Here is a 72,089-nt window from a genome sequence, read left to right as displayed (position 1 = left end):
GCCCGGAGCTCGCTCCAACCGTGTCCTGCTGCAATGGAGTCAAGAGTGGTATCAGAGTGGATCTGGCGGATCCCTCTGAGTCAGTCCAAGGGGCGTATTTATTAACTAGGGCATTTGTGACCCCATCATTTTCATTTCTTATTTCAATGATAAAGAATTAAATATCACAGACAGTTCAGTCCTGTGAGCATATATTGTGCCTCTCCTATCGCTCACTTGGGACTCCTTCCGCATCCACAACACCTCCTGCGGCTATAGAGATCCAAACCCCCCCCTCCGCCTCAGCGGGGGACTTGGTATCTCCCAACCTGTCCGGTCCTCAGACGGAGTGCGGCGCTCTCTGCCTTATGACAGTGTCGGACCCGCCGGGACAGAGTGATGACAGGCGCTTAGTGCTGTCACCGCTCACTAAATACCACACAAATCCTGTAGTTTCTTTTTTTTTTTCTTAAAAAAAAAACTTCTTTCTTCTTAAAGGAACAGAACTTTGTTCCATTATAAATATCTATGAGGAAAAAAATGTTAATAACATTAAAACCTCACCTACACTCATCTGAAAACTAATAAAAAATAATAAAATCTAACACTAAACAGCAGGTACTGCTAAGCGGTACCAAACGCAGCCCAACTCCTGGGGCACTTAGACATAACTGAGGTGGATGGGGTTGCAGAGGGGAGGAGTCAGCAGCAAGTTTAGTTCTTAGCTGTTTAAGTGCCAACTCCAACAACCCCAAGGTAGCAGTGTCCTCCAGAAGGACTTGGAGAAAGAGATTTAACGTAAGTACAAAAATCCTCTTATCGTAAACATTTATTAAAAGTGTTGTAACAGCGGTCATGATAAACGGCTGTCCCAGCAAACACCTATCTCCTCTATGGTCACTATGACAAAGTGGTCATCTTTGTGAAAGTAGCTGGAGGGGAGAGCAGATAAGATGTGGTAAAGGATCCGAAGATCCCTCTACTGCAATACTCTCCCCATAGGATGCCATCTTCAGAGTGCTCCAGGACTGGCAGGCCGGGGGCTGCTGCCCCGGGATCTGGCTGACTTCCTTCTGGTAATATTTTCGGCCAGGAGGAGAGCCAGACCCCCGAGACAGGATCCCTGGAAATGTTTTTAGGAGCTTGAAAGATAAATCTCCTATTATAGACATCTGGCACCAGCGGAGGAGATGAGACTGAGCCCCCTCTTTCTGGCAGTTCGTGGACAAGGGGGGGATAGTACACATCCCCCTGCCACTGGCAACATTGTAAAAAGTTGTTAACCCCTCCAGGATGATTCACGTGCAGGTTTTAGGAATCAGCCTGGATTGGTAAAAGGGGCAGGAGGCCGAATTACCTCCAGCCCCGTTTGACCACGTAATATATTATACCATCTATACTTCTGGATGATCACTAGTACCTATAACTAGTGTGTAATGGTCCTTGTAAGGGCTCGTGAGCAAAAAAACATCACTGCTTGAAGATTCTGCCTGAACTCTATTACCTGCTGTATCTTGCGACCAACAGATAAGAGCTTACACTCTAATCTGTTCTCTGGCTGTCCTGTGTTGAACCCAGCATCTCTGCCCGCTACCCAGCAGTCCTGATCCATAGTAAGCGGTCAGGAGGTACCAGCCAGCCCACAGCAAAGATGCACTGCAGCAGCTATACCAGCTACCCCAGAAGTAAGCGGTTCTAAGCAGCCGTGAAGGAGCCTGGTGGTGACGGACTAATTCTCTTACAAATATTGCACTGTTGGCATTCACAAGTCGGCGAGTGTCTGGTGGCACCAGTAGGAGTGGTCAGTAACAGTCGGTTACTGACGGTAAGAACGCGACCCAGATAAACTGTGCAGGAAGAACATCCCTTCATCCTTCTTTCCCCAAAAACCATCCGGTCACAGTGGACAGATAAATGACAGAGGGCACAGTCCCTGCTCCTCTCCACTCACGCAGGTCGACTCTGTCTCTTCTGCCCAGCTTGCTGCACATGCGCGACACACTTCTGCGCTTGCCATCAGATCAGGGTTGTTGTGGAAGGTACCACCTGGCCTATCACACTGGCCAGAGCTGCAGGTAGCGGGCAGAATGGAATGAAATGCTGGGTCCCAATCTCAGAACAGCTGGATAACGGATTAGATTGGTCTAATCTGTAGGTCACAGGGATTGCAGCAGGTAAGTAGGCATCAAAGCAGGATCTTGTAGCAGTGATGTTTATTAGCTCAAGTGTCCTAATAATTAGCACAGTTACATACACAGTGTATGAGGTACTAGTGATATCCAGTACAGATGGTATAATACATTTCAGTGTAAAACAGTATTCATTAAATAAAATTTTGGACACTAGCTCGGCAGGAGTTGATGCAGCCTTCTGCTCCTCTAACCAATCCGGGTGCTTCATGCAGTCTGCACATAACTCAGCCTGGAGGGGTTTAACACCTTTTTACATTACTGCTAGCGGTACCACAACGTCTGAGGTTTTATATTGAATATTTACCATCAGAATATAACGTTTCTATAATCTTGCTTTGAACGCAATTTAACTAGGTGCAGCTAAGGAGTCGGATGGTGGCAGCAGCAAAAGCCCCTCCTAATGATGGGCGCATGTGGGAGAAAGAAATGGTGATGGTGGCAAGGGAAGCCCAGCCGGTCCCCAGCAACACAACAGACAGGGTGGCATCAGAGGTCCATCTTGTAACACTATACGTCTAGAAATTAACAATTGTACATTTACACAGCAATCCTCCGAGACTAGTATTTATGAAATCAGGACAACCCATAGTTGCGAGATTAGGTCCGTTACCTGTCTCACTGCTACCTGTATCAATACATTAACTGTGGGGAAATTCTTCTGTACCACTGCAAAACCGGTCCCACATCATCAAGGTATCCCTGGTAAGAGCAGGCAGGTTGTGAGCTAGAAGCCTCCAGTCTCTAGGAACCTATGTAAAATAGACTAAGGGGAAGTCTGGATTTAACGCCATTTGAACCCAGGGCTTCTGCCACCTTGGAAGAGACCAGGCTGGAACAACAAACAGGCGTCATGGTATTTCCTCCCTGCACTTTCCCCTGGGTCATCCACATACGTGGTGGTTTGCCCTTACACCTACGCCTTCATCACAGCTGTGAGTATGTTCCTCAGCCTCGCGGCAACCCGAAAGGGGAGCATGTGGAACAAGTACATCAGCTTCGGGAAGGGCATCATTGCGAACGCTGAAATTCTGCCCAACCAGGCCACCTCGTAACACATCCGATAGAGGCCGATAAAGCTGAAAGTTGTTGCATCAGCAGGAAGAAGTTCTAATTACAAGTGTGGGCTAAGTGAATTCCTAAATTGGAGAGGTCAGTGGATTTCCACGTATAAGTGAATTTATCTTTCAGCTCCTGTAGTTGCTCGGGGGGGAATGTTAATTGGAACGGCTTCTGTTTTTGATGTGTTAAGTTTATATAAGGAGGCCTTAGTAAACAAGGACAAAATGTTACAGACAGCCAGCAACAAGTTCTCCGAGTACGTAACAAACAGCAGAACGTCGTCGGCAAACAAACATTACTTATACAACACTCCACCCCGAGTGCGGCTCACGCTCCTGTGATCTTGGAACTCAAAATCTTTACATTAAACTCTTACTGAGACTTAATCAACTAGTTTAGGGGGATATTTGGAGAAGTGATTGATTACCACAGGTTTGAGTAGAGAGACATGACAGGGGCTGGGATGTGAACACAACGGGGGTAACTTCCACTGTAGAGAAGAACAAAGTACTACTGTAAAAGGAGGCACTCCTTGGGTAATAATGAGGGGTGTTATTTAGGATCTGAGGGGTCAGTCCACATGTGATTGAATAAAACGTGACATTTTTAGCGAGTCTATAAGAACTTTCCTCAATAAAAGCAAATATTAAGTGTTAGGGGAGGATCACTAAGTCACGTGTGGTTAAACCGCTATATTTTATAGTGGAGATATCACAGTTTGGATTTTAATCGACCAGCACTGTCCACTACTATAGATTATAGCGATATTGACAGTTCTCCATAATTGACCGAAATAAATTTGCGTTATTTTCACTATTTTTTTCCCCACACTATAATACCACATGCTGGTAAAATAAGGGCATAGATTATTGTTGTCTCAATGTCATACCTCTAGCTAATTCATACTTCACACATTGCATCAAACACATTCTGCCTCACAGCACTGGGGTCATGAGTTCAATTCCCGACCATGGCCTTATCTGTGTGGAGTTTGTATGTTCTCCCCGTGTTTGCGTTGGTTTCCTCCAGGTGCTCCGGTTTCCTCCCACACTCCAAAAGCAAACTGGTAGGTTAATTGGCTGCTGACAAACTGACGTGTGTGTGTGTGTGTGTGTATTAGGGAATTTAGACTGTAAGCCCCAATGGGGCAGGGACTGATGTGAGTGAGTTCTCTGTACAGCCCTGCGGAATTAGTGGCGCTATATAAATGAATGGTAATAATAATAATAAAATTATTTGCTCGGCTCCTAAATTTGACGACAGTCTCCTAGATTCTTTGTCGAACTCCTGTTTATAATATATTACTTGTGAGGGGTGAACCGGAGGGAACTGACTAGCTTCTAAGTGAAGGTCCATCTCTAATAAAAGTTCATTTCCAGCCACAACTCGTCAGTCCTGCCCGCAATCTCGTATGTTTTGACAGTGACCATATCAGACGTTTTCTCTTCAAAGCTGATCATTGGACAGGTGCATGGGCTAATGCAAAGGCCAAAGCGTATAACTACCTAGTTAAATTATATATTTATGATATTTATGATATAAATATAATACTAAGGTAAGATCTTACTTTTATTTATGTGAGTCTAACCACAGACAGATCAACGATAAGAGATCATTTTGGTAGAAGACCTGAGAAATCCCCTAAATATATTGCTTCATGGCTTTTGGCTCTGGAAGACGATATACTGTTCCCTTTATAAGCTTAGTACTGGGTGGAAAGGAGGACCGATGGTACTCTCAATGACACTAGATGCCACTAAACAGTACCACAAAAGAAGTCCTACATTGGCTACTCAGCCCTCCTCCAATCAATATTAGCATTGTGAATTCAACACCAGGACAGGCTCGATGGATCTGTGAATAATGTACAATGTAATGTGACTCAGAATGTAAATTACCATCAGAATCAGACAATTCAGGAGTCTTACAAATATTACGCCTTGGGAACGTGGCCGTCTAGAGCCAACATTCGGAGAGTAATAGGGAATGACTCAGAGGGAAGAAGTAACAGACAAGAAAAACTGGAATCAATAACTTGCTAATCCAGAGTTCAAGAAAGGAGGAACAGATAGATTTCGGGAGGAGAATATTTTCTTATGGAGAGTAGGGAGAAGTCATTCACATGCTGAATTGAGCAATCTTCCTTGGATAGGTGCGGACCAAATGACCACAAGTTCTCAAACTATAGATGCCCGATTGATGTCTGAACACAACTTGCACATAAGTTGAGTGTTTAATAAGAGCCCGGAACTTGTGCGTAGTTACAACCGTGTTCAAATTAGAGATGCTCACTGACCCCCGTGAAGTGGTTTTGGTTTTGGATCAGGATTAGCTTTGTGTTTTGGTTTTGGCAAAACCACCCTTGTGCGTTTTGGTTTTGGATCTGTATTTGTTAGAAAAATTGCTAAAATATGCTACAATCACATAATTTTGCTCGATTTTTGATCCTACATTATTATTAACCTCACTAACACTAATTTAAAGTCATTTGCAGTCAATTTTTACCACCTCACAGGTCACAATATTATTTTCATACACTTTCAAACTAAGACTGCTGCAGTTCTTGCCAGTAATAAGAAGAAAGCCATTGTCATGCCTGGGCATAAGACCAAAACATCCACCTCTTATGTGTGGAATTATTTTTACACAAACCCTGACAACAGTTGTCTAACCATTTGTAGCGTCTGTAAAGCCACAGTCAGTAGAGGTAGGGACCTTAACCATCTAGGATCCTCATCCATGTTACGCCATTTGAAGCGAGTTCATGGAAAGCTCTTGGGAAAATCAGAAACTTATTTTAAAAAAATAACAACAAGCAGTCCAGCATCATCTACCTCCCTTCTCTCCTCTAGATCCCAGCACCTGCAATCTACTCCCCAACACCTTCATCAACAATATCCCCAGAAGTAATTGTTAGTTAGTCCTGCATCCAAGTTGCTAAGACTAGATGACTCCTCCACTAACCATGATACCACTGAAGAATTATTGAGCGTTAGTCCCGCTGCTGTTGCTGCTGCTGCTGGGGGTGGATCTTCAACCCAGAAGAAGACTACTAGTAGTTTACAACAATTGACTGTTAAACAATCCTTTGATAGAGGAAGAAAGTAAGAAAGCTGTCACCCAGTCGCAAAGCGGATCACAGACGCCATGGGGACTATGCTAGTATTAGATCTGCGTCCAATATCCACTATTAATGCAGCTGGTGTTAGACAATTACTTGAGGTCTTGTGTCCCCGTTACCAAATTCCATCACAACACCATTTTACTAGAAAAGCTATTCCTCACCTCTACCAGAAGGTTTGTAAAAATGTAACTATTGGGCTACAAAATGCCTTTCTACCCACTGTACACTTAACCACAGATATGGGGACAAGTGGAACTGGGCAAAGTAAAGATTATATGACTGTGACAGCCCACTGGGTTGGTGATTCACCTTCACCAGCAGGAACAGCAGCAGCATGTACCCAAGTATGTCACATTTGTCAGAGGCAAGCTACTCTGTGTATCACCGGCTTCAGTAAGAGGCATACAGCTAACAATCTGTTACAAAAAGTAAGGGATGTCATTGCAACATGGCTTATCCCGCTTGGACTCTCCTGAGGATATGTCATTTCTGATAACGACACCAATATTACTAGAGCATTACAGCGGGGGGAATTCCATCACATTTCCGGTTTGCTCACACAATCAACTTGATGGTACCGAACTTTTTAAAAAATGACAATGACATGCAGGAGATGCTGTTTGTGTCCTGAAAAATTTAGCGTCCTTTTCGGGATTCTGCAACAGCATGTAGGAGAATGCAGCAGCTGCAAGAAGACTAGAATTTGAGGGGGAATTTACTTTAGTCCAGCGAAGTAGTCACCTGTGAAGAGAGTGTAGACACGGTTAGCTTGAGTTAAGAGATTGCTTTAATTATACTTTTTGAGAAGCAGCTAGAGAAATTGAAGGATGAAATTAAACTAAGCAAATCCGCTATATATATTGTAATTGTAGATCAAGGACTTAATTTGCTTCGCCATGATCCAAGAGCTATCAACATCTTGTAATGACGTCTCCACCTTCAGTTTCTCTGGCAACTGCTTCTCGGAAAAAACTTAGCTTTCTCAAGTCACCCAGTGGTGATGCAGATGAGTCAGCACAACATTTTGACATTTGCTCTGCTCTAAAAAAAATTGCCCAAAAATCGTGACAGCTCTGCCATAAAATGAACTACAAAATCCATGAGGAAGGCCATTATCGGCAATTACATCAAAGTACACAAACTTCTATGATGGTGGTTTCCAGCGGGGATGAATTAGTATTGTTTGAGTAAGATGTACACAATGATGAGGGTGAATATGATGACAGTGTAGATTGCAGGTGCTGAAATCTAGCTAAGAGAAGGGAGCTACCTAATGCTGATATGCCTGGTAATATTTTGGGTAGAATGGTATCTTGGCAATTTTATGTTTTTCTACAGTAAACGTTCACCTTTTTTAGAGAGGCTTTTTTTTCTTTAAAACATACAAGCTTTTTATTTACATTTTTGTTTCCCTGACTTAAAACCAATATGCATTTGAACATAGGCTTTAGCACATGAGGTAAAGGGATTAGTATCATCATGACTGAGACTGGAGAGTGACAACAGCAATGTCTCCCCTCCTGTTTCTGTATGAGCTATGGCACAGTACGTCACTGGAGACTTTGAAGAACACTGACAGCCCTATTATTACAATTTCTGTTTCAGCACTGAACCCTGCCTCCTGTTTCTGAGTGAGCTATGGTACAGTAAAATGTAACTATAGATTTAAACCAAGCCAGCCAGCCATATTATTTCTATTTCAGCAATGACTCTTAGCAATGGAGCTCTCCTCTTTGTCTGTTACCTATATAACGCAGTAGAATTTGCCTGCAAATTCAGACAAGCCTGCTAGCCCTCCTATTTGTATTTCAGCAATGACTCTTAGCAATGGAGCTCTTGTCTTTGTCTGTTACCTATATAACGCAATAGAATTTGCCTGCAAATTCAGAAGACAAGCCTGCTAGCCCTCCTATTTGTATTTCAGCAATGACTCTTAGCAATGGAGCTCTTGTCTTTGTCTGTTACCTATATAACGCAATAGAATTTGCCTGCAAATTCAGAAGACAAGCCTGCTAGCCCTCCTATTTGTATTTCAGCAACGACAATTAGCAGTGGAGCAATGGAGCTCTTGTCTTTGTGTGTATATAACACCGTACTTTTTTTGGTGCAAATTCAGAAGAAAAGCCTGCAAGGACTAGTATTTGTATTTCAGCAATGGCAATTAGCAACGCAGCTCTCCTTTTTGTGTTACCAATATAACACTGCAGAATTACACCAACCCTGTAAGCACTATTATTTGTATTTTTCTGCAATGAGATTTAACACTGGAGCTATGGAGCTCTCCTGAATGTCATTGATTACTTTCTTTAACACTGCTACCACCTCCTCTTTCCATGCTCTAACTTTGCCTGCCCAACTGCTCTACACTCTATGCTACCTCTTCTGTGTCCCTCTCTCAACTGGCGCTAGATCGCTGTGGAGGGCGGTATTTATAGATTCCAAAACTCGCAAGATCCGAGATCCCACGACGTCACAATGATGTTTTGCCTCGTTTTCTAATCTGAAAAAGCGCGAAAGTACTTGGCCGACTTGGCTCGGTACTCGGATCCCCTAAGTTCGGGTGTGTTCGGTTTCAGAGGAACAGAGCCTGAGCCCACTCTAGTTCAAATCTAAGAATATCTCAAGATACGTTTCCACATGAATCTGCGTGGAGGTACACTCTGCATTCACAGTACTTGCCATAGACATAGAGCACAGACTGCAGCATACGCACATGTATGTGTAAAATAAAATAACAACTGTTAGCAGTGTAATCATTTATTTACAAATATAATCATGTTTACATTAATTCCATAAAGAAAGATGATTTTGATGCGTATTGTACATACAATGCGTTTTACTATGATGTCTTGGTTGTATACAGTCGTTCTACGACAGCTAGTGGCACACACTCGTGTAATTTTTAAATCAAAGACTACACTGTGTCAGTCATCATTATCAGTCGGCATTTACACCGATACGTCTGTAAACAAGCGTACGTACAAGTACAGGACATGAATCAGTCGCATCTGTGTTACAATCACCCTTACTGTACATGGTCTAAGTTTCTCATATGTGTGGAACATCAGACGTGATGACCAGCTGCAGAGATTCAAGAGTCAAGACACCCATGTCAGGATGTCCACGAAGGATGAGTGAGATCCTGCTGTCTCAGCTGGTATTGGCTAGACTTCGCCCAGAGGCGCGGAGTCTAACAGAGCGGAAGGTATTCACCAGGGTTCCCCGCAAGGAGATTTGGACTTGGTCGCGGCCCTCTAGGGAAGTTCCCAGAGAGACAGAACAGAGATGTAACTTGAGGGGTAAACTGAGACAGAGGAATGAGGCCCAACGAAGGGTGGGGCACATGAGTCTCTAGTTGACACTGGAGAGCAGGAGGCGATAATCCAGGGTAGAGCTATTGAAGGGGTGGGGGTGGCTAGGCAGAGGTCAGCGGAATATAGAATATGCAGCAGACGATGAACCATAGCCATTACCACTAGGGAGTGGAACGGATCAGCGGAGGTCAGCGGTGCATGCAGGATAAGTAGCGGGTGATGATCACAGCGATTACCACTAACGAGTGGAACAGGTCAGCAGAGATCAGCGGTGCACAGGATATGCAGCAGGGGATGAACCACAGCTATTACCACTAGGGAGTGGAACGGATCAGCGGAGGTCAGCGGTGCTTGCAGGATAGGTAGCGGGCGTTGATCACAACGAGGAGAAGGGAGCTGCTTCAGGTCAGGTGACGACTCGAAGAACTAAAAGGTGAGGGGAGGAGCCTTATAAAGGAGTACTGACCAATGACCAGATAGGCCAAGGTAACACAGGTGAGGCAGTTGCACAGGCGCAGACTGCTGCTGACAGAACAGCATGCACAAAGGGGAGTAGCAGGATGAGGACAGGCGTGCCGATCCTCGAGTGGAGATACCAGGGGACCGGTGTGTGACATCCCAAGTGAGAAAACCGGTAAGATTACACCTGGGACTATCACCTACTGTGTGCATCACAAGTGAGAAAACCGGTAAGATTACACCTGGGACTATCACCTACTGTGTGCATCACATGTAGGAACTTATTTTACCTTGGAGCAATATGGCTCACCGGTAAGGTCAGGAAAGACTTGGTATGGAGAATAGTTGAAGAAGCCAAGTAAGAACTATTCAGACAAATCAGGAACCAAAACTTCAGACAAGTGTATAGTCAGAACCAGACAACAGCAATAAATGCAAGAAATTCAAGAACCTAAGTGAAGAGAGCTCAAATCCCCTGAGAATGTTTAGTGTGGCCATCGTACTGAATGACAAACAATACTGCAGTCTATGGCCCATATTTTTCTCAAAAATCCTCCTTCAGTGTTAAAGCTGTTGTAAAGTGCTCAGTGCAAAAGTATGGATAAAGATGACTAAAGAGATTGCGTGGCTCTGGCTATGACTAGTCGGAGATCGCCAGCGGCCGAGTCCTGCAGATTAGCAGATGTGGAAAGCGCACAGTTCTATAAATTGTGGGACAGTGGTTGAATGTGTTAGATCTAAAATTCTGACCCAAGTTTGCCTGTGGTGTCAAGTATATCTGGAAGCGCTTCAATCAGCTGGAGAGAATTGACACAGACCAAGTTCTGTATACAAGGAATATTCTCTGATTTATTGATACAAACATACAAGTTTTTATAGCCTACTGAATAAATGAATCCTACGTCATAAGCATACAATAGTTTATACCACTAGTCTATGGGAAGCGCTACTGATTAACTTTCTCACGTATTCTTGAGGTGTTTACTTTCTTCCCCTTCTAAGGACAGATGAGCCTATTATTCTTATCTCAAGAGGAGCTGGAGGTTTATCTCATATGCTATATCCAACATCAAGGGCACAGCTCCCACACTACGAGCTGAATATGAAACTATTTATTGTTTTCATATCTTGTTACATTCTTCAGGTGTTTTCTATGTCAGCTTAACCTCAAGGCCATAGGCTTACATCTTGTAAAACTGCAAATCAGCAGAAAAATGAATAATCTCTTTTAGCAAATAATATTTCTATGCAAGTTACTATAAATGGCTGTACAAAGGCTTTATGAGGCCTTAACAAACAATCATATTTAACAAATGCTAGAAAAGAAACTTGCCCTTAATACACCAAAAAAATGCAGGTTCGTGAATAAAGTGGTGCAAAGAATACAGGGGTGGTCTTTCACCCAGATCACTCAACAGATGAAAACATTTGTGGTAGACTCCAACAGAAGAGAGCGCTTATTTCCAAGGATAAAAGATTCTGATGGCTCTGTTATGGTGTTGGGCATTTCCTTGGCATTGGTTAAGCCCACCCATCCCATAAGAGGCCTATAAACACAGAGTCGCAGAGCTTTCATCCTATAGTGAGGCATCTCTAGCTTGATATGAGTGGAACATTCTAGGATGACATTGCCTCCAGCCATAGAGTGTAAGAGGGCACTGAACACTTTGTTGCATGAAAATGATGGCAATCATATGTCATAGCCATCCCAGTCACCAAGCCTCTACCAGCTGAAGCGCTATGTGAGATTTTGGAATGGCATCGGATACAGTGTTCTGCACAGTTAATAAATTATCAACTGATTACATTTCTCTTGAAGAATGGGGTCACCTCCCTCTGACAGACTACTTATCAGGTCAATGCCAAGTCCCATTGAAGCTGCCTTGGTGTTTAACGTAATGTACTGAATATCGTCAACTTTGCTAAAAACATTGCTTGGCCCTCAAGTAAACAGGAAAGACTTTGAGGCTCTCATCCCTCTCAAAGGTCCAGATATTAGATGGACAATCTCGATCACACAAAAGGACATATACTGGGAAATGGGTGACTGGACAATCTCAATTGTCAGACTGCAAAAAGGTCAGATTCTGGGAAATGAGGAATAGGGACTTAAGACGATTGAGGGATGGGTATACTTTGTCCTAACTTTTCACTTTAAATGTCTAAAGGAGTGATATCCCATGATCCTTTTCTTTTGTCGTTCTGGAGCCTAAACTGCATCATTATGATGATAATCGTCAAGACACGTCACATAGACAGAATGAGCCCTCCACCACCAATACTAACTTTATGTGCGAACAATTTCTCATTTAGTGTAAAACCAAGCAAAGGATAAATCAGGTGTTTTCACAGTAACCTTTTCATTGATAAATGGCCAGCGATGATGACCATTGTGAGTCACATACTTTCTGATTTTCATGATGACCATGGTCAGTCACACCTTCCTAGCTCTGATGATGACCTTGGTCAGACCCTACCTAGCTCTGATGATGACCATGGTCAGTCACATTCTTCCTAGCTCTGATGATGACCTTGGTCAGTCACACCTTCCTAGCCCTGATGATGACCATGGTCAGTCACACCTTCCTAGCTCTGATGATGACCATGGTCAGTCACTCCTTCCTACCTCTGATGATGACCATGGTCAGTCACTCCTTCTAGCTCTGATGATGACCATGGTCAGTCACACCTTCCTAGCTCTGATGATGACCATGGTCAGTCACACCTTCCTAGCTCTGATGATGACCATGGTCAGTCACACCTTCCTAGCTCTGATGATGACCTTGGTCAGTCACACCTTCCTAGCTCTGATGATGACCATGGTCAGTCACACCTTCCTAGCTCTGATGATGACCATGGTCAGTCACACCTTCCTAGCTCTGATGATGACTTTGGTCAGTCACACCTTCCTAGCTCTGATGATGACCATGGTCAGTCACACCTTCCTTGCTCTGATGATGACCATGGTCAGTCACACCTTCCTAGCTCTGATGGTGACCATGGTCAGTCACACCTTCCTAGCTCTGATGATGACCTTGGTTAGTCACATCCTACCTAGCTCTGATGATGACCATGGTCAGTCACACCCTACCTAGCTCTGATGATGACCTTGGTCAGTCACACCTTCCTTGCTCTGATGATGACCATGTTCAGTCACACCCTACCTAGCTCTGATGATGACCATGTTCAGTCACACCCTACCTAGCTCTGATGATGACCTTGGTCATTCACACCTTTCTTGCTCTGATGATGACCTTGGTCAGTCACACCTTCCTAGCTATGATGACGACCATGGTCAGTCACACCTTCCTTGCTCTGATGATGACCATGTTCAGTCACACCTTCCTAGCTCTGATGATGACCATGGTCAGTCACACCTTCCTAGCTCTGATGATGACCATGGTCAGTCACATTCTTCCTAGCTCTGATGATGACCTTGGTTAGTCACATCCTACCTAGCTCTGATGATGACCTTGGTCAGTCACACCTTCCTAGCTCTGATGATGACCTTGGTCAGACACACCTTCCTAGCCTTGATGATGACCATGGTCAATCACACCTTCCTAGCTCTGTTGATGACCATGGTCAGTCACACCTTCCTGGCTCTGATGATGACCATGGTCAGTCACACCTTCCTACCTCTGATGATGACCATGGTCAGTCACACCTTCCTAGCTCTGATGATGACCATGGTCAGTCACACCCTACCTAGCTCTGCTGATGACCTTGGTCATTCACACCTTCCTTGCTCTGATGATGACCTTGGTCAGTCACACCTTCCTAGCTATGATGACGACCCTGGTCAGTCACACTTTCCTTGCTCTGATGATGACCATGTTCAGTCACACCTTCCTAGCTCTGATGATGACCATGGTCAGTCACACCTTCCTAGCTCTGATGATGACCATGGTCAGTCACATTCTTCCTAGCTCTGATGATGACCTTGGTTAGTCACATCCTACCTAGCTCTGATGATGACCTTGGTCAGTCACACCTTCCTAGCTCTGATGATGACCTTGGTCAGTCACACCTTCCTAGCCCTGATGACCATGGTCAGTCACACCTTCCTAGCTCTGATAATGACCATGGTCAGTCACACCTTCCTAGCTATGATGATGACCATGGTCAGTCACACCTTCCTACCTCTGATGATGACCATGGTCAGTCACACCTTCCTAGCTCTGATGATGACCATGGTCAGTCACACCCTACCTAGCTCTGATGATGACCGTGGTCTGTCACACCTTCCTAGCTCTGATGATGACCCTGGTCAGTCACACCTTCCTAGCTCTGATGATGACCTTGGTCAGTCACACCTTCCTAGCTCTGATGATGACCATGGTCAGTCCCACCTTCCAAGCTCTGATGATGACCATGGTCAGTGACACCTTCCTAGCTCTGATGATGACCATGGTCAGTCACACCTTCCTAGCTCTGATGATGACCATGGTCAGTCACACCTTCCTAGCTCTGATGATGACCATGGTCAGTCACACCTTCCTAGCTCTGATGATGACCATGGTCAGTCACACCTTCCTAGCTCTGATGATGACCATGGTCAGTCACACCTTCCTAGCTCTGATGATGACCATGGTCAGTCACACCTTCCTAGTCACCAAGCCTCAACCAGCTGAAGCGCTATGTGAGATTTTGGAATGGCATCGGATACAGTGATCTCCACAGTTAATAAATTATCAACTGATTACATTTCTCTTGAAAAATGGGGTCACCTCCCTCTGACAGACTACTTATCAGGTCAATGCCAAGTCCCATTGAAGCTGCCTTGGTGTTTAACGTAATGTACTGAATATCGTCAACTTTGCTAAAAAACATTGCTTGGCCCTCAAGTAAACAGGAAAGACTTTGAGGCTGTCACTCACCGGACCGTGAGTGCCTCTTCCCGGACATTTAGGAACCGTGGCCGTCCACCATCCTGAGGGTCTGCGCATGCGCAGCCCTTTTCTATACTTCAGTGTATACCCCTTTAACTTAATTGGCAGATCAGGCAACCTCCCTATATTAAGCACCTGTGGTCACTACCACGTTGCCTGATCTTGGAGTCTCATTCCTCATGAGTCTCTGAAGGTGTTCCTGTATTACTTGTGTATTCAGTGCTGCTGATTCCTGTGGTTTCCAAACCACTTCTTCTACTGTGGTTCCATACCACTTCTACCATCAACTTTATCATCATGACTGTTTGCTGATTCCTATCCGCTGCCTCCGTGCACTACAGTCTTCTACACCACTTCAACGTTATTTTATATCAATGTGACTGTTTGCTCATTGCTATCCGCTGCCTCCGTGCACTCCAGCTTTTACCTCACTCACCTGCTTCTCATCAAGTCTGTTTGCTGATTTCTATCCGCTGCCTCTGTGCACTACAGTCTCCTGCTTGCAACTCGCCTGTGTTCAACATCGTGACTGCCAGCTGACTACTATCCGCTGCCTCTGTGCACTACAGTCTCCTGCTTACAACTCGCCTGTGTTCAACATCGTGACTGCCAGCTGATTACTATCCGCTGCCTCCGTGCACTACACTCTCATCTCATCTTTGCTGTGACTTCCTCGAGACTGCCGCTTTTCATTACCATCTGCTACACTTCGTGATCTACAGTTCCTGCCCTGCGCTGCACTCCTGTTTCCCATCGCTGTTGGTTCCTGTGGTTGCTACTGGTTACCTCCGTGTGCCGCTGAGTCCTGCCGCTGGGGTCAGCGCTATCGTCCATCTCCTGCTGATCCACTCTCCACGCCTTCACGTGTTCCACTGGCCTCTACCCTCCTGTCAGCATTGGATTTGTATCTCTTCTACTACCCTCTGCTGGATCATCTCCATTCTCCTGGGTTTCCTATGAGTCCAGTTCCACGTGTTGCTGACTCCTGTGGATTCGTGTCCCTGTCGGTCTACTCACCTGTGCGCTGCACCTGCTAGACCGCTGCTTCACCTATCCAGGGACTTCCTATCCAGTCGGTCTCCAGCCGCTCAGGTACCGCTGCAATCCCATCTGACTGCTACTGCTGAACCACGGTATGCATACTTCTCATTGACTGTGCTGTGTATTGCATATCTTGCTGGACTGTGTTTGGTTCTCTCTGGAGTTTGCTGTCCGCTGAGTCTATTGCCATCATTGACTGTGTTATCATTGGGCTGGACTACTTCAAGAGACTTTCTAGATTGCAGACCTGATCAGTCATTTATATATATGTATATCCATATTGTGCATATTACTGTGGATCGTGTATAAGGTGCCTGTGTATATCCTGTGTTGCAGTCTTCCCCCGTGCACCTCCTCACATATATATTCAGTGGTACAACTTGCTGATGTCAGACCACTGACTCCTGTTTACAGTTTCACCTGTTCCAGTATCCTCTCACATAGCAGTGGTACAACTTGCTAACGCAGACCACTGACTCCCCGGATACCTCCATTTGGATTCCATTCCTTCACTCAGACAGCGGTACAACTTGCTATCCGCAGACCGCTGACTCTCATCACCTCCTCGTTTCTGTTGGACATTCCTCCTCACTATAGCAGTGGTACAACTTGCTACCGCAGACCACTGACTACCTTCACGTGTCCTTTGTCCATACAGTTCCTCGTGTATTACTACCTCCATATTGCCAGTGCTGCTAGTCATAGACTTTCCTGAGCATCTCATCATCTGCTATTTCCTGTTCCGTGATCACCCTGCTACCAGAGTACCATATTACCACCTATACTGCTCTGGTAAGCCTATCATCTGGTGATCCCTGGGTAAAGACTCCTAGTGCCCGTGACAGTAAGATCAGGCCATGACAGACCCAGATACGGAACCTACTGCTAAAGAGATGCTGCAGCATCTGGTCAGCCGTGTGGAGCAACAGGATGCTCGCCAACAGCTGTTACTTCAATGTTACCAATCATTAACCTCCCAAGGAACATCTGGACAGACTGTTACAGCTAATATTGAAGCTCCTGTGCTTTCCTCCGTTTCCCCATTGCCATCCCAGGTGTCTACAGCTCCTACGCTTCACCTGCCTACTCCGTCAAAATATGACGGGGACCCCAAAACTTGTAGAGGTTTCCTTAACCAATGTTCAGTCCATTTTGAACTCCAACCTCAAAATTTTTCTACCCATCGTTCCAGAGTGGCCTATCTTATCTCATTGTTTTCGGGTCAAGCCCTGGCTTGGGCCTCCCCCCTGTGGGAAAGAAACGATCCAATTCTACAAGATAGTGCCAAATTCATTTCCACATTCCGAAGTGTGTTCGATGAACCAGGTCGTGTGACCTCCGCTGCTTCCAGCATCCTCCGTCTGCGACAAGGATCTCATACTGTAGGCCAGTACGTCATTCAATTTAGGATCTTAGCCTCTGAACTTCAGTGGAACACTGAAGCCCTAGTTGCCGCCTTCTGGCAGGGGCTTTCCGATAAAATTAAAGATGCACTGACTACCCAAGAGCTTCCTTCGTCACTTGAAGATTTGATCTCTCTTTGCCATCGTGTTGATATGAGATTTCGTGAAAGAGAGGCTGAGAAAACGACTTCTGCTAAAGCACCTTTTCGCTCTAACCCTCAATTTCGTCCAGTGTCACCCGCTGTGATTCCCATGGAGATTGGACGTTCCAAGTTATCTTCTGAGGAGAGGAAACGAAGAGTCAAGAATAGACTCTGTATCTATTGTGCTGATTCCACTCATGTCCTCAGCTCCTGCCCTAAGAGATCGGGAAATGCCAGGCCCTAACTAGTTCTGGAGAGGTGAAGTTAGGGTCCCTGGAGTCCTCTCCATCGTCTATGAAATCTAAAGTCTGCGCTTTTGATGTGACTATTTCCTTTGCTACCAAGACCTTTGAGTCACAGGCATTGATTGATTCCGGAGCAGCAGGAAATTTTATTTCCAAATCGTTAGTTAATCAATGGTCTCTACCAATGATTACCTTAAAAACTCCCATTACTGTGACGGCTATCGATGGATCACGTCTCATCAACGGTCTCATCACCCAGAGTACGTCTCCAGTAACCCTTCAGATTGGTGCTCTGCATCATGAAGAGATATCGTTTTTAATTCTTCCTGTTACGACAAGTCCGATTGTCCTAGGCCTTCCATGGCTTCAGTGTCACTCTCCCCAGATTGACTGGCGCACCCCTCAAGTCACGTCTTGGGGGCCTGAATGTCACCATCATTGCCTTTCCCAAGTCATTCCTCTCAAGGTACAGCAAGCTTCCATTTCAGCTATTTCACCGGGACTCCCTCCTCAATATGCTTCATTTACCGATGTTTTTGATAAAGCTCAGTCTGAACGTCTTCCTCCTCATCGTTCTTGGGATTGTCCGATTGATCTTCTTCCTGGCAAGACTCCTCCCAGAGGCCGGGTCTATCCACTCTCGTTACCTGAAACTCAAGCTACATCTGAATATATACGGGAGAACCTCCAGCGTGGGTTCATTCGACCTTCCACCTCGCCCGCTGGAGCTGGGTTCTTCTTTGTCAAAAAGAAGGATGGATCATTACGCCCTTGTATAGATTTTCGTGGACTCAATGCCATTACTATCAAGAACCGGTATCCCATTCCGTTGATCACTGAGCTATTTGACCGCATTAAGGGAGCCCGTATTTTTACTAAGTTGGATCTTCGTGGTGCTTACAATTTAATCAGAATCCGTTCCGGTGACGAATGGAAGACGGCGTTTAACACCAGAGACGGGCATTACGAATATCTGGTAATGCCTTTCGGGCTATGTAATGCCCCCGCTGTTTTTCAGGGCTTCATCAATGAGATTTTTCGGGACTTATTATATGTATGTGTCGTCGTCTACCTGGACGACATATTGATTTTTTCACAGGACCTGCCTTCTCACCACCAACATGTGGCAGAAGTCCTCTCCAGGCTACGGAAAAATTCATTGTTCTGTAAATTAGAAAAATGTTCATTCGAATTACCCCAGATTCCATTCTTGGGGTATATTGTTTCCGGAGTTGGTCTGAAGATGGATCCTGACAAAGTAAATGCTGTACTACATTGGCCCCAGCCAACTACTCTTCGTGCCATCCAGCGTTTTTTAGGTTTTGCCAATTACTATAGACGCTTCATTCAAGACTTTTCTTCCATTGCATCTCCTATTGTGGCCCTGACTCGTAAAGGGGCTAATCCTAAGCAATGGTCTACTGAGGCTATTCAAGCCTTTCAAACATTAAAAGAGTCCTTCTCTTCGGCTCCAATCCTTCGTCAGCCTGATGTGACACTCCCTTTTTTCCTAGAAGTAGATGCCTCTAATGTGGGCTTAGGAGCTATTCTCTCCCAACGCTCGGAACAGCAAAAATTCCACCCTTGTGCCTTCTATTCTCGGGGTCTCCTACCCGCAGAGAAGAATTATACCATCGGAGACAAGGAATTACTGGCTATCAAAGCCGCATTAGAGGAATGGAGATACTTGTTGGAGGGAGCTCGCCATCCGGTGACGATCTTCACGGATCATAAGAACTTGTCATATCTCCAGTCTGCCCAATGCTTGAACCCTCGTCAAGCAAGATGGTCTCTTTTCTTTTCCCGTTTTGAATTAATAATTACCTTCAAACCAGCTGCCAAGAACAAAAAAGCTGATGCCTTATCTAGAGCCTTTGCTACGTCCTCTGATATAGAAGAGGTTTCCAACCATACCATTCTAGACCCCAAATGTATCTCACTGGCTGCTTCATCCACCAAAACGCTACCATTTGGGAAGACCCTCGTGCCTCCTACTCTAAGGAGGAAAATCCTTTCGTGGTTCCATGCCTCTCGTTTTTCTGGACACGCCGGTGAACACAAGACTTTTGAGATCCTCTCTCGAAGTTACTGGTGGCCTTCAATGAGGAGAGACGTCAAAGAGTTCATTGCTTCCTGTGAATTATGTTCGCAATTCAAATCCTCCCGCAGAACCCCAGCAGGGTTGCTGCGACCACTACCCATTCCGTCCAAACCATGGACCCATATTAGTATGGATTTCGTTACTGACTTACCACCTAGTAAGAACCATAACACTATTTGGGTCGTAGTGGACAGATTTTCGAAGATGGCTCATTTCATCCCTCTGTCTGGTTTGCCTTCCTCGTCTATCCTGGCTGAACATTTCATTAAAGAGATCTTCCGTATCCATGGATGTCCATCTGAGATTGTGTCTGATAGAGGAGTACAATTCGTGTCCAGATTCTGGCGAGCCCTTTGTAAAACCTTGGGCATACGATTAGCACTCTCATCTTCTTACCATCCACAATCCAATGGACAAACCGAACGTGTCAATCAAGATCTTGAGACTTTTATAAGGATATTTTCATCAGCCAATCAAGACAACTGGGTAGAGTTACTCCCTTGGGCTGAGTTCGCCCATAACAACATGTACCATGAGTCATCATCCAAAACTCCATTCTTTGTGGTCTACGGTCACCATCCGTCTTTTCCGGAATTTCCTGCCCTCCCGCCCACCCAAGTTCCTGCGGTGGAGACTGTTTGTCAGACCTTTAAAAATATCTGGTCTCAGGTTAGAACCTGTTTGAAGAAGACATCTGTCAAATATAAATCTTTCGCTGATAAGAAGAGGCGGGCTATTCCACCACTAAAAATTGGAGATCGTGTCTGGTTATCCACAAAAAATATTCGTTTGAAGGTTCCATCCATGAAATTCGCCCCTCGTTTTATTGGTCCATATAGGATCATTCAAGTTATCAATCCAGTATGTGTGAAACTCCTTCTTCCTAAGAGTCTTCGGATTTCTAATGCCTTCCATGTATCTTTGCTCAAACCTCTTATTATCAACCGTTTTTCAACTCCTCCCTCAGCTCCGCAGCCAGTTCAAGTCCATCAGGAGGAGGATTTTGAGATTACCGAGGTACTAGATGCAAAAATTTCGCGAGGAGTCCTCCACTTCCTCGTTCATTGGAAGGGCTTTGGTCCTGAGGAGCGCTCTTGGATCAAAGCTGAAGATCTTAATGCTCCTGCCCTTTTGAAGAAGTTTTACTCCAAAAATCCGGACAAGCCCGGTTCCAGGCGTTCTGTGCCCACCTTTAAAAGGGGGGGTACTGTCACTCACCGGACCGTGAGTGCCTCTTCCCGGACATTTAGGAACCGTGGCCGTCCACCATCCTGAGGGTCTGCGCATGCGCAGCCCTTTTCTATACTTCAGTGTATACCCCTTTAACTTAATTGGCAGATCAGGCAACCTCCCTATATTAAGCACCTGTGGTCACTACCACGTTGCCTGATCTTGGAGTCTCATTCCTCATGAGTCTCTGAAGGTGTTCCTGTATTACTTGTGTATTCAGTGCTGCTGATTCCTGTGGTTTCCAAACCACTTCTTCTACTGTGGTTCCATACCACTTCTACCATCAACTTTATCATCATGACTGTTTGCTGATTCCTATCCGCTGCCTCCGTGCACTACAGTCTTCTACACCACTTCAACGTTATTTTATATCAATGTGACTGTTTGCTCATTGCTATCCGCTGCCTCCGTGCACTCCAGCTTTTACCTCACTCACCTGCTTCTCATCAAGTCTGTTTGCTGATTTCTATCCGCTGCCTCTGTGCACTACAGTCTCCTGCTTGCAACTCGCCTGTGTTCAACATCGTGACTGCCAGCTGACTACTATCCGCTGCCTCTGTGCACTACAGTCTCCTGCTTACAACTCGCCTGTGTTCAACATCGTGACTGCCAGCTGATTACTATCCGCTGCCTCCGTGCACTACACTCTCATCTCATCTTTGCTGTGACTTCCTCGAGACTGCCGCTTTTCATTACCATCTGCTACACTTCGTGATCTACAGTTCCTGCCCTGCGCTGCACTCCTGTTTCCCATCGCTGTTGGTTCCTGTGGTTGCTACTGGTTACCTCCGTGTGCCGCTGAGTCCTGCCGCTGGGGTCAGCGCTATCGTCCATCTCCTGCTGATCCACTCTCCACGCCTTCACGTGTTCCACTGGCCTCTACCCTCCTGTCAGCATTGGATTTGTATCTCTTCTACTACCCTCTGCTGGATCATCTCCATTCTCCTGGGTTTCCTATGAGTCCAGTTCCACGTGTTGCTGACTCCTGTGGATTCGTGTCCCTGTCGGTCTACTCACCTGTGCGCTGCACCTGCTAGACCGCTGCTTCACCTATCCAGGGACTTCCTATCCAGTCGGTCTCCAGCCGCTCAGGTACCGCTGCAATCCCATCTGACTGCTACTGCTGAACCACGGTATGCATACTTCTCATTGACTGTGCTGTGTATTGCATATCTTGCTGGACTGTGTTTGGTTCTCTCTGGAGTTTGCTGTCCGCTGAGTCTATTGCCATCATTGACTGTGTTATCATTGGGCTGGACTACTTCAAGAGACTTTCTAGATTGCAGACCTGATCAGTCATTTATATATATGTATATCCATATTGTGCATATTACTGTGGATCGTGTATAAGGTGCCTGTGTATATCCTGTGTTGCAGTCTTCCCCCGTGCACCTCCTCACATATATATTCAGTGGTACAACTTGCTGATGTCAGACCACTGACTCCTGTTTACAGTTTCACCTGTTCCAGTATCCTCTCACATAGCAGTGGTACAACTTGCTAACGCAGACCACTGACTCCCCGGATACCTCCATTTGGATTCCATTCCTTCACTCAGACAGCGGTACAACTTGCTATCCGCAGACCGCTGACTCTCATCACCTCCTCGTTTCTGTTGGACATTCCTCCTCACTATAGCAGTGGTACAACTTGCTACCGCAGACCACTGACTACCTTCACGTGTCCTTTGTCCATACAGTTCCTCGTGTATTACTACCTCCATATTGCCAGTGCTGCTAGTCATAGACTTTCCTGAGCATCTCATCATCTGCTATTTCCTGTTCCGTGATCACCCTGCTACCAGAGTACCATATTACCACCTATACTGCTCTGGTAAGCCTATCATCTGGTGATCCCTGGGTAAAGACTCCTAGTGCCCGTGACAGAGGCTCTCATCTCTCTCAAAGGTCCAGATATTAGATGGACAATCTCGATCACACAAAAGGACATATACTGGGAAATGGGTGACTGGACAATCTCAATTGTCAGACTGCAAAAAGGTCAGATTCTGGGAAATGAGGAATAGGGACTTAAGACGATTGAGGGATGGGTATACTTTGTCCTAACTTTTCACTTTAAATGTCTAAAGGAGTGATATCCCATGATCCTTTTCTTTTGTCGTTCTGGAGCCTAAACTGCATCATTATGATGATAATCGTCAAGACACGTCACATAGACAGAATGAGCCCTCCACCACCAATACTAACTTTATGTGCGAACAATTTCTCATTTAGTGTAAAACCAAGCAAAGGATAAATCAGGTGTTTTCACAGTAACCTTTTCATTGATAAATGGCCAGCGATGATGACCGTTGTGAGTCACATCCTTTCTGATTTTCATGATGACCATGGTCAGTCACACCTTCCTAGCTCTGATGATGACCTTGGTCAGACCCTACCTAGCTCTGATGATGACCATGGTCAGTCACATTCTTCCTAGCTCTGATGATGACCTTGGTCAGTCACACCTTCCTAGCCCTGATGATGACCATGGTCAGTCACACCTTCCTAGCTCTGATGATGACCATGGTCAGTCACACCTTCCTAGCTCTGATGATGACCATGGTCAGTCACACCTTCCTAGCTCTAAAGATGACCATGGTCAGTCACACCTTCCTAGCTCTGATGATGACCATGGTCAGTCACTCCTTCCTACCTCTGATGATGACCATGGTCAGTCACTCCTTCCTAGCTCTGATGATGACCATGGTCAGTCACACCTTCCTAGCTCTGATGATGACCATGGTCAGTCACACCTTCCTAGCTCTGATGATGACCATGGTCAGTCACACCTTCCTAGCTCTGATGATGACCATGGTCAGTCACACCTTCCTAGCTCTGATGATGACCATGGTCAGTCACACCTTCCTAGCTCTGATGATGACCATGGTCAGTGGCTCCTCTGCTCCTCTATGTACAGGTGTCATCCCAACATCTGATTGGTCAGCGCAGCTGTCAGTCTCATGTGCTCAGTCATTGGACATAATCCAAGTGGGCGGAGCCTAGAACCAGATTTATTTCATGGTACCACTCAGTTCCGTTAGTGGCCACGGGGGCGTGGTTACCAGCCAGGCCTGTCCCGATTGGACCATTTTAGATGGGGGTGGAGTTACTCTGAATAGTATTTTGTACAATCCGTTAATGAGGGGCGGGGATTTCCAGGGCTTCACGCTGATTGGTCCTCATCCTCTTGTCACTTAGCTCCAGTTCCCTCTGTGATTGGTTGGCTTTGATGCCTCGTCTCGTGGACGCGCTCTCATTGGCTGTCGCTTAGCAGCGCTCCGGTCCCGGTCCATTCCGTTCTCAATGGCGGCGGGTAACGATGACGACGAAGGCGGCGGAGGGGACGGAGACCCTGAGTTCTGTCCCACAGATGTGTCCTCGGGGCCCGGCAGCCGGAGGAGCGCGGAGCGGGCGCTGGAGGAGGCGGCCAGTACCGGGGTCCTCACTCTGCCCGGCCGCCGCCTCAAGCAGCTTCCTGGGAGTGCGGGGACCAGTGACCTGACCGACGTCACCAGAGCCGGTGAGACCCGGGGGGGGGGACACTGTGAGGGGAGAGAGAGGGGGGGACACTGTGAGGGAGAGAGAGGGGGGTTCACAGGAGAGGGGGGGGGACTCTGTGAGGGGGGACACTGTGAGGAGAGGGGGGGACACTGTGAGGAGAGGGGGGGACACTGTGAGGAGAGAGGGGAGGACACTGTGAGGAGATGGGGGGACACTGTGAGGAGAGAGGGGAGGAGATGGGGGGACACTGTGAGGAGAGAGGGGAGGAGATGGGGGGACACTGTGAGGAGAGAGGGGGACACTGTGAGGAGAGAGGGGAGGAGATGGGGGGACACTGTGAGGAGAGAGGGGGACACTGTGAGGAGAGAGGGGAGGAGATGGGGGGACACTGTGAGGAGAGAGGGGGGGACACTGAGGGGAGAGAGAGGGGAGGGGACACAGTGAGGAGAGAGAGGGGGGGGGACTCTGTGAGGGGGGGACACTGTGAGGAGATGGGGGGGACACTGAGGAGAGAGGGGAGGACACTGTAAGGAGAAGGGGGGACACTGAGGAGAGGGGGGGACACTGTGAGGAGAGAGGGGAGGACACTGTGAGGAGAGAGGGGGGGACACTGTGAGGAGAGAGGGGGGGACACTGAGGGGAGAGAGGGGGGGACACTGTGAGGAGAGAGGGGAGGACACTGTGAGGAGAGAGGGGAGGACACTGTGAGGAGATGGGGGGACACTGAGGAGAGAGGGGAGGACACTGTGAGGAGATGGGGGGGACACTGTGAGGAGAGAGGGGAGGACACTGTGAGGAGAGAGGGGGGGACACTGTGAGGAGAGAGGGGGGACACTGAGGGGAGAGAGAGGGGAGGGGACACAGTGAGGAGAGAGAGGGGGGGGGACTCTGTGAGGGGGGGACACTGTGAGGAGAGGGGGGGACACTGAGGAGAGGGGGGAACACTGTGAGGAGAGAGGGGAGGACACTGTAAGGAGAGGGGGGGGACACTGAGGAGAGGGGGGGACACGGGGAGGACACTGTGAGGAAAGAGGGGGGGACACTGAGGGGAGAGAGAGGGGAGGGGACACAGTGAGGAGAGAGAGGGGGGGTTCACAGGAGAGAGAGGGGGGGACTCTGTGAGGGGGGACACTGTGAGGAGAGGGGGGGACACTGTGAGGAGAGAGGGGGGGACACTGTGAGGGGAGAGGAGAGGGGGGACACTATGAGGAGAGGGGGGGGACACTGAGGAGAGAGTGAGGAAAGGGAGGGACACTATGAGGAGAGAGAAAGGAGAGGGGGGATGCTATGAGGGGAGAGAGAGGAGTGGGGGGGGGGCACTATGAGTGGAGAGGAGATGGGGGGGACACTGAGGAGTGAGGAGAGAGTGAGGAAAGGGAGGGACACTATGAGAGGAGAGGGGGGACACTATGAGGGGAGAGAGAGGAGTGGGGGGGATGCTATGAGGGGAGAGAGAGGAGTGGGGGGGGGGCACTATGAGTGGAGAGGAGATGGGGGGGACAGTGAGGAAAGGGAGGGACACTATGAGAGGAGAGGGGGGACACTATGAGAGGAGAGGGGGGACACTATGAGGGGAGAGAGACAGGAGTGGGGGACACACTATGAGGAGAGGGGGGGGGCACACATTTTTAATGGGGATAGTGTGGGTGTTATTCTGGCACTGTAGGGTTACACATTGTGGGGCAGTAACCAGTATATGTCATGGTCAGTATGGAGGGGGTGTTATTCTGGCACTGTAGGGTTACAGATTGGGGAGGCAGTAACTGGTATACATCATGGTCAGTATAGAAGGGGTGTAATTCTGGCACTGGTGTTACAGATGGGGGGGATGTGCTCTGGGTCACATCTGTACAGCTGGTTTCCTGACATGTGTAACAGATTATTTACATTCTATCTATAATCCCTTCAGCCTGGTAGTTGTGTGTTGCGTTATCCATCCAGCCCTGGGGGCCTCCGTTTCTAGGTGTCCCTGTTTATTTAAGTGGATCTGTCAACATGACAGGCTGCTGCCCTTCTCTGCACGTAGCTGCGTGGCAGGGGCCGTATAATAGTGCCAGGGGCCGTGTTATAGTGCCAGGGGTGATACCAAAGGGTAGAACCAGTGACCATATAATGAGCTAAGGTGATTTGGGCAGCTCCACAGAAGTAATAGTAGTTCAGTAGTTATCTCTTGTATATATTATCTGGGATACTTGGATCTTGGGGTTTCTGGGTAATGGGGTTTTCCGTAATATCTATTAATGTAAATAACTAGTTTATGCATCCTCAGTCTCCCCTGTCGCCCCCCTACACCCCACCACACACATTTCCTTGTAGCAGTGCTCCTCACAGTAGTTGTACGTGGGGGCATATGGTGACGGTGTATATGACTGGGGTACAGCAGGGATGGGTGAGAGGACCAGGACATGGTGGGAGAGAGAGAATATCAGCAAGCTACAAAAAAAGAGTTTTTTTGTTGTTTCCTCATTTTGGTTTTGGGAGCGATGAGATCACCGCTGTCACCCAGCTCCAGGACTCCTCCTTCTGTATCTGTCCAATCACTCACGTGACGCTGACTGTCACTGTCCTTCCATGTCCTGACCGCTCGGTACTTGTGTCATCCTTAATATCGCTCGTTCCTCAGAGCATGTCTTCTCTGAGATTTAACAGTACATATTTTCATCATCATCACCATTTATTTATATAGCGCCACTGATTTTTGAGGACAAACCCTACACACTCTGCTTTTGCACCCAGTGTATGTGTCACTGTGATATTAAGGTAGTCATTTACAGAGGAGCCACCTGCAGAATGTACGAGGGTTTGTAAAACATTTGCTGTCTTTATGTCGGTGTGTACGTACGTTGTCGGTGTTTTCATCATCGTTATAAGGAATGGTGTGGGGGGGGGACTGGTGGAATGGTGTGGGGGGGTGGCTGGTGGAATGGTGTGGGGGGGGACGACTGGTGGAATGGTGTGGGGGGGGGGGGACTGGTGGAATGGTGTGGGGGGGTGGCTGGTGGAATGGTGTGGGGGGGGACGACTGGTGGAATGGTGTGGGGGGGGGGACTGGTGGAATGGTGTGTGGTGGGGGGACGACGACTGGTGGAATGGTGTGTGGGGGGGACGACGACTGGTGGAATGGTGTGTGGGGGGGGGGACGACTGGTGGAATGGTGTGTGGGGGGGACGACGACTGGTGGAATGGTGTGTGGGGGGGACGACGACTGGTGGAATGGTGTGTGGGGGGGACGACGACTGGTGGAATGGTGTGTGGGTGGGACGACGACTGGTGGAATGGTGTGTGGGTGGGACGACGACTGGTGGAATGGTGTGTGGGGGGGGACGACTGGTGGAATGGTGTGTGGGGGGACGACTGGTGGAATGGTGTGTGGGGGGCACAGGCTGGTTGAATGGTGTGTGGGGGGACGACTGGTGGAATGGTGTGTGGGGGGCACAGGCTGGTGGAATGGTGTGTGGGGGGCACAGGCTGGTGGAATGGTGTGTGGGGGGCACAGACTGGAGTAATGGTGTGGGGGGGGGGCACAGGCTGGTGACGTATTGGCATCAGAGTGATGCAATGATCTGAAGACAGACAGGACAGGTGTTGCTCAGACTATGATGGTCATTGCACTGTTTAGTATACACTTTTCTGAGTGTGGTTTTGCAGGGTGCTGGTGCTTTTACTGGTCATTTCTTTGTTACATTGTTTACCTTTTATATATAGTATTAACGGCACTATAATGGAAACTACTGAGGAGAAAAGGGATCTAGGAGTCACTATTTCAGGTGACTTACAGGCAGGTAAGTAATGTAACAAAGCAATGAGGAAGGTAAGTCAGATGCTTGGTTGTATAGGGAGAGGAATCAGTAGCAGAAAGAAAGAAGTAATAATACCACTGTATAGGTCATTGGTACGGCCTCATCTAGAATACTGTGTTCAGTTCTGGAGGCCGTATCTCCAGAAGGATATAAATACATTACAGACTGTACCAAGAAGGGCAACTAAAATGGTGCATGGTCTACAGCACAAAACTCACCCGGAAAGATTAACAGATCTTACTATGTATAGTTTGGAGCAGAGAAGGGAACGGGGGGACATGATAGAAACTTTCATATATATCCAGGGTTATAACAAGGTGCAGGAGGGAAACATTCTACAAAGGAAGAGAAGTATTAGAACACGAGGACATGTACTGACACTGGGGGGAAGGAGGTTCAGAGGAAACTACTGCACAGAAAGGGTAGTGGATAAGTGGAATATTCTCCCATCAGAGGTGGTAGAGGATAATACAGTAGAGCAGTTTATACATGCTTGGGGTAGACATAAGGATATCCTTACAAAGAACTAAGGACCAAATAGGGTTTGAGGTTATCATAGGTTATACAATGGGCCAAGTGGTCATAAGAACCTTTCTGTGAAGCTCACACATTGTCTTTACAATGTATCCAGGCTCCTGACTCCTGTATACATGTGTGTGGGGTTCACACATTGATCTGCAGGCTCCTGACTCCTGTATACATGTGTGTGGGGTTCACACATTGATCTGCAGGCTCCTGACTCCTGTATACATGTGTGTGGGGCTCACACATTGATCTGCAGGCTCCTGACTCCTGTATACATGTGTGTGGGGTTCACACATTGATCTGCAGGCTCCTGACTCCTGTATACATGTGTGTGGGGCTCACACATTGATCTGCAGGCTCCTGACTCCTGTATACATGTGTGTGGGGCTCACACATTGATCTGCAGGCTCCTGACTCCTGTATACATGTGTGTGGGGCTCACACATTGATCTGCAGGCTCCTGACTCCTGTATACATGTGTGTGGGGTTCACACATTGATCTGCGGGCTCCTGACTCCTGTATACATGTGTGTGGGGCTCACACATTGATCTGCGGGCTCCTGACTCCTGTATACATGTGTGTGGGGTTCACACATTGATCTGCGGGCTCCTGACTCCTGTATACATGTGTGTGGGGTTCACACATTGATCTGCGGGCTCCTGACTCCTGTATACATGTATGTGGGGCTCACACATTGATCTGCGGGCTCCTGACTCCTGTATACATGTGTGTGGGGCTCACACATTGATCTGCAGGCTCCTGACTCCTGTATACATGTATGTGGGGCTCACACATTGATCTGCGGGCTCCTGACTCCTGTATACATGTGTGTGGGGCTGCAGGAAGCAACCAGAGACCAGCTACAGTTACAGGCGCTGTGATTTCCCAATATGTGGGAGTAGTTAGATACTTTGCAGAAGACGGATTGACTCATGGTTTTTCTGTTATGCTGTGACTGGTGTTTCTAGTTGTTAAGGAAATGATAGATTGCAGAGTGTGTGAACTCCGGATGTACTGGGAGCAGATTATATGTAATTAGTGTGAGAGTCTGGCTGCATGACAGGGGTCTTCTACTGTAATTCCAATCAGTGTGAGGAAAGGGTACATGGGGGGGTGGGGGAGAATGAGGGTGGGGACACGGCAGGGGGTGGAGGGTACGGGGAGACGGCAGGAAGATACCACTTCCACCAGCAGGTACCTGGACCTATACCGAATAGGGCCCCCAGTAACATGCCGGACACTAGGGGCCTGATTCATTAAGGATCTTAAATTAAGAAGTTTCTTATTTCAGTCTCCTGGACAAAACCATGTTACAATGCAAGGGGTGCAAATGAGTGTTCTGTTTTGCACATAAGTTAAATACTGACTGTTTTTTTTCATGTAGCACACATCAACTTTAAATTTCAGTGTACAAATAAGCTATCAAGTATGTGTGTGTGCTACATGAAAAAACAGTCCGTATTTAACTTATGTGCAAAACAGAACACTCATTTGCACCCCTTGCATTGTAACATGGTTTTGTCCAGGAGACTGAAATAAGAAACTTCTTAATTTAAGATCCTTAATGAAACAGGCCCTAGGTGTCCTCTCACCTACCACCCCTGGTAGGGTGATGATTCAGTAGGGGCAATTATTTTGGTTTATTTCAGCTAATATTTAGCTGTCCGTATACCTGGGGACTGGGAGAGCGTTTCAATCATAAGATCAATGTGTACTAAATGCAAAATACAACTGAAAGGTGAAACAAGGTTTTCATTCATGTCCTGTGAAGACATCTGCAGAGCTGAGACTAGATGTCATGTGTTGGTCTGACCCTGGCTGTGAGCTGCCAGATAGTCTGTTCCTTTCTACCCGAGCCTGGAGCTGCGGTTATAGCAGGCCCTGACCATCAGGACTCATCCTGATTAAATGGAACATTTATCAATGTACAGGTCCACTCTCCGACCCCTCTGGGGGGGCTGGCCCTGCCCGCTCTCTCTGGGGGGGTCACCCGGCTTAGGTACTCTCCTTTAGGGAGGGATGGAACATGGTAGATTCTTCTACCACAGTTTTTTCTATTAGCCATTCATTCTCTAGTCTACATATATGCAATCCAGAAGGGAGAGAATGAAAAGGTTTATTTAACCATTCACCTCTATGGTTTGCAAACTGCTTGGCTTACTGGCAGCAGTGATCCAGGCTGCTCTGTGACAGATTGTCACCCCCCCGCCCCCACCTCCAGCTGTTGCAGAACATCATACCACATCCGACACCTCTTACTGTATTGCCGCACTTATCTGGAAGCTGTGATGTCACATGGAGCTGGTGTGGGGGCGGGGCTATGACATCACATGGAGCTGGTGTGGGGGCGGGGCTATGATGTGTGACATCACATGGAGCTGGTGTGGGGGCGGGGCTATGATGTGTGACATCACATGGAGCTGGTGTGGGGGCGGGGCTATGACTTGTGACAGCGCATGGAGCTGGTGTGGGGGCGGGGCTATGACATCACATGGAGCTGATGTGGGGGCGGGGCTATGATGTGTGACATCACATGGAGCTGGTGTGGGGGCGGGGCTATGATGTGTGACAGCACATGGAGCTGGTGTGGGGGCGGGGCTATGATGTGTGACAGCACATGGAGCTGGTGTGGGGGCGGGGCTATGACGTGTGACATCACATGGAGCTGGTGTGGGGGCGGGGCTATGACGTGTGACATCACATGGAGCTGGTGTGGGGGCGGGGCTATGATGTGTGACATCCCATTAATGACAGCGGGAAGTGACTGCACCTCCAGCTTTGTCAACAGGCGCAAAATAATAGGACACTAATGATGATGATAGTGTTATTAACAGTTATATAGCAAGCATATGTTATAAGTGGTAAGAGGGCTTGGCCAGCAAGCTTACGCTCTATAGAACAGTGTGAGAGTAAGTGTCACGTAATGCATATTGGTACAGCCACATGGTAGTGGGAGGTAATGATCCGGTCTCACAGCGGGGGTCTGGGGTATAGAAGGGGAATCACTGTAAGATTTGAGCGGAGGGTGATACGCGATAACATGGAGCAGTGATAACAATCCTCCAGTTGTCATATAACATGCACGCTGGCTTTGGTGCATAGATTTCCTTGACGTGTACATGTAGAAGAGGATCTTTCGCCACCACTGTGGTTTGTGTGACAATCCGTCTAGCTGCTGGTACTATACACAGAGCTGATGGGGCGTCCCCTCCCCCCTGACATAGGGATGAGTGGTGCAGCGAGAGGAAGTAACGTTTGTATATTAAATGTCCAGTCACTTAGCTGAGCAGCTATTACTGTGATCACGTATGTCAGTGTGATGATTACATGACATCGCTGCTGTCCAGCACAGGTAGCTGTACGCTGTGTCACTGGCTGTGATCACGTATGTCAGTGTGATGATTACATGACATCGCTGCTGTCCAGCACAGGTAGCTGTACGCTGTGTCACTGGCTGTGATCACGTCTCTCGGTGTGATGATTACATGACATCGCTGCTGTCCAGCACAGGTAGCTGTACGCTGTGTCACTGGCTGTGATCACGTCTCTCAGTGTGATGATTACATGACATCGCTGCTGTCCAGCACAGGTAGCTGTACGCTGTGTCACTGGCTGTGATCACGTCTCTCAGTGTGATGATTACATGACATCGCTGCTGTCCAGCACAGGTAGCTGTACGCTGTGTCACTGGCTGTGATCACGTCTCTCAGTGTGATGATTACATGACATCGCTGCTGTCCAGCACAGGTAGCTGTACGTTGTGTCACTGGCTGTGATCACGTCTCTCAGTGTGATGATTACATGACATCGCTGCTGTCCAGCACAGGTAGCTGTACGCTGTGTCACTGGCTGTGATCACGTATCTCAGTGTGATGATTACATGACATCGCTGCTGTCCAGCACAGGTAGCTGTACGCTGTGTCACTGGCTGTGATCACGTCTCTCAGTGTGATGATTACATGACATCGCTGCTGTCCAGCACAGGTAGCTGTACGCTGTGTCACTGGCTGTGATCACGTCTCTCAGTGTGATGATTACATGACATCGCTGCTGTCCAGCACAGGTAGCTGTACGCTGTGTCACTGGCTGTGATCACGTCTCTCAGTGTGATGATTACATGACATCGCTGCTGTCCAGCACAGGTAGCTGTACGCTGTGTCACTGGCTGTGATCACGTCTCTCAGTGTGATGATTACATGACATCGCTGCTGTCCAGCACAGGTAGCTGTACGCTGTGTCACTGGCTGTGATCACGTATCTCAGTGTGATGATTACATGACATCGCTGCTGTCCAGCACAGGTAGCTGTACGCTGTGTCACTGGCTGTGATCACGTCTCTCGGTGTGATGATTACATGACATCGCTGCTGTCCAGCACAGGTAGCTGTACGTTGTGTCACTGGCTGTGATCACGTCTCTCGGTGTGATGATTACATGACATCGCTGCTGTCCAGCACAGGTAGCTGTACGTTGTGTCACTGGCTGTGATCACGTCTCTCGGTGTGATGATTACATGACATTGCTGCTGTCCAGCACAGGTAGCTGTACGCTGTGTCACTGGCTGTGATCACGTCTCTCAGTGTGATGATTACATGACATCGCTGCTGTCCAGCACAGGTAGCTGTACGCTGTGTCACTGGCTGTGATCACGTCTCTCAGTGTGATGATTACATGACATCGCTGCTGTCCAGCACAGGTAGCTGTACGCTGTGTCACTGGCTGTGATCACGTCTCTCAGTGTGATGATTACATGACATCGCTGCTGTCCAGCACAGGTAGCTGTACGTTGTGTCACTGGCTGTGATCACGTCTCTCTGTGTGATGATTACATGACATCGCTGCTGTCCAGCACAGGTAGCTGTACGCTGTGTCACTGGCTGTGATCACGTCTCTGTGTGATGATTACATGACATCGCTGCTGTCCAGCACAGGTAGCTGTACGCTGTGTCACTGGCTGTGATCACGTCTCTCAGTGTGATGATTACATGACATCGCTGCTGTCCAGCACAGGTAGCTGTACGTTGTGTCACTGGCTGTGATCACGTCTCTCAGTGTGATGATTACATGACATCGCTGCTGTCCAGCACAGGTAGCTGTACGTTGTGTCACTGGCTGTGATCACGTCTCTCAGTGTGATGATTACATGACATCGCTGCTGTCCAGCACAGGTAGCTGTACGCTGTGTCACTGGCTGTGATCACGTCTCAGTGTGATGATTACATGACATCGCTGCTGTCCAGCACAGGTAGCTGTACGCTGTGTCACTGGCTGTGATCACGTCTCTCAGTGTGATGATTACATGACATCGCTGCTGTCCAGCACAGGTAGCTGTACGTTGTCACTGGCTGTGATCACGTCTCTCAGTGTGATGATTACATGACATCGCTGCTGTCCAGCACAGGTAGCTGTACGCTGTGTCACTGGCTGTGATCACGTCTCTCAGTGTGATGATTACATGACATCGCTGCTGTCCAGCACAGGTAGCTGTACGCTGTGTCACTGGCTGTGATCACGTATCTCAGTGTGATGATTACATGACATAGCTGCTGTCCAGCACAGGTAGCTGTACGCTGTGTCACTGGCTGTGATCACGTCTCTCAGTGTGATGATTACATGACATCGCTGCTGTCCAGCACAGGTAGCTGTACGCTGTGTCACTGGCTGTGATCACGTATCTCAGTGTGATGATTACATGACATAGCTGCTGTCCAGCACAGGTAGCTGTACGTTGTGTCACTGGCTGTGATCACGTCTCTCAGTGTGATGATTACATGACATCGCTGCTGTCCAGCACAGGTAGCTGTACGCTGTGTCACTGGCTGTGATCACGTCTCTCAGTGTGATGATTACATGACATCGCTGCTGTCCAGCACAGGTAGCTGTACGCTGTGTCACTGGCTGTGATCACGTCTCTCGGTGTGATGATTACATGACATCGCTGCTGTCCAGCACAGGTAGCTGTACGCTGTGTCACTGGCTGTGATCACGTCTCTCGGTGTGATGATTACATGACATCGCTGCTGTCCAGCACAGGTAGCTGTACGCTGTGTCACTGGCTGTGATCACGTATCTCAGTGTGATGATTACATGACATCGCTGCTGTCCAGCACAGGTAGCTGTACGCTGTGTCACTGGCTGTGATCACGTATCTCAGTGTGATGATTACATGACATCGCTGCTGTCCAGCACAGGTAGCTGTACGTTGTGTCACTGGCTGTGATCACGTATGTCAGTGTGATGATTACATGACATCGCTGCTGTCCAGCACAGGTAGCTGTACGCTGTGTCACTGGCTGTGATAACGTATGTCAGTGTGATGATTACATGACATCGCTGCTGTCCAGCACAGGTAGCTGTACGCTGTGTCACTGGCTGTGATCACGTATGTCAGTGTGATGATTACATGACATCGCTGCTGTCCAGCACAGGTAGCTGTACGCTGTGTCACTGGCTGTGATCACGTATGTCAGTGTGATGATTACATGACATCGCTGCTGTCCAGCACAGGTAGCTGTACGCTGTGTCACTGGCTGTGATCACGTATGTCAGTGTGATGATTACATGACATCGCTGCTGTCCAGCACAGGTAGCTGTACGCTGTGTCACTGGCTGTGATCACGTCTCTCAGTGTGATGATTACATGACATCGCTGCTGTCCAGCACAGGTAGCTGTACGCTGTGTCACTGGCTGTGATCACGTATCTCAGTGTGATGATTACATGACATCGCTGCTGTCCAGCACAGGTAGCTGTACGCTGTGTCACTGGCTGTGATCACGTCTCTCAGTGTGATGATTACATGACATCGCTGCTGTCCAGCACAGGTAGCTGTACGCTGTGTCACTGGCTGTGATCACGTCTCTCAGTGTGATGATTACATGACATCGCTGCTGTCCAGCACAGGTAGCTGTACGCTGTGTCACTGGCTGTGATCACGTCTCTCAGTGTGATGATTACATGACATCGCTGCTGTCCAGCACAGGTAGCTGTACGCTGTGTCACTGGCTGTGATCACGTCTCTCAGTGTGATGATTACATGACATCGCTGCTGTCCAGCACAGGTAGCTGTACGCTGTGTCACTGGCTGTGATCACGTCTCTCAGTGTGATGATTACATGACATCGCTGCTGTCCAGCACAGGTAGCTGTACGCTGTGTCACTGGCTGTGATCACGTCTCTCAGTGTGATGATTACATTACATCGCTGCTGTCCAGCACAGGTAGCTGTACGCTGTGTCACTGGCTGTGATCACGTATGTCAGTGTGATGATTACATGACATCGCTGCTGTCCAGCACAGGTAGCTGTACGCTGTGTCACTGGCTGTGATCACGTCTCAGTGTGATGATTACATGACATCGCTGCTGTCCAGCACAGGTAGCTGTACGCTGTGTCACTGGCTGTGATCACGTATCTCAGTGTGATGATTACATGACATCGCTGCTGTCCAGCACAGGTAGCTGTACGTTGTGTCACTGGCTGTGATCACGTCTCTGTGTGATGATTACATGACATCGCTGCTGTCCAGCACAGGTAGCTGTACGCTGTGTCACTGGCTGTGATCACGTCTCTCAGTGTGATGATTACATGACATCGCTGCTGTCCAGCACAGGTAGCTGTACGCTGTGTCACTGGCTGTGATCACGTCTCAGTGTGATGATTACATTACATCACTGCTGTCCAGCACAGGTAGCCGTACGCTGTGTCACTGGCTGTAATCGTGTATCTCAGTGTGATGATTACATGACATCGCTGCTGTCCAGCACAGGTAGCTGTACGTTGTGTCACTGGCTGTGATCACGTCTCTCAGTGTGATGATTACATGACATCGCTGCTGTCCAGCACAGGTAGCTGTACGCTGTGTCACTGGCTGTGATCACGTCTCTCTGTGTGATGATTACATGACATCGCTGCTGTCCAGCACAGGTAGCTGTACGCTGTGTCACTGGCTGTGATCACGTCTCTCAGTGTGATGATTACATGACATCGCTGCTGTCCAGCACAGGTAGCTGTACGCTGTGTCACTGGCTGTGATCACGTCTCTCAGTGTGATGATTACATGACATCGCTGCTGTCCAGCACAGGTAGCTGTACGCTGTGTCACTGGCTGTGATCACGTCTCTCAGTGTGATGATTACATGACATCGCTGCTGTCCAGCACAGGTAGCTGTACGCTGTGTCACTGGCTGTGATCACGTCTCTCAGTGTGATGATTACATGACATCGCTGCTGTCCAGCACAGGTAGCTGTACGTTGTGTCACTGGCTGTGATCACGTCTCTCAGTGTGATGATTACATTACATCGCTGCTGTCCAGCACAGGTAGCTGTACGCTGTGTCACTGGCTGTGATCACGTCTCTCAGTGTGATGATTACATGACATCGCTGCTGTCCAGCACAGGTAGCTGTACGTTGTGTCACTGGCTGTGATCACGTCTCTCAGTGTGATGATTACATGACATCGCTGCTGTCCAGCACAGGTAGCTGTACGCTGTGTCACTGGCTGTGATCACGTCTCAGTGTGATGATTACATGACATCGCTGCTGTCCAGCACAGGTAGCTGTACGCTGTGTCACTGGCTGTGATCACGTATGTCAGTGTGATGATTACATTACATCGCTGCTGTCCAGCACAGGTAGCTGTACGTTGTGTCACTGGCTGTGATCACGTCTCTGTGTGATGATTACATGACCGCTTCTGTCCAGCACAGGTAGCTGTACGCTGTGTCACTGGCTGTGATCACGTCTCTCAGTGTGATGATTACATGACATCGCTGCTGTCCAGCACAGGTAGCTGTACGTTGTGTCACTGGCTGTGATCACGTCTCTCAGTGTGATGATTACATGACATCGCTGCTGTCCAGCACAGGTAGCTGTACGCTGTGTCACTGGCTGTGATCACGTATCTCAGTGTGATGATTACATTACATCGCTGCTGTCCAGCACAGGTAGCTGTACGCTGTGTCACTGGCTGTGATCACGTATCTCAGTGTGATGATTACATGACATCGCTGCTGTCCAGCACAGGTAGCTGTACGCTGTGTCACTGGCTGTGATCACGTCTCTCAGTGTGATGATTACATGACATCGCTGCTGTCCAGCACAGGTAGCTGTACGCTGTGTCACTGGCTGTGATCATGTATCTCAGTGTGATGATTACATTACATCACTGCTGTCCAGCACAGGTAGCCGTACGCTGTGTCACTGGCTGTAATCGTGTATCTCAGTGTGATGATTACATGACATCGCTGCTGTCCAGCACAGGTAGCTGTACGTTGTGTCACTGGCTGTGATCACGTCTCTCTGTGTGATGATTACATGACATCGCTGCTGTCCAGCACAGGTAGCTGTACGCTGTGTCACTGGCTGTGATCACGTCTCTCAGTGTGATGATTACATGACATCGCTGCTGTCCAGCACAGGTAGCTGTACGCTGTGTCACTGGCTGTGATCACGTCTCTCAGTGTGATGATTACATGACATCGCTGCTGTCCAGCACAGGTAGCTGTACGCTGTGTCACTGGCTGTGATCACGTCTCTCAGTGTGATGATTACATGACATCGCTGCTGTCCAGCACAGGTAGCTGTACGCTGTGTCACTGGCTGTGATCACGTCTCTCAGTGTGATGATTACATGACATCGCTGCTGTCCAGCACAGGTAGCTGTACGTTGTGTCACTGGCTGTGATCACGTCTCTCAGTGTGATGATTACATGACATCGCTGCTGTCCAGCACAGGTAGCTGTACGCTGTGTCACTGGCTGTGATCACGTCTCAGTGTGATGATTACATGACATCGCTGCTGTCCAGCACAGGTAGCTGTACGCTGTGTCACTGGCTGTGATCACGTATGTCAGTGTGATGATTACATGACATCGCTGCTGTCCAGCACAGGTAGCTGTACGTTGTGTCACTGGCTGTGATCACGTCTCTCAGTGTGATGATTACATGACATCGCTGCTGTCCAGCACAGGTAGCTGTACGCTGTGTCACTGGCTGTGATCACGTATCTCAGTGTGATGATTACATGACATCGCTGCTGTCCAGCACAGGTAGCTGTACGTTGTGTCACTGGCTGTGATCACGTCTCTCAGTGTGATGATTACATGACATCGCTGCTGTCCAGCACAGGTAGCTGTACGCTGTGTCACTGGCTGTGATCACGTCTCTCAGTGTGATGATTACATGACATCGCTGCTGTCCAGCACAGGTAGCTGTACGCTGTGTCACTGGCTGTGATCACGTATCTCAGTGTGATGATTACATGACATCGCTGCTGTCCAGCACAGGTAGCTGTACGTTGTGTCACTGGCTGTGATCACGTCTCAGTGTGATGATTACATGACATCGCTGCTGTCCAGCACAGGTAGCTGTACGCTGTGTCACTGGCTGTGATCACGTATCTCAGTGTGATGATTACATGACATCGCTGCTGTCCAGCACAGGTAGCTGTACGCTGTGTCACTGGCTGTGATCACGTCTCAGTGTGATGATTACATGACATCGCTGCTGTCCAGCACAGGTAGCTGTACGCTGTGTCACTGGCTGTGATCACGTCTCTCAGTGTGATGATTACATGACATCGCTGCTGTCCAGCACAGGTAGCTGTACGCTGTGTCACTGGCTGTGATCACGTCTCAGTGTGATGATTACATGACATCGCTGCTGTCCAGCACAGGTAGCTGTACGTTGTGTCACTGGCTGTGATCACGTCTCTCAGTGTGATGATTACATGACATCGCTGCTGTCCAGCACAGGTAGCTGTACGCTGTGTCACTGGCTGTGATCACGTCTCTCAGTGTGATGATTACATGACATCGCTGCTGTCCAGCACAGGTAGCTGTACGCTGTGTCACTGGCTGTGATCACGTCTCTCAGTGTGATGATTACATGACATCGCTGCTGTCCAGCACAGGTAGCTGTACGCTGTGTCACTGGCTGTGATCACGTATCTCAGTGTGATGATTACATGACATCGCTGCTGTCCAGCACAGGTAGCTGTACGTTGTGTCACTGGCTGTGATCACGTCTCTCAGTGTGATGATTACATGACATCGCTGCTGTCCAGCACAGGTAGCTGTACGCTGTGTCACTGGCTGTGATCACGTATCTCAGTGTGATGATTACATGACATCGCTGCTGTCCAGCACAGGTAGCTGTACGTTGTGTCACTGGCTGTGATCACGTATCTCAGTGTGATGATTACATGACATCGCTGCTGTCCAGCACAGGTAGCTGTACGTTGTGTCACTGGCTGTGATCACGTATCTCAGTGTGATGATTACATGACATCGCTGCTGTCCAGCACAGGTAGCTGTACGCTGTGTCACTGGCTGTGATCACGTCTCTCAGTGTGATGATTACATGACATCGCTGCTGTCCAGCACAGGTAGCTGTACGCTGTGTCACTGGCTGTGATCACGTCTCTCGGTGTGATGATTACATGACATCGCTGCTGTCCAGCACAGGTAGCTGTACGCTGTGTCACTGGCTGTGATCACGTCTCTCAGTGTGATGATTACATGACATCGCTGCTGTCCAGCACAGGTAGCTGTACGCTGTGTCACTGGCTGTGATCACGTATCTCAGTGTGATGATTACATGACATCGCTGCTGTCCAGCACAGGTAGCTGTACGTTGTGTCACTGGCTGTGATCACGTCTCTGTGTGATGATTACATGACATCGCTGCTGTCCAGGCTCCACCACACACACAGGACTAATGTTCTGTACATGTAAAGATTAGTTTTGGGGTCACAATGCTGTAACAGCCTCTGCCACTTGTACTGAATAAGCCCTTTCATGCTGAGAGCCTGGCATGGTGCCCAGACCAGCCACGACTGAGTCATGTGCCTGCCCTTGGGCATAGACGCGCCCTCTCTCTACCAACACCCAGGGTAAAAGCAACGACATGGGAGGAGGTGGTAGAAATACATGCTCGGGCTGATTGCCGTAGTGAGGGTTATATAATGGGAGAAAGGATACGGGTGTGGAGCCTCGGGGAAAAACTAGTTTTATATGTTTGTATATGTAGTAGTGTCATGGTGTAGTAGGGTCGGTACTGTGTGTATATGGCATGGTGTACTGGTGTCGGTACTGGGCTGTGTCTGTGGGTATATGCCATGCAGCAGTGGTAACTGTACTGGGCAGTGTGTATATAGCATGGAGCAGTGGTATCTATTGGGGTGTGTCTGTGTCTATATGGCATGGTGCAGTGTGTGTACTGGGCTGTGTTTTTATATGGCATTGGGCAGAGGCGTTTGTACTGGGCTGTGTGTGTGTATAAATGGCATGATGCAGGGGTGTCTGCATTGGGCTGTGTGTGTGTCTATATGGCATGGAGCAGTGGTGTCTGTATTGAGCTGTTTGTGTATATGGCATGGAGCAGTGATATCTGTAATGGGCAGTGTGCGTATATGGCAGTGATGGCTAACCTGTGACACTCCAGGTGTTGTGAAACTACAAGCCCTAGCATGATTTGCCAGTAGATAACTAGCTGATAGCTGGCACAGCATGCTGGTACTTGTAGTTATACTGGCAAAGCATGCTGGGGCTTGTAGTTTCACAACACCTGGAGTGTCACAGGTTAGCCATCACTGGTATATGGCATGGTGTAGTGGTATCTGTATTGGGGGGTGTGTGTATTAATGGCATGCAGCAGTGGTAACTGTACTGGGCAGTGTGTATATAGCATGGAGCAGTGGTATCTGTATTGGAGTGTGTGTATATGGGATGGTGCAGCGGTGTCTGTACTGGGCTGTGTGTATATGGAATGGAGCAGTGGTGTCTGTACTGGGCTGTGTGTATATGACATGGTGCAGTGGGTTCTGTACTGGGCTGTGTGTGTATATGGCATGGTGCAGTGGTGTCTGTACTGGGCTGTGTGTGAATATGGCATGGTGCAGTGGTGTCTGTACTGGGCTGTGTGTGTGTATATGACATGGTGCAGTGGGTTCTGTATTGGGCTGTGTGTATATGGCATGGGGCAGTCGTGTCTGTACTGGGCTGTGTGCGTATATGGCATGGTGGCGTGGTGTCTGTACTGGGTTGTGTGTCTATATGGCATGGTGCAATGGTGTGTGTGTATATGACATGGTGCAGTGGGTTCTGTACAGGGCTGTGAGTGTATATGGCATGGTGTAGTAGTGTCTGTACTGGGCTGTGTGAGTATATGGCATGGTGCAGCGGTGTCTGTACTGGGCTGTGTACAGGAAGGGGATACTGTCAGAACGTGTGATACAGTATTCTTCCTCCATTCAGATTTATCCCGGAATCGGTTCTCTGAGGTCCCCGGTGAGGTGTGTCAGCTGGTGTCCCTGGAGTCCCTGAACCTCTATCACAACTGTCTGCGCTCTCTGCCTCCATCCTTCTCCAACCTCCAGGTCCTGACCTACCTGAACATAAGGTGAGCGGTAGCCTGGATGTTGCTCTCTGCACCATACCAGTAACTAAACACTGTCTTCTCCTCCGCAGCCGGAATCTCCTCACCACCCTGCCCCTGTACCTCTGCCGTCTCCCCCTCACCGTCCTCATCGCCAGCAACAACAAGCTGATCTCCCTCCCGGAGGAGGTGGGCGCCATGAGCAGTCTGCGGCAGCTGGTGAGTGGCGCAGGGAGGGGTAAGCCGCGCCCGGGGGGGGGGGGGGGTCTGGGCGGAGATGAGGGGTTGTAGGACTGTATAATAGAACAGTCGCCCACTATGTATACTGACTGTCCTGTACCGCGCAGACCATGATCATAAATCCGGTAACTGCGGTATCAGGCAGCACACGGATGTGTGATATGTACATACATGTACTACAGGATCTCTCTCTCTCCCATAGGATGTCAGCTGTAATGAGATCCAGTCGCTGCCGCCACAGATGGGATCTCTGCAGTCGCTGCGAGAGTTAAATGTCCGCAGGAATCGGCTGACGTCTCTTCCAGACGGTATGAGCCGCCCGTTGTATGATCACAGTACAGCGTGTTGTATTAATGTGGGTGATCGTATTGTGCGGGTCATGCGTTATAAACCCTGATGTAAATGGGTCATCATACATTTACTTCCCATCATACGTGTTACATGTGTTCTCTCCACTCCCAGAGCTATCTGAGCTGCCGCTGACCCGCCTCGATTTCTCCTGTAACCATGTCGCCCGAATTCCTGTCTGTTACCGTCACCTGCGCCACCTTCAGACCGTCATATTGGACAATAATCCGCTGCAGTATCCTCCTGCACAGGTAGGTACCTAGTTTACTGTGTCACCCTGCAGGGGGAGGGGCAGACTCATAGCTCCCTTCTGATTGTGTCACCCTGCAGGGGGAGGGGCAGACTCATAGCTCCCTTCTGATTGTGTCACCCTGCAGGGGGAGGGGCAGACTCATAGCTCCCTTCTGATTGTGTCACCCTGCAGGGGGAGGGGCAGACTCATAGCTCCCTTCTGATTGTGTCACCCTGCAGGGGGAGGGGCAGACTCATAGCTCCCTTCTGATTGTGTCACCCTGCAGGGGGAGGGGCAGACTCATAGCTCGCCTTGCAGCAGGCTTTGCGGTGAATGTTGCCCTGTAGTGGGAGGGGCAGACTAAATGTTGTTTTCTTTTATTGTGTAGATATGTCTCAAAGGGAAAGTTCACATATTTAAATACCTGAATATAGAGGCTTGCAGTAAACCCGCATCAGACCTGGGAGATCTTGGAAAACTGAGCCGCCCCACAAGTTTCACTACGTGGTAGGTAACCGACCCTAGAAGCATTGTTATAGGAACGGCTGCAGCTTATTATATATAGTGGTGCTGTAACATGTCCTTCTGTTTCCCTCGCGCGCGCGCTCTCTCTGTTTCCCTTGCGCGCGCGCTCTCTCTGTTTCCCTTGCGCGCGCGCGCGCTCTCTCTGTTTCCCTCGCGCGCGCGCGCGCGCGCTCTCTCTGTTTCCCTCGCGCGCGCGCGCTCTCTCTCTGTTTCCCTCGCGCGCGCGCGCTCTCTCTCTGTTTCCCTCGCGCGCGCGCGCTCTCTCTCTGTTTCCCTCGCGCGCGCGCGCTCTCTCTCTGTTTCCCTCGCGCGCGCGCGCTCTCTCTCTGTTTCCCTCGCGCGCGCGCGCGCTCTCTCTCTGTTTCCCTCGCGCGCGCGCGCTCTCTCTCTGTTTCCCGCGCGCGCTCTCTCTCTGTTTCCCTCGCGCGCGCGCGCTCTCTCTCTCTGTTTCCCTCGCGCGCGCGCGCTCTCTCTCTCTGTTTCCCTCGCGCGCGCTCTCTGTTTCCCTCGCGCGCGCTCTCTGTTTCCCTCGCGCGCGCTCTCTGTTTCCCTCGCGCGCGCGCTCTCTGTTTCCCTCGCGCGCGCGCAGCGCGCGCGCTCTCTCTCTGTTTCCCGCGCGCGCTCTCTCTCTGTTTCCCGCGCGCGCGCGCTCTCTCTGTTTCCCGCGCGCGCGCGCTCTCTCTCTGTTTCCCGCGCGCGCTCTCTGTTTCCCGCGCGCGCGCGCGCGCTCTCTGTTTCCCTCGCGCGCGCGCTCTCTGTGGTAGGTTTAGTCCTCTGGAGGCGGGGCTTACTGGGAAAGGATTTGTAACTGTATCTTTGTGTTTTATGTATATGTTATATGTAACTCGTCCGTGTATGAGGATTGTAGAGGGTGTATGTATGTATGAGGGGGGTGGTTCTTGTGTTCTGGGGGTGTGACCGTGTCTCTTCTCCCACCAGCCTCACTGATGATATGTTCTCCTCTCGGCCGTACGGGGGCCTGGATTCTGGCTTTAATAGCGTGGACAGTGGCAGCAAGCGGTGGTCCGGCAATGAGGTATGTATGACAGCGAGCGCTCAGACGTATACTGCTCGTGTCACAGGATCTGTGGGCCGTTCCCTGAGCTCTGACACAGCCTGGAAGCAATCGGGGATTTGTGGGTAGACTGAGTGTGGCTGTGTTGGGTTATGCCTTTCTTACAGGAATATCCACAGGACATATACACCAGGATGTTAGAGTGTGGTCCTGATGGTGTCCAGCGCGGCGTAACGCGACCCTCGGCGGTGTCCAGCGCGGCGTAACGCGACCCTCGGCGGTGTCCAGCGCTGCGTAACGCGACCCTCGGCGGTGTCCAGCGCTGCGTAACGCGACCCTCGGCGGTGTCCAGCGCTGCGTAACGCGACCCTCGGCGGTGTCCAGCGCGGCGTAACGCGACCCTCGGCGGTGTCCAGCGCGGCGTAACGCGACCCTCTGCGTTGACCAGCGCGGCGTAACGCGACCCTCGGCGGTGTCCAGCGCGGCGTAACGCGACCCTCGGCGGTGTCCAGCGCGGCGTAACGCGACCCTCGGCGGTGTCCAGCGCGGCGTAACGCGACCCTCGGCGGTGTCCAGCGCGGCGTAACGCGACCCTCGGCGGTGTCCAGCGCGGCGTAACGCGACCCTCGGCGGTGTCCAGCGCGGCGTAACGCGACCCTCGGCGGTGTCCAGCGCGGCGTAACACGACCCTCGGCGGTGTCCAGCGCGGCGTAACGCGACCCTCGGCGGTGTCCAGCGCGGCGTAACGCGACCCTCGGCCGTGTCCAGCAAGGGGTATATACATCTAGCAGTGGTAACACAATAGGTATGCCCAGCGAGGCAATATGCCCGGTAGTGCCCAGCGGGGGTAATATGCCCGGTAGTGCCCAGCAGGGGTAATATGCCCGGTAGTGCCCAGCAGGGGTAATATGCCCGGTAGTGCCCAGCAGGGGTAATATGCCCGGTAGTGCCCAGCAGGGGTAATATGCCCGGTAATGCCCCGTCTCCCTCCTCCTCCTCCCCTGTCCTGGGCTTCCAACATCACTGTGCTGCTCCCCTGACACGTCAGTGGTGTATGTGACTAAATGTAAAACAGATTTACTGTACTATGAAATGTGTATTTCTCCCAGATGTTGTGCTGCACACGTGTGACGTGACCACTCACAGCTGTGTATCTCTCAGTCTGCAGATGAGCACTCGGACCTCTTCTTTCGGGTCACCAATCTGGGCAGAGACACCCGGCCGTTCAAAGAGAAGCTCAACGGGGGCGGTAAGTGACCAGTCAGAGCGTTATTACACTGCCGGCCTCTCCCTCTGCTGCATTATACTAATATGTCTTATACACCGTCCTCTCCCTCTGCTTCATTATACTAATATGTCTTATACACCGTCCTCTCCCTCTGCTGCATTATACTAATATGTCTTATACACCGTCCTCTGCTGCATTATACTAATATGTCTTATACACAGTCCTCTCCCTCTGCTGCGTTATATTATAATATGTCTTCTACACCGTCCTCTCCCTCTGCTGCATTATACTAATATGTCTTATACACAGTCCTCTCCCTCTGCTGCATTATACTAATATGTCTTATACACAGTCCTCTCCCTCTGCTGCATTATACTAATATGTCTTATACACAGTCCTCTCCCTCTGCTGCATTATACTAATATGTCTTCTACACCGTCCTCTCCCTCTGCTGCATTATACTAATATGTCTTATACACAGTCCTCTCCCTCTGCTGCATTATACTAATATGTCTTATACACAGTCCTCTCCCTCTGCTGCATTATACTATAATATGTCTTATACACCGTCCTCTCCCTCTGCTGCATTATACTAATATGTCTTATACACAGTCCTCTCCCTCTGCTGCATTATACTATAATATGTCTTATACACCGTCCTCTCCCTCTGCTGCACTATACGAATGTCTTATACACCGTCCTCTCCCTCTGCTGCACTATACGAATGTCTTATACACCGTCCTCTCCCTCTGCTGCATTATACTAATATGTCTTCTACACCGACGTCTGCCGCATTATACTAATATGTCTTATACACCGTCCTCTCCCTCTGCTGCATTATACTAATATGTCTTATACACCGTCCTCTCCCTCTGCTGCATTATACTATAATATGTTTTATACACAGTCCTCTCCCTCTGCTGCATTATACTATAATATGTCTTATACACAGTCCTCTCCCTCTGCTGCATTATACTATAATATGTCTTATACACAGTCCTCTCCCTCTGCTGCATTATACTATAATATGTCTTATACACAGTGCTCTCCCTCTGCTGCATTATACTATAATATGTCTTATACACCGTCCTCTCCCTCTGCTTCATTATACTATAATATGTCTTATACACAGTGCTCTCCCTCTGCTGCATTATACTAATATGTCTTATACACCGTCCTCTGCTGCATTATACTAATATGTCTTCTACACCGACGTCTGCCGCATTATACTAATATGTCTTATACACCGTCCTCTCCCTCTGCTGCATTATACTATAATATGTCTTATACACAGTCCTCTCCCTCTGCTGCATTATACTATAATATGTCTTATACACAGTCCTCTCCCTCTGCTGCATTATACTATAATATGTCTTATACACAGTCCTCTCCCTCTGCTGCATTATACTATAATATGTCTTATACACAGTCCTCTCCCTCTGCTGCATTATACTATAATATGTCTTATACACAGTGCTCTCCCTCTGCTGCATTATACTATAATATGTGTTATACACAGTCCTCTCCCTCTGCCGCATTATACTATAATATGTCTTATACACAGTCCTCTCCCTCTGCTTCATTATACTATAATATGTCTTATACACAGTGCTCTCCCTCTGCTGCATTATACTAATATGTCTTATACACCGTCCTCTGCTGCATTATACTAATATGTCTTCTACACCGTCCTCTCCCTCTGCTGCATTATACTAATATGTCTTATACACAGTCCTCTCCCTCTGCCGCATTATACTAATATGTCTTATACACCGTCCTCTCCCTCTGCTGCATTATACTAATATGTCTTATACACAGTCCTCTCCCTCTGCCGCATTATACTATAATATGTCTTATACACAGTCCTCTCCCTCTGCCGCATTATACTAATATGTCTTATACACCGTCCTCTCCCTCTGCCGCATTATACTAATATGTCTTATACACCGTCCTCTCCCTCTGCTGCATTATACTAATATGTCTTATACACAGTCCTCTCCCTCTGCTGCATTATACTAATATGTCTTATACACAGTCTCCTACTGGATCCGGTTCTGCTATAATTCCCCGGTATCTCTGTCTCTCTCAGACGCAGACGCTGAGCACACAGACTTCATAGACAGCACAAACGAGGAAGATGAAGATGCGAAATCTGACACCGGCCTTCAGATGGTCGTAACTCCACAAGTAATAGGCCGCTGTATACTGACCAATCACTCGTAGGACTCCTGTTGTCTGTACATTATACAAATCATACGTCTTTTTTTATCTCAGGATAAGCGGAAACCTGACTTACACTCCACACCGAGAACCGAGGACCGGACTCTGGTTTGTGGGTAAGTGTCTCCCGAGTGTTTGATTCTATCTGAGGCTAGTGGCGTGAGGAGAGAAGGGATGGTAAGCCTGTACCTTCACAGCTGGGGGACAGAGGGCGCCAGTGAGCAGCAGAGGGGGTAGAACGGAGGGCAGAGGACAGGACAGCATTGTGTCCTGTGTGACCCCGTTCTCCAGTCACCTCACCGGAGCTGCAGTTCATTCATCGTCCTCTTTATCACCACGTCTGCAGTCCAACAAGTCTCATCAGCTGCCCATCCACAGAGGACGAGCGTGGTCTGCCCTCTAACCTACCTCCGCCCACCCCAGTGTCTTTCCACCGACTTCCTGTAACTCTCTGGTCACGTGTTGAGGTTGAAGAGCAGTTCAGGGTTGGACAGCTCCATGGTCAGTGGGCGAGTCTGTTGGGATTATAATTAGGCTGAGACTTGGGCACAGTGCGGTCCATCTATGTAAGCGGGCCAGGAAGGACATTGAGAAGGGTTTTCTGTTGACATGTTTACCTTTAAGAGGCGTGCTTCAAGGACTATGTGAGAGTGTAGGGAGCCTGAGACCCTGGGCAACTGGCCGAGGGGGATCTCTGTCTGCCGCAGATGGCAGTGAGCATGTTATATATTCAGTTTATTAGGAGTACTTGGGGTCAGTTTGGAAAAGGTACGATGAGGCATGTAGGCCACAAGGTCAAAGCCCAATCACCTTTTTGGGGAGTGTGGTTGGTTGAGAGCTCAGGGCAGTACTGCAGAGGGCAAAGGGTGTAACACTGAGGCCGGGCCCATAGAGGTAAGAAAATCTTTAATGCTGGGCATTCAACGACACAATGCTCTGGCTATCAGTGCGTTACGCCATTCCGATAAAGGGTGCGTAAAGAGGACGGCAGCCGGCATCCATGCTACTCGGAGCAAGTGTTCTACCAAGGGCACCGGGCCAGGATACTGGTATCCGAAGTGAATGGAGCCAAGTAGCTGCATCAGCCCTTATATCGAGCCCCCATGAACAGTTTGTCACTGTTTCCCCTCAGCCTAGATCTCAGGAAGTTCATACTCCGGGGCGTCCATTAACAACGCACTGAAAGGAGGTACCGTTCTGTCCAGTGTCAGTCATATGATAAACAGGGTAATGAGAATGTTACAGGTCCTGCAGGAAAGGGTAATAACGACCTAACTGCAGAGGTTAGTCAGGGATTGGTGTCTCTTTATTTAGATCACTCACGGTGCTGACATTGTCCAGGTGACTCTGAGTATTGTGCGTTACATAGAACACATGGCGTTTACTTTTTACTTACAGGCCGGGGCCCTCTCCCCCATCTCCGTGCACGCGGCCAGACCACCCCACTGAAGAGAGGCGCAGGCCGGAGACCCTGCTTATCTGGAGGGAAAGAGAGCGGCAGCAGCTTCAGCAGAGACAGGAGAACCTGCGGAGGCCGTCTGTGGATAGGAAGGACAGGTGAGACCGAGTGACTCTTCTGTGTCCATCTCCTGTGCATCTGTGTGTCTGCAGGCTTCAAGTGAGCAGGAATAGAACAGCCTGTAGCCAATCAGATCATCATAATGTTCCCAGCAGTACAGAGTATATCAGGAGATCCCACGGACTGAGAGCTATATAGTGGAAGGAGCAGGGTCCCCAGCAGCACAGAGTATATCAGGAGTTCCCACAGACTGAGAGCTATATAGTGGAAGGAGCAGGGTCCCCAGCAGCACAGAATATATCAGGAGTTCCCACAGACTGAGAGCTATATAGTGGAAGGAGCAGGGTCCCCAGCAGCACAGAATATATCAGGAGTTCCCACAGACTGAGAGTTATATAGTGGAAGGAGCAGGGTCCCCAGCAGCACAGAATATATCAGGAGTTCCCACAGACTGAGAGCTATATAGTGGAAGGAGCAGGGTCCCCAGCAGCACAGAATATATCAGGAGTTCCCACAGACTGAGAGTTATATAGTGGAAGGAGCAGGGTCCCCAGCAGCACAGAATATATCAGGAGTTCCCACAGACTGAGAGTTATATAGTGGAAGGAGTAGGGTCCCCAGCAGCACAGAGTATATCAGGAGTTCCCACAGACAGAGAGTTATATAGTGGAAGGAGCAGGGTCCCCAGCAGCACAGAGTATATCAGGAGCTCCCACGGACTGAGAGCTATATAGTGGAAGGAGCAGGGTCCCCAGCAGCACAGAGTATATCAGGAGTTCCCACAGACTGAGAGTTATATAGTGGAAGGAGCAGGGTCCCCAGCAGCACAGAATATATCAGGAGTTCCCACAGACTGAGAGTTATATAGTGGAAGGAGCAGGGTCCCCAGCAGCACAGAGTATATCAGGAGATCCCACGGACTGAGAGTTATATAGTGGAAGGAGCAGGGTCCCCAGCAGCACAGAGTATATCAGGAGATCCCACGGACTGAGAGTTATATAGTGGAAGGAGCAGGGTCCCCAGCAGCACAGAGTATATCAGGAGTTCCCACAGACTGAGAGTTATATAGTGGAAGGAGCAGGGTCCCCAGCAGCACAGAGTATATCAGGAGATCCCACAGACTGAGCGCTATATAGTGGAAGGAGCAGGGTTCCCAGCAGTACAGAGTATATCAGGAGATCCCACAGACTGAGAGTTATATAGTGGAAGGAGCAGGGTCCCCAGCAGCACAGAGTATATCAGAAGTTCCCACAGACTGAGAGTTATATAGTGGAAGGAGCAGGGTCCCCAGCAGGGCAGAGTATATCAGGAGATCCCACGGACTGAGAGTTATATAGTGGAAGGAGCAGGGTCCCCAGCAGCACAGAGTATATCAGGAGTTCCCACAGACTGAGAGTTATATAGTGGAAGGAGCAGGGTCCCCAGCAGCACAGAGTAGATCAGGAGTTCCCACAGACTGAGAGTTATATAGTGGAAGGAGCAGGGTCCCCAGCAGCACAGAGTAGATCAGGAGTTCCCACAGACTGAGAGTTATATAGTGGAAGGAGCAGGGTCCCCAGCAGCACAGAGTATATCAGGAGTTCCCACGGACTGAGAGTTATATAGTGGAAGGAGCAGGGTCCCCAGCAGCACAGAGTATATCAGGAGCTCCCACAGACTGAGAGCTATATAGTGGAAGGAGCAGGGTCCCCAGCAGCACAGAGTATATCAGGAGTTCCCACGGACTGAGAGTTATATAGTGGAAGGAGCAGGGTCCCCAGCAGCACAGAGTATATCAGAAGTTCCCACAGACTGAGAGTTATATAGTGGAAGGAGCAGGGTCCCCAGCAGCACAGAGTATATCAGGAGTTCCCACGGACTGAGAGTTATATAGTGGAAGGAGCAGGGTCCCCAGCAGCACAGAGTATATCAGAAGTTCCCACAGACTGAGAGTTATATAGTGGAAGGAGCAGGGTCCCCAGCAGCACATAGTATATCAGGAGTTCCCACAGACTGAGAGTTATATAGTGGAAGGAGCAGGGTCCCCAGCAGCACATAGTATATCAGGAGTTCCCACAGACTGAGAGTTATATAGTGGAAGGAGCAGGGTCCCCAGCAGCACAGAGTATATCAGGAGATCCCACAGACTGAGAGTTATATAGTGGAAGGAGCAGGGTCCCCAGCAGCACAGAGTATATCAGGAGATCCCACGGACTGAGAGTTATATAGTGGAAGGAGCAGGGTCCCCAGCAGCACAGAGTATATCAGGAGATGAGTGATGTATTAGTGAGGACAGGGGTGCATGTGACAGGGGCAGTGACATGATGTGAGGAGGGGAATGGAGGCAGCAGGAAGCCACAGACTGAGAGTTATATAGTGGAAGGAGCAGGGTCCCCAGCAGCACAGAATATATCAGGAGTTCCCACAGACTGAGAGTTATATAGTGGAAGGAGCAGGGTCCCCAGCAGCACAGAGTATATCAGGAGATCCCACAGACTGAGAGTTATATAGTGGAAGGAGCAGGGTCCCCAGCAGCACAGAGTATATCAGGAGATCCCACAGACTGAGAGTTATATAGTGGAAGGAGCAGGGTCCCCAGCAGCACAGAGTATATCAGGAGCTCCCACAGACTGAGAGTTATATAGTGGAAGGAGCAGGGTCCCCAGCAGCACAGAGTATATCAGGAGATCCCACAGACTGAGAGTTATATAGTGGAAGGAGCAGGGTCCCCAGCAGCACAGAGTATATCAGGAGTTCCCACAGACTGAGAGTTATATAGTGGAAGGAGCAGGGTCCCCAGCAGCACAGAGTATATCAGGAGTTCCCACAGACTGAGAGTTATATAGTGGAAGGAGCAGGGTCCCCAGCAGCACAGAGTATATCAGGAGTTCCCACAGACTGAGAGTTATATAGTGGAAGGAGCAGGGTCCCCAGCAGCGCAGAGTATATCAGGAGCTCCCACAGACTGAGAGTTATGTAGTGGAAGGAGCAGGGTCCCCAGCAGCACAGAGTATATCAGGAGTTCCCACAGACAGAGCTATATAGTGGAAGGAGCAGGGTCCCCAGCAGCACAGAGTATATCAGGAGCTCCCACAGACTGAGAGTTATATAGTGGAAGGAGCAGGGTCCCCAGCAGCGCAGAGTATATCAGGAGCTCCCACAGACTGAGAGTTATATAGTGGAAGGAGCAGGGTCCCCAGCAGCGCAGAGTATATCAGGAGCTCCCACAGACTGAGAGTTATATAGTGGAAGGAGCAGGGTCCCCAGCAGCACAGAGTATATCAGGAGCTCCCACAGACTGAGAGTTATATAGTGGAAGGAGCAGGGTCCCCAGCAGCACAGAGTATATCAGGAGCTCCCACAGACTGAGAGTTATATAGTGGAAGGAGCAGGGTCCCCAGCAGCGCAGAGTATATCAGGAGCTCCCACAGACTGAGAGTTATATAGTGGAAGGAGCAGGGTCCCCAGCAGCACAGAGTATATCAGGAGCTCCCACAGACTGAGAGTTATATAGTGGAAGGAGCAGGGTCCCCAGCAGCACAGAGTATATCAGGAGATCCCACAGACTGAGAGTTATATAGTGGAAGGAGCAGGGTCCCCAGCAGCACAGAGTATATCAGGAGATCCCACAGACTGAGAGTTATATAGTGGAAGGAGCAGGGTCCCCAGCAGCACAGAGTATATCAGGAGATCCCACAGACTGAGAGTTATATAGTGGAAGGAGCAGGGTCCCCAGCAGCACAGAGTATATCAGGAGATCCCACAGACTGAGAGTTATATAGTGGAAGGAGCAGGGTCCCCAGCAGGGCAGTGTATATCAGGAGTTCCCACAGACTGAGAGTTATATAGTGGAAGGAGCAGGGTCCCCAGCAGCACAGAGTATATCAGGAGATCCCACGGACTGAGAGTTATATAGTGGAAGGAGCAGGGTCCCCAGCAGCACAGAGTATATCAGGAGATCCCACGGACTGAGAGTTATATAGTGGAAGGAGCAGGGTCCCCAGCAGGGCAGTGTACTGATGTCAGCTCCTGTCACACTAATACAGAAAGCATGTGGTGTATAACATTCCCCTACATGACACGTTTTTCATGCATCCAACTTGTCCATCTAATAAATGGGTTTTCGTATCTTTAGTGACAGTGTCCAGTGATGGATCATATCTAATGTCTCTTTGGTACAATTATATTTGCAGCCTGCAGAAAGCCCCTTCTTACATGTGTCCGAGCCAGAGTCCCAGTGAAATGGTGAAGTAAGTATTCACTGGCGGGGGTTAGTGGATGTCACAGACAGAGCTGACCTTGCACTCTTTACAGAGTGTGTGCTTAGCGGAAGGGGAGAGTCTACCTAAACTGTCTGTTAGAGGATCGCTCATTCTGTCTGCTATTGTTATTTTGTAATTATTTAGGGTACTTGCAATAGGACTTCTCATGTTCCATATTCCCAGTCTGCCATCAGAACAGGCAGCGGACCTATCTCATGTAGTTAGTTCTTCCAGTAAGATGTGGTAACCAGTAAAGTGATCTTAATTACACAGAATTAGATTTCTGTGTGGTATTGAAGGTTCCCACAGACGGTATATTTACGCCTTGATCCTGGAAGACTATTGGGAAAGGTTTACTGGAAAAATCTATGATCTGGAAATACAAATAGGGCCCGAGTCATTAATGGTAATAAGGGGGGAAAAAGGAGTAAATGTTCTCCGGGACAAACCATGTCACAATACAAGGGGTGCAAATTAGTTCATTATATTGCACATAAATTAATTACTGGTTCTTTTTTCATGTAGCACACAGATACTTGATGCTTTATTTTTACACTGAAAGTTAAAGTTTATCACGTTCTACCCCAACTATAAATCTGTCCCCACATTTTAAATTTACATCCCCCTCCAATGTAACATGGTTTATCCCCAGGTGCAGAGTTGCTCCTTCTTTATGCTTTGCTCTCCTTAATAGCTCAGATCCATTGTGTTTAATGTGTGGTTTTTTTTCTCCACCTAGTGGTTCTTCTGATAACTGCGCCAAAGTCCGGAATCAGGTAACTTCATAGAAACGGATAATGTGTGTCGTGTTGTGTGACGTAGGCACAGTCTTGGCATTAGGGGTAACCAATGGGACAGGATGTAGATGATCAGAGTGTCTGTCTGGTCCCATAGGGAACTTCATAGATAGGACATTGTAGGCAGAACCTATCTCAAAGTGAAAGTATTCTGTGGATACAATGCCCTATTCCTCTCCTGCATCCCTGTATCCGCTACTTTCCCTCCCTCTCGTCTCCTGCCCCGCACCCCCAGTCCTCTCTCTGGTCAGTGTCATAGTATGAAGACATCCATCTGTATTGTCATTGGTTTGTGAAGCATTGTGATGCTTTGTGTAATATCTTACTCTTTCATTTATGTGTAGGGAAGTCAGACCAACGTACCGACCCCAGTCCAGCCTACCTTGCTGCCCACAGGTCTGTTGTTTAGTGTCTCTGATAGTAGGAGTCGGTGTTTTACCTGTGTGTATCTGACTGTCTCCATCTGTCCTTCCAGACCCAGCTCCGACCCACAAACCCAACAGTTTCCTGTTTCGATCTTTCTCCCGAGGCGCTGTCCGAACCACTGCAGGTGACTGTCCTCTCTGCCATTATCACACCCCGTCGCTGCTGTTCAAGCTCACCCCCCTCCCGCAGCTGCCTCTACCACCAAGCCCGTCCCCCTCCCTCAGCTGCTCGTGCCGCCGCCCCCGCTCCCGCAGCTGCCCCTACCTCCAAGCCCGCCCCCCTCTCGCATCTGCCCTTGTCGCTTCCCCCATTCAGTAGCTGCCCCTGCCTCCAAGCCCGCCCCCCTCTCGCATCTGCTCTTGTCGCCGCCCCCATTCAGTAGCTGCCCCTGCCTCCAAGCCCTCCCCCCTCTCGCTTCTGCCCTTGCTGCCGCCCCCCTCTCGCATCTGCCCTTGCCTCCGCTCCCCTTCAGCAGCTGCCCGTGCCGACAATCCTGGGCCTTTCCCATGTCACTGCCGTTCCAGCTTCCCGCCCATCCCAACCTCATACAACTGCCCTGTCACCATCCTGTCTGACTGCCATGTTACGTGTGTTGCAGTGTCCATGTTTATTCCACAGGCTCGGAGCAGGGCTCAGCAGAGCAGTGTAGTCCGGTGCGATTACGAAGTCCTCGGCCTCCACCCGATGAGAAGGCCGTACTGGCACAACTCCGCAAGGTACACAGCGCCTCCGCTTACTCAGACAGTGGACGGGGGGCGGCTGTCTGTTACCTACAGGTGATTTGATTTATTACGGTTGTCCTTTCAGGACATTGAATGCCGTCTGAACGTCACCTTGGAGGAGCCTCTCTGCGAGTGTCTGGCTAATGGCGTCACCTTGTGCCAGCTGCTGAACCAGCTGCGGCCTCGCTCCATCCCATTCATCGATGTGCCTTCACCTGCTGTGGTACGGTGACTGATATCGTGACACCACAGAGATGGCGGTCTGTTCTCCCTGCTTATATCACGTTGTTTTCTTACAGCCAAAGCTTAACCCTGTTAAGTGCAGAAAGAATGTGGACAGCTTCCTGGATGCCTGCCGGAGGCTGGGGGTCCCTGAGGTAACTATAGTACTGTCTATTATGTATTAGTGGTGTACGGGGACTGCCTGTTCTGTACCAGGCTATTAATGGTGTATGGGGACTGCCTGTTCTGTACCTGGCTATTAATGGTGTACGGGGACTGCCTGTTCTGTACCTGGCTATTAATGGTGTACGGGGACTGCCTGTTCTGTACCAGGCTATTAATGGTGTACGGGGACTGCCTGTTCTGTACCTGGCTATTAATGGTGTATGGGGACTGCCTGTTCTGTACCTGGCTATTAATGGTGTACGGGGACTGCCTGTTCTGTACCAGGCTATTAGTGGTGTACGGGGACTGCCTGTTCTGTACCAGGCTATTAATGGTGTACGGGGACTGCCTGTTCTGTACCTGGCTATTAATGGTGTACGGGGACTGCCTGTTCTGTACCAGGCTATTAATGGTGTACGGGGACTGCCTGTTCTGTACCAGGCTATTAATGGTGTACGGGGACTGCCTGTTCTGTACCTGGCTATTAATGATGTACGGGGACTGCCTGTTCTGTACCTGGCTATTAATGGTGTACGGGGACTGCCTGTTCTGTACCAGGCTATTAATGGTGTACGGGGACTGCCTGTTCTGTACCTGGCTATTAATGGTGTACGGGGACTGCCTGTTCTGTACCTGGCTATTAATGGTGTACGGGGACTGCCTGTTCTGTACCAGGCTATTAATGGTGTACGGGGACTTCCTGTTCTGTACCAGGCTATTAATGGTGTACGGGGACTGCCTGTTCTGTACCTGGCTATTAATGGTGTACGGGGACTGCCTGTTCTGTACCTGGCTATTAATGGTGTACGGGGACTGCCTGTTCTGTACCAGGCTATTAATGGTGTACGGGGACTGCCTGTTCTGTACCAGGCTATTAATGGTGTACGGGGACTGCCTGTTCTGTACCAGGCTATTAATGGTGTACTGGGACTGCCTGTTCTGTACCAGGCTATTAATGGTGTACGGGGACTGCCTGTTTTGTACCAGGCTATTAATGGTGTACGGGGACTGCCTGTTCTGTACCAGGCTATTAATGGTGTATGGGTACTGTCTATTCTATACTGGGTACTGCAATTCTGAATCTGTTATGGGAACTATTGGTGTGAGAGTACTTCCTATTCCATCCCGGACTATTAATGGTGTACGGTGCTGCCTATTCTGTACCAGGCTATTAATGGTGTATGGCTACAGCCTGTTCCCTACCGGGCTATGAAGAGTGTGTGGGTACTGCCTATTTCGTCCCGGGCTATGAATGGTGTATGGGGACTGCCTATTCTGTACTGGTCTATTATTAGTATATGATACTGCCTAGTCTGTCCCGGGCTACTCTTGGTGTGTAGGTACTTCCTAGTCTGTCCCGGGCTACTCTTGGTGTGTGGGTACTACCTAGTCTGTCCCGGGCTATGAATGGTGTGTGGGTACTGCCTAGTCTGTCTGGGGCTACTTTTGGTGTGTGGGTACTACCTAGTCTCTCCGGGGCTATGAATGGTGTGTGGGTACTGCCTAGTCTGTCTAGAGTCCTCTTGGTGTGTGGGTACTGCCTAGTCTGTCCAGGGCTATGAATGGTGTGTGGGTACTGCCTAGTCTGTCCCGGGCTATGAATGGTGTGTGGGTACTGCCTAGTCTGTCTAGAGTCCTCTTGGTGTGTGGGTACTACCTAGTCTGTCCAGGGCTATGAATGGTGTGTGGGTACTGCCTAGTCTGTCCCGGGCTATGAATGGTGTGTGGGTACTGCCTAGTCTGTCCCGGGCTATGAATGGTGTGTGGGTACTGCCTAGTCTGTCCGGGGCTACTCTTGGGGTGTGGGTACTGCCTAGTGTGTCCCGGGCTATTAATGGGATGTGGGGACTGCCTAGTTTGTCCCGAGCTACGAATGGTGTGTGGGTACTGCCTAGTCTGTCCCAGGCTACGAATGGGGTGTGGGTACTGCCTAGTCTGTCCCAGGCTTCGAATGGTGTGTGGGTACTGCCTAGTCTGTCCCAGGCTACGAATGGGGTGTGGGTACTGCCTAGTCTGTCCCAGGCTACGAATGGGGTGTGGGTACTGCCTAGTCTGTCCCAGGCTACGAATGGGGTGTGGGTACTGCCTAGTCTGTCCCAGGCTACGAATGGTGTGTGGGTACTGCCTAGTCTGTCCCAGGCTACGAATGGTGTGTGGGTACTGCCTAGTCTGTCCCGGGCTATGAATGTTGTGTGGGTTCTACCTATTTTATACCGTCTCTCCGTATGCCCTGCTGTTTCTTGTTGATGAGGCTTTACATGGCTGTTTAGGTAAACCCAAGACATTGCCCATCAAGTTCAACTGTTAATCCTCAGAAAACCATAGCTGAACATTGAGGGGAACAATTCCTTTCTGTCTCCATCCCGACCAGCAGACAACAAATTATCTGTATCCATATATTATCATGTGGTGACTAAGCTCTGTCCAATCCTTTCTGTGTCTGCCAGGTCCTGTGGGAGAGCATGTCACATGTTACTGCTCTTACTGTAAAGAACCCTTTCAATTTCCTTGCTTTTAATTGCTGTGTGCGATTGTGTGTATTCTGAAGGGTCTTTACACAGAACAGATTGTCCTATTGATACTCGGCTTTGTCTGTATGATTGGCACTGTTTGTACAGGCTGGGTGTTTATATTGTGTCTCCAAGACAGTACTAATACCCAGGTGAGATGGTAACAGTGCAGGGATCACAGCTAGACAGTTCTGTAAAGACAGGTTTGTCTGGTAATGTGGAGGGCCACATTTGGACAAGTCCTGGCTGTCCGGCTCCCTGGACCTCTCCTATGACTACGTAGTGTATTGGTCCTCCATGGGCAGACTCGGCTCCCGTCTGAGGCTCGTCCTATTTACCAGGGAAGACAGCGAGGACTTGTCCAAACTGGGTCCAGATCAGTGGCCTCAGGATGGATCCCACAGGGCAGACACTGTTATGTAGATGCGTTCTGGGAAATGTGTATATTTGTTGCTGATGTGTGCTCTGCTAATGCTTCCATGTATTAACGGGTCTCTCGATTTGTTTGCTTTTTTGTTTTGTTTTTTTTCCCCTCCCAACATTTTTCCCATTACATCATTCTGCTTATTACATTTTCATATCCTCCTTTATCATGGCATATACTTTGTAACCTATAATCTATTATCCTGCGTGTCTCTCTCCTCTCTTCCCTCTTGCCTGTACCATTCTCTCTCTCTCTTCTCTCCTTCTCTCACTCCTATGCCCACCCCTCTCCATCTCACCATTGCATGCGGCTCCTTTCCTCTCCATCCCTGTCCCATGGCGCTCTCTCTCTCTCTCTCTCCTCCCCCCCCTCTCTCTCTCTCTCTCCTCCCCCCCCTCTCTCTCTCTCCTCCCCCCCCCCTCTCTCTCTCTCCTCCCCCCTCTCTCTCTCCTCTCCCCCCTCTCTCTCTCTCCTCTCCCCCCTCTCTCTCTCTCCTCCCCCCCCTCTCTCTCTCTCCTCCCCCCCCTCTCTCTCTCCTCCCCCCCCTCTCTCTCTCCTCCCCCCCCTCTCTCTCTCCTCCCCCCCCCTCTCTCTCTCCTCCCCCCCCTCTCTCTCTCCTCCCCCCCCCTCTCTCTCTCCTCCCCCCCCCTCTCTCTCTCCTCCCCCCCCCTCTCTCTCTCCTCCCCCCCCCCCTCTCTCTCTCCTCCCCCCCCTCTCTCTCTCTCCTCCCCCCCCCTCTCTCCCTCCTCTCCCCCCTCTCTCTCTCTCTCTCTCCCTCCTCCCCCCCCTCCCCCCCCTCTCTCTCTCCTCTCCCCCCTCCCCCCCCTCTCTCTCTCCTCTCCCCCCTCTCTCTCTCTCCCCCCTCTCTCCCCCCCCCCTCTCTCCCCCCCCCCTCTCTCTCTCTCTCTCCCTCCTCCCCCCCCTCCCCCCCCTCTCTCTCTCCTCTCCCCCCTCTCTCTCTCTCCCCCCTCTCTCTCTCTCCCCCCTCTCTCTCCCCCCTCTCTCTCTCTCTCTCTCTCTCCCTCCTTCTCTCCCTCCTATGCCCACCCCTCTCCATCTCACCATTGCATGCGGCTCCTTTCCTCTCCATCCCTGTCCCATGGCGCTCTCTCTCTCTCTCTTTCCCCCATTACTGTGCAGCACGATCTCTGCTCGGCCTGTGACATCCTGGGAGGTGAGCGTCCCCACGTCGTACAGAGGACGGTGTCCTCTCTCCTGCTGCTGTGTGCCTCCAGAGAAGCGACATGTTCTCCTTCCCTCCAGCTGCTCTATCAGCACCATGGCTTCCTACTGTTCTACGCTCTGCTAATGCTGACGCTTTATGTGGCCTACAACAAGCTCTCTCTCGCGTAGGGGGGGAGGGGGGGACTTTTCCACAACCCTCCGCCCGTGTCCCCCTACAGTACCGTCTGCCTCTATCACCGTACTCGCCTTGTACTCTGGACTTCTCACGTTCCTCGTCCCGTGAGACGGGTCATTTCTTCAAGCACTAAATCCAGCCCCGGTCTGTGACATGGATTCCTGCTTTACGTGCGGGTGGCTTGTGATCGGTTATTGGCTGTTCCACCTGTTACAGTGACCCCTGGTACGGAGGTCTTGGGGTGCACGTCTCTTAAATTCAGAGGAATGACCATAGAAATTACAGACCGCTACCCCTCAGCGAGATGTTAAGGAACCTGCAGATATTTCAGACTTGAACATGAAAGCCCCTGTAACAAAGCAGGTGGGGGTACAGAGGGGAATAGATTTAAGTGCTTACCCCCCCCCTCTGAGTCCTGCAAGAGGACAGGCCTCACACACAATGTATTATGCTTAGCACCATCTGCCTTATTGCAAAGACGAGCTGGATGCCTAAGTTCTTGGGAAGACCCAGATTCCCATTACTGAGAATGGCCCCTGCTTGTTGCCTTAGTATTTTCTGGTTGGTTCAGCTGCCTTAATCCTTCTCCCCGCTCCCTGTCTCTGTAGTATACAGAGCACTAGGATGAAGTGTTAGATGTAGTCTCTAGCAGTCTCGTTCTCGGCCTTCCATAAAGAGTACAGACCGCGAGCCTGTCCTTAATGCCTTTATATATAATGTTGTATATGGATCTGCCTTACATAGAGATGTACTAGTAATGATTCTAATATATTTTATAGGAATTAGTTTGTAATAAGCACTGCGCACCTCTAGTGCCTGAGAAATAGATGCCCATATGCAATGCACACTATATGAATATTTATATATACACTAGTTCGGGGAATACACTGATAACCACATGTTGCACTGTACAGTGATGATGACAATATGTAAGTTTTATTTATGATTAAACTCTGCTGTAAATGAATGTAGCGTCTTCCACGTGGTATGTGGTGGGAGGGTGTAGTGCGTTGTTTCTGCTGCAGCTGAGCCCAATTCTGGAGTCTTCCTCCATGAAAGGAACTTTACCCTCTATGTACGGATCTCCAGACATCTCCCACGCATCACAAGCAAAGGGTTGCATGGCTTCTATTCTCATGCCTGCTTTGTGCTCCTGGGTACCCTCATCCCATATATATATATATATATATATATATATATATATATATATATATATATATATATATATATATATCTCCCTCCCCTGTGTAGACGTTGGCACAGAACTGCAAAGAAGTGGATCTACACCAGAAGAAACGTGGTAGGTTGGGAAACAGAGTTTACAGAATTAGGAATGTCTGATTCCCATATGATGTGATTGCCGCTCTATAATGTGTATTCTACAACGTCAGTGCACTCTGAGATTGAGTCCTATGATCCGTAGCAGTAAGATCAGATGGTAAGCTGTAGACGCTGATCTGGGCCAGAACGTATGTTTCCTGACGTCCTGGAATTGCCACGAATACAGCTTATTTGGGGGCTTATAGTATCAAATAAGAAGGTTTCATCTGCCTTGTGCACAAATGTTTTTATATGTATCTAAAGGTATAAAGTTATTGATTAAACAACTAACAATCACCGTCCATATTAATGATCAGAGGATCCCACATTTCACCACCATGACAGTGAGTTTGAGCGCCATAGTCGTGTCTCTTCTCTTCATCCTTTTAGTATTTTTTTTGTCATTTGGAAATTTAACAGTCAGTATATTCATTAATTGTAGAGTATTTTCATATTACATGGGCCTATCTAGACCATGCAATAAACGTGACATTAGAGGCAGCCAGGGGACTGCTCGTCAATGACTGGAGAAAAAATATCTTAAACAGCCTAAATAAATCAAACAATGCTCAAAGTCCAAAGTAAAGGTGCAGTTTGTCCCAGAAGATTTTTTTGATCGAGGGTAAAGCCTTCTGTCAGACACAGGGTCCTAACGTAATATACCAGCTGCTTGCTGAGAGATTGTAAGAAGAATCCTGTTCTACAAGCTGTAATTAGATTTTGGGATCTGCCCTGACAGCATGTGTACAACAGGGCTCTAAGGTAAGTGAGGAGGGTATGACTAGGCCATTCTCTGACTTGCTTCAGATGATGCGTTCTGCTCTTAATGTGAATGATCACATCAGACAGGAGTCTGGCCAAATCTGTATGTTAAGGATTAGAGATGTCTAAGGAGAAAACGTAGTTGTACGATGTCCTTCGGTAGTGCCTCTTCCAACACTCTGCTAGAAGATCGTGAGTTTAGTCCCAAGTGTCAGAAGTCGAGGAATTGCTCTGGGTCAGTATGTACATTAGTATTAAATGACCAGGATCGACCAGACCCATGTGAGCCAGATAGGATCAGACTGCTGGGCCCAAATCTATAGATCTGTTTCAGTTGGGTCACCGATGTGGTTTCCAAATTGGACTTTGATCTGGTGCTTGGGCTCAGCAGGAAGATGGTCCCAAGTGTGGCCGGCTTTATGGAGGTCAAAAATGATGAGAAATGGTGTTAGATATACAAATTAAGTTTCTGTATATTGTGTAGTTGCACCAGGAATCTTATATAATTATCCCTCTCTATCTTTCACCATCTTGTTCTCCTTCTATGCTGATGTATTTCTGTATGCTTTTCACACCTCTTCATCCTCCGACACAATCGTCTTAACGTCTTCATCTCTACCCATCTGTGCTAACATCTGCTCTTCTCCATCATCTCCTCTGTCCATGTCTGCTAATCCCTTGCCCTCGCTGTTCTTCTCTATAACCTCCCAGGATGATGTATGTTCTCCCTATGACATTCTGGATTGTGATGGATTGGGTCGCTTGTTCGTCACCGTCCAGTCACTTCTCTATCGATGTACTTTGTCCCCCAAGCCATGACGTCTTCTACCCTCCACACTGGACAGAAACGAGCTCTCCCCAAAACCACCCGCCCTTCATCTCGTAAACAACTGGATCATTGTCTTTTACTGAGGATCCCAGAAGAAAAGGACAAGGCCAGAAATGTGAATTGCAGAAGTTTTTATGGCCTCCAACTTCTAGATGTTTTTAGAGTGAAACCAATTTCTTCAGTACATAGAGACTGCCAAGAACAACAGATCTCTCATCGAACCCGTCTTAAATCTCAGGGATTTCGGATCTATGGTTTTCAGACATTATGTAAAGAAAGAAATTGCTGATATACGAGTGACTTTGTACAGAAATGTCTGTCAGTTACTGATGTATCTTTGTTTTCACATCCACCCAAATCGATCCCAGTTTACTTGAGATAATGATGTCTGCTGTAGGGATTCTTCACCTGGGTGTATGGTACAAAAGCCCATTTTCTGCCTTTCCCCCATAATGTGATCCTCAATATGGTACAAACATCATGGATGTAAATAAAGTCATGCTTTGTCTGATACAATGTTATTATTTTTTTTCAAATGATGTGGTTTTATTAGCAATATAGACCCAATGTTCCTGCAATACATTACTTACTGGAGCAGAGTTGACTACAAATATTTAGAGATATGACAATAAATCCTGATTCTGGGTACTCAGTAAATTTCTTCCTGCTACCAGTGTAAGTAGTGACTGGGACACAATGTTTTAAGTTAAACCATATTGGAGGGTGATATGTTTCATTCCTCTAAACTTGAAATAACAAACCACTTACAGTGTGTGAAGGATCTGCCCAAAGTAAGTGTGGACAGAGGTAAGGAGCAGCGATGAGTAGACCTCCAACATGGCTACATGTAAGTGATAATAGAAGAGTTACAAGCAGTTTGTGTCAGGTTCAAACGCTTAGTGATACCTACAGGACCAGCTATAGGAAATCTAGCTCCAATAGTTCCCTCCATAGGCCTCTCTACCTGACCGGTCCCTCCATAGGCCTCTACCTGAGCGATCCCTCCAATGGCCTCTATCTGAGCAGTCCCTCCATAGGTCTGTCTACCTGAGCGGTCCTTCCATAGATCTCTCTTGGAAAGGTATCCCATCCATACGACTACCTGGATAGTCCCTACATAGGCCTTTCTACCTGAGCAGTCCCTACATATGCCTCTCTACCTGATCAGTTCCTTCATAGGTCTCTATCTGCTCCCTCCATAGGTCACTCTACTTGAGCTGGCCCTCCATAGGTCTCTCTGTAAGGGATCCATCCATACGACTTTACCTGAATAGTCCCTACATAGGCCTCTCTAACTGAGCAGTCCCTACATAGGCCTCTCTACCTGATCAGTCCCTCCATAGGTCTCTATCTGATCGGTCCCTCTATAGGTCTCTATCTGACCGCTCCCTCCATAGGTCTCTATCTGATCGGTCCCTCTATAGTTCTCTCTGTGTAAGGGATCCATCCATACGACTTTACCTGAATAGTCCCCACATAGGCCTCTCTACCTGAGCGATCCTTTCATAGGCATCTGTATGAGTGGTCCCTCCATAGCTCTATATCTGACCGCTCCCTCCATAGTGTTACGGCTAACGGTCTAATCATAAACCCGTAGAACCAGATGGAGAGGTCTGCACCTTTAGCAGCCGCCATTCCCGTAGAGTTCGTTATGCTCAGGTACTTGGATTACCCAAGGTCTTATACTCAAGGTAGTACAGGTGTATGAACATAGAGTAGTGGGATAAGCAATGTACCGGGATAAGCGTCTAGCATGGTCGGGAAACAAGCCGTGGTCTGGGTCCAAACCAGGCAACGTGGTCGGGGTCGTGCAAGATGTCAGGGCTGGCAGAAGACAGGGAGAATCCAGAACCGAAGCAAAAGGTCAGGGCAACAGGCAAACCAATCCAATAAATGAAGCCAAGGGTAACAGATACAAATAGAAACAGATACAATAAAGCACAGGAGCAGGCAAGCACACAGCACTGAGAACTATAACCAGCAGGGAGGCTAAGCCCTCCCTGCCTTATATACAGATACTGGCCAATGGGAGCAGGAATGTAATTAGCCACAGGGGCTGCTTCATAGATAGCACCTGAAACAATTACACACGCGCCCGGCTGCACCTAATGCCGGGACGCGATGCTACCTACTACAGCGTCAAGACAGTTGCCTAGGCAACGGCCGGGACGAGACCCAGACGTGACGTCCCGGTCGTCATAGCGACGGCCGGGATGCAGATGAGTGTCGCGGCGGCTGAGCACCGCCGCGGCTCAAAACAGTACCCCCCTTGAGCAGGGGTCAAGGAACACTGACATCCAGGTTTTCCAGGGAACTGTTTAAAGAATTCCTTGAGGAGTTTGTCAGCGTGCAGGCGTCTCCGAAGGACCCAAGAGCGTTCTTCTGAGCCATAGCCCTTCCAATGCACCACAAAATGGGTTTGTCCCTGAACTTTCTTGGAGTCGAGAATCTTCTCCACAATAAATTCATGAGAACCATGCAAGTTGACTGGTCAAGGTTTGGATTGTTCAGGAGTCTCAAACTTGGAGGACAAGACAACAGGTTTCAAGTCGGAACAATGAAACATATTAGGAATTCTCAAAGAAGGTAGAATCTTCAGCCTGAAGGCAACAGGGTTAACTTTTTTAACAAAAGAAAAAGGTCCAATGAACCTAGATCCCAATTTCTTGCAGGGCTGTTTGAGCTTAATATTGCTGGTGGAGAGTCAGACCTTGTCTCCTACTTTAAGAAAACAGTTCTTATGATGATGATCTGCAAAAAAATTTGATCGAAAGGAGGCCTGAAGCAAGGCAAAATGGACCTTCTTCCAAATAAGTCTGAAATTGGCGGTTGTTTGGCGTACCTTAGGAGAACCAGAAGGATTGATTGAGGAAATAGAATTAGACCTGGGATGAAGGCCAAAGTTGCAAAAGAAAGGCGATGTGCGGGTGGAAAAATGGCAGGAGTTATTATCGGCAAATTCGACCCACGGAAGTAAAGATGACCAATTGTTATGAAATTTGGAAATATATAATCGGAGGAATTGTTTCAATGACTGATTTACTCTTTTTGTCTGTCCGTTTGACTGAGGATGACAGGCACATGAGAGACTGATGTTGATGCCAAGGTGGGTGCAGAAAGACCTCCAAAACTGAGCAATGAACTGAGACCCTCGGTCAGAAACAATATCTTCAGGCATACCAGGGAGGCGGACGATATGGCGAATAAATAGCGATGCCAAAGTTTGAGCATTGGGTAGACCTGTCAAAGTGATGATGTGGGCCATCTTGCTAAAACAATCTACCACCACCCAGATAGTATTGTGACCGGATGACCAGGGTAATTCCACAATGAAATCAATTGACAGATGTGACCATGGTTTACTTGGAGTAGACAAGATCATAAGTTGACCTGACTAAGAGTTCTGGAAGACTTATTCCTATCACAATTTCTACAAGAGAGCACAAATTCCTTAACATCAGCGGTCAAAGAGGGCCACCAAACAGTGCGCAGGAGGACTTCAGTGGTTTTGAAAACTCCAGGATGACCGGCAATCTGTTGTCATGAGCTTTAGATAACACAACCTTCCTGAGATGGACTGGTACAAACAATTTCCCCGAGGGAGTCTCAAGAGGGGCGATACTTTGAAAATGATGAAGAGTGGCTCCCAAATCCTGGGTCAATCCTGTATGGATTGAGGAGGTAGAAATAATAGGAAGCAGAACAGCGGGTGGAGCGTGGGAAGAGATAAAACTGCAGGAGAGTGCATCCATTTTAACATTCTTGGAACCAGGTCTGTAAGTACCCGCATCACAAATTTGAAGCTGGTAAAAAACAAGACCCAGCGTGCTTGTCTGGAATTTAGATGTTTGTCAGATTCAATAAATTATAAATTTTTGTGATCCGTGAGCACGGAGATAACATGAACAGCACCTTCCAGCCAGTGCCGCCATTCTTCAAAGGCCCATTTTATAGCTAAAAGTTCTCGATTGCCCACATCATAATTTCTTTCAGCAGCTGAGAACTTCCGTGAGAAGTAAGCATATAGGTGCAATTTATGATCCCGAGGGTCCTTTTGGGACAAGACAGCACCAGCACCTCTATCAGATGCATCCACTTCAATGATGAAAGATAATTCAGGGTTGGGATGTCTCAAGACTGGAGCAGAGGCAAAGGCAGACTTTAGGGCTTCAAAAGAGTCTATAGCCTCAGAGGTCCAATTAGCGGCATCAGCCCCTTTATGGGTTAGGGCAGTAAGAGGAGCTACCAGGTCAGAGAAGGAATGGATAAATCTCCGGTAATAATTCGCAATGCCCAGGAATCTTTGAACGGCCTTCAGATTGGTTGGCCGTATCTAAGACTACTTGGACCTTGCTAGGATCCATCAAGAACCCATCCGGGGAGATAATATATCCTAAAAATTATACCTTTTGTACCTCGAATTCACGCTTTTCCAGTTTGGCAAAGAGTTGATGTTGCCGAAGTTTAGAAAGGACCTGTTTCGCATGAAGGCAGTGCTGGTCCATGAATGAAGAATATATCAGGATGTCATCCAGGTATACTACGACAAAGCATCCTAAGAACTCTCGTAGAACTTTGTTAATTAGATCCTGCAAGATAGCAGGTGCGTTGCATAAACCAAAGGGCATGACCAGGTACTCATAGTGACCGGAGTGGGTGTTGAATGCGGTCTTCCATTCGTCACTGTCCTTGATACGTATAAGGTTGTATGCTCCTCGTAGATCGATATTGGTGAACACTGAAGCACTTCTGAGTTGATCGAAGAGGACCGATATGAGTGGAAGTAGGTAGGTATTCCTGATGGGGATCTTATTTAACCCACGGTCGAAGAGAACAGACTTTTTTAGACACTGTCACGGTTGGCTTACAGGAAATTGATCCCTAGGCTCTGCTGAACATAGCTAGGCCCACCCACGGGCGCAGAGTCTAACAGGCAGGTGGTTTTCACCAGGAACCCCCGCAAGGAGGTATGGTCTTAGCTGCACCAAACCTGCAGGTCGCGGTCCCGTGAGTGTACAGCAGAACGATGTGGGGGAGCCAGTTGAAGTGGATGGAGATGATGGAGTCCACAGACAAGTGGTATAGATACAGACACAACAATAATATAGGCTGATGGTCAGCAGCCAATGAGTCACTAGGAGAATAGGTGCTCTGTGGTATACAACGAGAGGACAGAGGCTGTCACTATGAAGTACTCTGGAGATGGTAATGGAAGTACTGGAGCAGCAATAGTTCAACACGGCCAGAGACTGAGAGCAGACTGGAGTAGCGGAGGTAACCCGTGGTAGCAGCTGAGGAGTCACAGAGAGAGTAGCGGCTCTGAGTGGTAGCGATGACAGAACCGGAGCTGTCACAATGAAGTACACCGGAGATGGTAAGAGAGGTACTGGAACAGCGATGGTTCAGCACAGGCCATGAACTGAGAGCAGTCTGGAACACAGGAAAACCACGAGGAGAACAGGAACCAGAACCACAGGCTGCAGATAGTGAGCTTGAAGAACAGGCATCAGACAGGTGAATCCAGGAGGTTTAAATAGTGCTCCAGAAGTGCTTAGCAAATGAGAAAGAGGGAGGAGGTCCTGAGGTGCAATAGGCTGCACCTGCACAGATCTAAATATAGCTGAATGAATGACCTGGAGAATGTCTGATGCTGGGACATGGCAGTTTCCAGTTAAATAGAATGCAGGTAACGAGACAGGTACTATTTGCGGGACCGGAGCGATACAGACACAAAGAAGAACCCGGCTCCTACTGGGGATTTAGACGGCCTAATAAAGTCCTTTTTAGGATTCTCCTTAATGTACTCCTCCATGGCCTACGTTTCTGGTATCGAGAGAGAATACAATCTCCCCTTAGGGAGTTTAGAGCCAGGAACTAGGTCAATAGCGCAATCGTAATCACGATGAGGAGGTAGCATGTGAGCAGCCTGTTTAGAGAATACATCACAAAACTCCTGGTAGGGAATAGGCAGCTGATCCAGCGAGACCTGGAGCAGACGAACAGGCACAGATAAGAAGGACTCCAGTGAATGATGTCTCCCTTGTTCCAATCGATGACTGGACTGTGGAGCTGCAGCCAGGTGTGTCCCAAGATCACCGGAACGGAAGAACAATTAATAAGGTAAAAGGACAAGGCTTTAGAATGTAGCGCCCCCACGGTGAGCTGCAACAGTGGTGTCTGTGAACATATTTTCCCGCCTGGTAAAGGACCATCACACAGGCCACAGACAGTGATGGGTGATTAGAGCTTAATGGCCGGAATCCCTAATGAATGGGCGAAATCCAGATCCAGAAAATTCCCTGCGACAGCGCTGTCCAGGAAGGCAGAGACAGGAGCAGATTGTGCACCAAAGGAAATTACTGCAGGAACCAGGAGTGCATTCTAGGAAGAAATAATTTGCAGACCTAGACGAACCTCTTCCACATTCCCTAGGCCAGTTCTTTTCCTGACTTGTCTGATTTGTTGAGACAGCCTTGGAGGAGATGACCCCTGTTGCCACAATAAAGACAAAGGCCTAATGTACATCTCCAGGTTTTCTCTTCCTAAGTGAGGCGATAAGTACCTAGCTGCATGGGCTCAGCGGCTTCAAAAGGTGCAGCAGGACGAGTTAGAAAAGAACACGAGGAAACGGTAGTATCCCTCTCAGCTTCTCTCTCTTTAAATCTGCAGTCAATTTTAATGACCAATTGCATTAGACTCTCCAGTGTAGCTGGAATTGGATATTGCACTAAGGAGTCTTTTATCTGTTCAGAAAGGCCCAAACGGAACTGGCTCCGGAGTGCTGGATAATTCCACTCGCTGTCCGTGGACCAGCGTCTGAACTCCGCACAGTATTCCTCAGCAGAGTGACGACCCTGTTTCAGGGCTCTGAGATGTGATTCAGCCGAGGCAACTCTGTCCGGATCATTATAGAGCATCCCTAGGGCATCATAGAATGCATCAACGGACTGTAGTGGAGGACTCGTGGGGCAAGGCTAAATGCCCAGGATTGAGGATCACCCTGCAGAAGGGATATAATGATGTCAACTCTTTGAAGCTCCAATCCAGCTGAGCGAGGCCTAAGGCGAAAATAAAGTTTACAACTTTCATTAGTTGCGAAATAGACTTCTATCTCCAGAGAACCGATCAGGCAGGTTCAACTTAGGTTACACAATAAAGGCCAGGGGAGCTTGCTGTGCTTGTGAGGCTCTGGCAACTTCCTCTTGTGCAGACAAACGATGCGACAGACCTTGGACCATCTGCAATAGAGTTTGTATTTGGCCTGCCAGAACTTGAGCTGGGGAAGGATTTGTCCCGCTTTCATCCATGGAAACAGTTTCCACTCTTCACTGGCCGGTTATAATGTTACGGCTAACAGTCTAATCATAAACCCGTAGAACCAGATGGAGAGGTCTTCACCTTTAGCAGCCACCATTCCTGTAGAGCTCGTTATGCTCATAGGTACTCGGATGCCCCCAGGACTTATACTCAAGGTAGTACAGGTGTATGAACATAGAGGAGTGGGATAAGCTAAGTAGCGGGATAAGAGTCTAGCGTGGTCGGGAAACAAGCCGTGGTCTGGGTCCAAACCAGGTAACGTGGTCGGGGTCGTGTCAGGGCTGGCAGAAGACAAGAAGAATCCAGAACCGAAGAAAAAAAAGGTCAGGGCAACAGGCAAACAATCCAATAAACGAAGCCAAGGGTCATACACAGGAAATCCAAATAGAAACAGATACAATAAAGCACAGGAGCAGGCAAGCACACAGCACTGAGAACTATAACCAGCAGGGAGGCTAAGCCCTCCCTGCCTTATATACAGATACTGGCCAATGGGAGCAGGAATGTAATCAGCCACAGCGCCTGCTTCATAGATAGCACCTGAAACAATTACGCATGCGCCGACTGCACCTAATGCCGGGACGCGGTGCTACCTACTACAGCGTCAATACCGTTGCCTAGGCAACGGCCAGGATGAGACCTGGAAGTGACGTCCTGGTCGTCATAGCGACAGGCCGGGACGCAGGCCCCTGAGCACCACCGCAGCTTGTAACACAGGTCTCTATCTAAACTGCCTTGTTATAGGATGATGTTGATTTTCCATCCTTTAAGCGGCCATACACGTTTCTCATCTTGATGTTTCATCTCATAAAAAAGTTCTAATTAAAACCAATTATGACCTAGTCTGCAGCTGATGAGGGCTCCATGTTGTGACAAAACTCCCGTTTGTGTAATCACTAAGGTCCTATATAGTGCACAACAGGATGTCACAGACGGCAGATTTCAGGGTGTCTGTAACCCTGCCCTGCAATGCACAATAAAGATAGGGACACAGTGTGGTTGGACTGACATATAACAGAGGACGACATTTTATGGGCTTGCCCAATATCAATAAGAATGTATCCAGTTAGTTCCTATTGAACTGGTCCCTCCTGAGTATTGGTTATAAAGTGATTCATTGATTGGTCCCTAGTGAGGCTGAGTTGTGGTGAATGTTGGTTTACCGAACTGCCTCCTCTATGTGTAAGAGGAAGGTATTCTCTAGGTGTATAACTGGGCACATGTGGGATCATTCCAAGAAAATAGACCATGTTATTAACCACGTCCTGACCGACTAATAGC

General features: G+C 48.8%; 1 protein-coding gene across 3 annotated transcripts; it reads left to right on the top strand.

Annotated features, from left to right (window-relative positions):
- Positions 1-24,441: 24,441 nt before the first annotated feature.
- LRCH4 (leucine rich repeats and calponin homology domain containing 4) lies at positions 24,442-64,007 on the top strand. Of its 3 annotated transcripts, XR_012691119.1 has the most exons (20): positions 24,442-24,704; positions 42,266-42,410; positions 42,479-42,605; positions 42,829-42,934; positions 43,089-43,225; positions 43,595-43,713; positions 44,671-44,767; positions 45,908-45,995; positions 48,064-48,161; positions 48,249-48,310; positions 49,593-49,751; positions 53,886-53,942; positions 54,694-54,730; positions 55,096-55,147; positions 55,227-55,301; positions 55,796-55,893; positions 55,985-56,122; positions 56,199-56,276; positions 60,361-61,880; positions 63,374-64,007. XR_012691119.1 is itself a non-coding variant. In XM_075206203.1 (19 exons), the coding sequence occupies exons 1-19, from the start codon at positions 24,488-24,490 to the stop codon at positions 60,571-60,573; spliced, it is 2,103 nt and encodes a 700-aa protein (XP_075062304.1). In that variant the 5' UTR covers positions 24,442-24,487; the 3' UTR covers positions 60,574-64,007. The 3 variants fall into 3 exon arrangements, 2 of the variants coding, with proteins under 2 accessions (XP_075062304.1, XP_075062305.1); XM_075206203.1 differs by having other exon boundaries at positions 60,361-64,007; XM_075206204.1 differs by lacking the exon at positions 60,361-61,880 and having other exon boundaries at positions 24,443-24,704.
- Positions 64,008-72,089: the final 8,082 nt, after the last annotated feature.

Source organism: Mixophyes fleayi, chromosome 4 (genome assembly GCF_038048845.1).
Source record: "Mixophyes fleayi isolate aMixFle1 chromosome 4, aMixFle1.hap1, whole genome shotgun sequence".
Lineage (NCBI taxonomy): Eukaryota > Metazoa > Chordata > Amphibia > Anura > Limnodynastidae > Mixophyes > Mixophyes fleayi.
Note: the sequence above shows the minus strand (reverse complement) of the source record. Positions and strands in the feature narration are given on the sequence as shown.

Bases quoted from the DNA above. Each gene is read 5' to 3' on its own strand.
- LRCH4 (XM_075206203.1), top strand. From the start codon at position 24,488: ATGGCGGCGGGTAACGATGACGACGAAGGCGGCGGAGGGGACGGAGAC. The intron at 43,226-43,594 runs GTAGGTACCTAG...TTTATTGTGTAG, and splicing joins TGCAGTATCCTCCTGCACAG to ATATGTCTCAAAGGGAAAGT. The intron at 55,302-55,795 runs GTGACTGTCCTC...TTTATTCCACAG, and splicing joins CGCTGTCCGAACCACTGCAG to GCTCGGAGCAGGGCTCAGCA.